Here is a 71,415-nt window from a genome sequence, read left to right on the forward strand (position 1 = left end):
GGGAGCATTGTTATGCTCCTCTCACAGGAGGTAAGCTCTGTCACATGAGGGTTTCGTCTGAATTGACCCACTGTGTCCCTGAGCCTAGCCTGGTCTACCTGGCTCTAGGTAATGGCTCAGAGATGGTGACAGCCATTCACACGGGTGTGAGGGCCTCTCCACCAAAGTCACAGCCCCCCTGTGGCTTGGAGACTACCTGTATTCTTGAATTTTGTCTCTAGTTATCTATTCCTAAATAATGGGGGGCAGCAACAGTGCTATAGACCAGGTGACCTGGAACGTCCCCACACCTGACCAGGGTCACCCCCTTTCCAAGGAGTTTCCATCTCCCCCAAACTCTGGCTACTGTTCTTTCAGTTGGGAGGTGCATGCTTATCCCCACCCTACAGCAGGAACCCTTCAGCTTCTGCTTGGAGGAGCAGCTATTCTAGCCACATCTGTCCCCTGTGTGGCTGGGGACCATGGAGGGCGTTTTGTGCTCCCCCTTCCCTATAACCCCCAGCCTCGCTCACCAGCTCTGGCCGTGGGCGAGGAGCAAGATGCCCAGCCTCCCGCAGCAGTGGCCTCCCTTATCTCCCTGTGTTGGAGCTCTGTTCCAACCCCTCCCCCAGGCTGGGCTGACAGGCTCCTAGTTCACACTTTTCCCAAGCAGTGTCCACTTTAGGAAGGGTGGCGGGTCCGAGAGCAGCCACTTCCTTTGACAAATGCCAGTGCTGACAGCTGGACACTGTTTTACAAACCCCGGCCCCCACCACGCCCCGGGGGGTGCTGGGTAGAGCAGGAAGGTGAGGCCATTCTCCAAGGATGGAAACCAGAGTGGGTGTGTGCGAGCGGACTCTGCCCAGAGGACAGTGCATTCCAGGTCTGATGGCCGTGGTGGGGTCACACCTCCATGGGCTGGGGTACCCTCAGGAAGGCTAGCACACCTCTCTGAACTTCACTTTCCTCCTCTGTAAAGTAGAGGTAAATATCTTGCTGTCTGTCTTGCTAATTCTCCTCAATGGATCACCACGCTCTGTTCACAACAGCCCACGTTTTTCTGTAGGTCAGGCCATGAGCATTGGTTAGCCAAGCCTCTGGAACAGGGTCTCACGAGGCTGCACTCAAGGTGCCAGCTGGGGGCTCATCAGAAGGTTCCCCTATGCCAGGAGCCGTGGCGCATGCCTGTAATCTCAACCGTTCGGGAAGCTGAGGCAGGAGGATCATAAATTCAAAGACAGCCTCAGCAAAAACGAGGCCCTAAGCAACTCACTGCCACCCTGTCTCTAAATAAGATACAAAATAGGGCTGGGGTTGTGGTTTAGTGGTCGAGTGCCACTGAGTTCAATTCCCAGTACCCTCTTTAAAAAAAAAAAAAAGCATCCATCCATCCCTCCATCCCCGCTCTCATCCATTTTCCAGGCCAGCAGAGTCTGCTCCTCTGTCAGCTGTGCTGACACTGCCCCTCCTCGCCCACTTCTCCCAGCCCACTGACTCCTCTCGGAGCCAACTGCTGCCGCGCCCCCTCCCTCCACGCCCCTCACATCTGTCCTCCCTCCCTCGTCATCCTCCAACTGCAAAAGATGCAAAGATGGAACAAAGCAAGTGCCCTGGCGGCAGGGAGGAGACTGACCGCAGGAGCTGCCAACCCCTGACTCTGCGAGAGTCCAAGACGCTGCTCCTCACACCCAGGCACGCCTGGGAGCCACTGGGCCAGGGCCTGGCCAAACTGGGGAGTCCAACTCGGGAGGCCCAGGTGGGGCCTGGGATCCTGCACTTCTAGCAGCTCCCAGGTGGTGCTGCCGGCCAGGGACCACACTGAGAAGCCACACCTGGGACACCGCCCAGTTCCCCTCTGCCTGGTCCAAAGGAGGACTTTGGAGGACTCTGAGAAGGGCTTATCTGACAGAGGATCCTGTGAGGGAACTTCTGGGGCCTCTCAGGGAAGATGGCCATGGCGGGTGGGGTCATCCTGGGTTTCACCTCCTCATCCATCTTGGAGAAAGATACGTATCCTAATGGAGGTTGACACTCTTTACAAAAGAAGCCCAAATAATCAGAGTCGGCTTCCCCCCACCCAGGAGTAGAGCTCAGTCTCCCCTACTCTCGCTCCCTGCAACCTTAAAAATGGGTGGTGGCAACCACTTTCTTCCTGTGAGGGCAGGTGACTGAGAGTCATCGCCCCATCTTCCCGGTAACCCATTGGCCCTGTCTCATGAGTAAACATCACGTCAACCCCAACAGAAGGGCCTCCTGCAAAATCCCTGACCAAGGGACATGACTAAGTACCATGTGGGGTGGTTGTGGTCTGGATCTGGATTGTCCTCCAGTGTGTTACAGGCTTGGTTCCCCAGGGGAACTGTAGGAGGTGGAACCTGGCTGGAGGGCGTGGGCCTTGGGAGTATGCCTTGGGGGACTGTATCTTGTCCCTACCCCTCTCTGCTTGCTGGCTGCCATGAGCTAAGTAGCTCTGCTCTACCCTGCCTCTCTGCCAGGATGATCTGCCTCACCATGAACCCGCAGCCATGACCAGTGGACTATGAACAAAAACCTCAAACTGTGAGCCCAAACATTTTTCCTCTAAGCTTTTTTCTCAGGTGTTTTGTCATAGCAATGAGAAGCTGACTGACACAGGAGTCCTGGAAGAGACCTTATAACAGCAAAGACAGAACACAGGTATAAAAAGTGGTGCATCCAACTGGAGACTGCCGTTAACGGGAACATACCCTGGTTGGGTCTTGGTTTTGGTGACGGTTCTGTGAAAGCTGTTAACATTAGGGTTGAGGGCTATTGAGGACTCTGTATTGTCTGTAAATCTAAAATAATTCCCAAATAAAAAGAATAATTGTGGTTGAGAACATGAATTTGAACAAGAATTGCACAAGGGGCCTCTTGGAGTATTTAGAGACAGGGTCTTTGTCTCTTATTTAGAGACAGGGTCGCAGTGAGTTGCTTAGGGCCTCGTTTTTGCTGAGGCTGTCTTTGAATTTATGATCCTCCTGCCTCAGCTTCCCGAACGGTTGAGATGACAGGAAGGAATTAGCACTGTTTGAAATTCTACTGTCTCCTGCCAACTCTTCTCCAAAATAAGTCCATATAACTAGCAAAATATGGTGGGAAGCAGAAGGAAGGGGTGTGGCGGCCCACCCAGATACCAGGAGGGGGCATGATCTGTAAACAATTATTAAATGATTATCAATCTGCTTATTGTTGCTCTATGCAGGGAATTCTAAACAGTAATAACTGTGGACCTGAAAATTCAACTTCTAACTGTTGAAAATTGAAACCAACCTAAGTCTCGGTCCCAGTGTTGAATGTTGCTGCTTTAATCAGAATATTTGTCCCTAGAAGAGGAGGCTCATGACCTGCTTGTTGAGACTAATGACTCGTCAAGATTCCAAGTCCTCATCTTGGCAATGCCAGAGCAGGGTGGGCACCTGCCTTCTGAATTCCACCCCAAGCCCTCGATCTCTGCCCTTAAACCTGTGAAGACCCTGCCCTATTTCCTTAGGTTATTAGACTTGTGGTCAGGAGTGCCTCCTTCCCCTATCTCTCCTGACTTGTAAGTTTTCTCTCTGGCCCTTCTGAAGGGTCAACAAGGGTAGCATGAACAGTCAGCCCTGTGGACCTGTGGGTTTCCCATCTGTTGACTCAATCAGCCCCAAATCATAACCATATAGGGGCAAAAATACATACAAACATAGAGACTTCTTCCTTGCAAGTCGCAATCAAATTAATAACTTACTTTATGCCTGACAAAGTCTCCATAATACAAGGGAGGGGAAATGTGGGATCTATGGAAACACTATCCCATTCCATGTAGGACTTGGGCTTCCATTCGGGTCCAGGAACTGTACATCCCCCACCCCAGAGATCAAGCCACAGCTGTAGAAGCACTATTGCCCATGTGCAAAGATAAATAAGCACAAAGATGGTCATGCGCAGAAGGGCTTGTGGCAAAGTGGTAGTAACCTGGGTGTCCAGCAAGGTGCGAGTGGCCAAATAGAACTTCTGAGACTGGGCAGGTGAGCATGCTCACCAAGGCTGAAGACACACGACCCCATTCTGAGTACCTATGTAATAACTAATAATCTAATATGTAGAAAATGATCGTTTTATTCCACAACATCCAGATGTAAATGTTTGAAACAAACATACTGGATAATAGAAGAATAAACCCATAGTGGTCATCTCCGGGGAGGGCCAAAGACTTTTCTTTATTCATATTTTAATTGTACAAACAGTGGAGGGAGGCTAGATGATGAACATCATCTTGCTGAATTCACAAATTCTCTCACCTGGTCCAGCACCAAGCGTGTCTGACTCATCCTCCTAGCTTGGCTATGGCCCCAAGTGAGTCAGATCAGGGCCTTTGCTATGCATGGCCGTGAGCCTGACCTGACACTAAATCTTTGTGTCAGTCCCAAGAGAATTAGCTGTCCCCAGCTGCAGAGGGGAAAATGAAGCTCGGCTGTTGAAGGTCACACGCACTGCGTCGTGTGGTGATCAGAACCTGGTATTTCAGCTCAAGCACCGCAGGACTAAGCATGGAAAGCAGTACCTCACTCTCACTGCCTTACGGTGTAGGTACTGATTGTTTTAGTGCACACCAGATGAGGAAACCAAGGAGTCTAGAGAAGATCTACAAGATACCCAGCCGTGTACAGTGATGGTGGGGACTATTATTTCAGGTTACATTTCTGGATGACAAGACCCCAAGCTTTCAGATCCATGCTGAAAATCTCCTGCAGGAAGCCTGCAGGCTTCTCTGCAGCGGCGAGGGGGTTCCAGGGCCCTTGGCTGCTCTTGGGTGACTGCTAATGAAGACACGTCCATCCAGGAGGATGCTCCGTGGTACCTCGGGTGTTTTCTGGAAGAACTTTGCCTGAGACCAGGATGTGGATGCATGGGCTGTGTTGACAGACCGTCCCCAGGACAAACAGGTAACGGAGGGAGAAGCCCAGCAGAGGGGAGACTTCAGAAAGTCCTAGCCTCGGCTGGATCCTGGGGGAAACTCTGGGATAGGAATTGGGCCCCTGGATTATCTGGTGTCCAGGCAAGGACTTGGACTGCTGTGGTCCCCATCAATTGGTCACTGCCTGGGGGTCTGCCCAGGACAACTCGAGGTTCCACATACGACTGTCAGCAAAGGAGTCCAGAGTAACCTTCAATATCCCACAGGCCATCCCCAGAGGGTGCCCCTTCTCCTGGGCACCATTGTCCTACCCTGGGACCCAGTACTCTCCTTATGAATCCAGCCTCCAGCTGTGTGAAATGAGGTGAGTTTGGAATACCATGATTTAAGAAATCAGAAGCTTTCCTTCCAGGAGCCTATGACAAGGAGTTCTTAAGTTAAAAATAGAACTGGCAGCTTGCAGCCGCTGGATCCATTGATCCTTAATGTCCCTTTGGGCCACCTCCGGAACTCTACCCTAGGAAGACAGGTGTTATCACAGCACGTACTCGATGTGGACAAGGTGTTGATTGTAGCGCATTTCATAACATCAGGAAAGCACGTCCTGCTTGTCCCTCCATGAGCAAGTCCTTGGGGAACAATGGCCCATTAGAGGTGTGGAATAGCATGCAACTGTTAAAAAGAATGAGGTCACCTGAAAGCTTTCAAGACCTGGTAACAAAAAACATTGCAGAGTTGATGCCATGCAAATAAGTTTTTGAAAAGGGTACATCCCATGTGTGCATGCTGGCACAGTCTGGGGGAGAATGGGGGGTAACAGGAGGTCATAACCTTCTGTATTTTCTTTAAAGGCAGACATTCACGGGCCAGGATTGTGGCTCAGTGGAAGAGCACTTGCCTAGCATGCGTGAGGCACTGGGTTCGATCCCCAGAACCACATAAAAGTAAAGGTATTGTGTTCATCTCCAAATAAATATATTAAAGACCTTCACAGCTATTCTAGGTTATAAAACTAAGATCTTGGAAAGTGGCTGAGCAAAGCACAAGGTGGGGAGGGGGCAGCTTCATCCAGGCCACCCCCTCCCCGACTCCTCCACCCCCTTCTCCCAGGGGGGAATGGCCATCTTCAGGGCATCACCCCCTCCACCTCACTCTGCTCCAGACCCCGCCCCCAGCTGTCCCAGCAGGTCCTCCTGGGACATCTCATGTTGACATGGCCCATGCTGCCCAGCCCTCCAGCGCTCAGCAGGCCTGCTGCCCCAGCCCTGACCCCAGCTCTCCGAGAGGTTAAAAGGCCACAGTGAGATAACCCAGGTCCAGCCACCCACCCCCAGAGGATAGGAGAGGTGCAGGAGCCCTGGGCTGCCTGTTCAGGGCTCTGAAGGGCCCCCATGACGACAGTCCCCAGGTACTGAGCACTGGGTACGTGCCAGGCACCATGCTCGGCCCTTTACCACGTCCCGGCCTCTCAATGAAGAGCAGGGACACTGGCACCAGCCCCTGGTGTCTCTGGGCTTGGCCTGCTGTCTGTGAGGTGGGCAAAACGGCACCTGCCTCGCAGCTTGGAGAAGGGATTAAGTTCACATGTGTGTGCTGTTCCTTCCACCTCCTACCTGCACGTGACCTACTACACACGCTCTTTTCTGTGTGTCCACACCTGCACGTGGTGGGACCCAGCCAGTCCTTATTAAGCGCTTTTGTTAATTTGCCTTTAGCATAGTAGGTGAGAGCTCTGCGGATGAGCTCCGGCTGGACCTGGTTTGATGAGCTCCCACAATAATAAGGAAGTCCGGCCACTGTGATTTACAGGCTGGGCAAGTTGTCACCCACTGAAACTCCTGCAGACCTGGGCTCTGACAGCTGCAAAACTCAGTGCAACTTGATGAATTTCTCCAACGGGACGAGAGCAGGGGCTAGGCCTGCTGCAGGGCTGGTACTTGGTCCTCCAAAAGGGAGTGCAAGGACCTGGGTCCATTTGCTGCCCAGGTGCGAGGGCATCCGTTCTATGCCATGGTACCTTACGTGGTCTCTGTGAATATCTGCTGTGGGACGTGTGACCACAGCAGCCCCGCTCACAACCTACACTGCTGGGGACATTGGAAATGAGCTGAGGTTGGCCAAGGGTGTGTGGGAGATCAACTTCTGGGCCTAAAGAGCCTCGTTTATCTCCTGTGGAGTGGAGGCCTTCGTAGAGTGTCACCTTGCCATAATGAAAATATGACTTAAAATGCCACCGACTGAGGGTGCTTGCTGGGCACTTTATAGGTGCCATCTCATCCGACCCCCTATGACCTCGTGAGCGGCCACCTCTTCAAACCCCATTTTTCAGGAAGGAAGGACGAGCAAGACTGATGACATCGTGGAGCGTGTCCCAGTGTGTCCACCCTGCGCCAGGCCCCATGCAGAGCTGGGTGCTCCCCAGTGCTGAGACGGAAAGGCGGAGGGGCACAGAGGTGGAATCACCAGCCCCAGGTCTTGGGGACGGTCAGTGGCAGGGCTGGGAGGCCCATCAGAGCCCTCCTGGGCTTCTGGTCTCGCTCCACCCAGGCAAGGGGTGGCTTCTGCTGGAAGAGCACTGGGGACCCCGTGTGGCAAAATGCTGTTGGACCCCAGAGCGGTTCCAACAGAAGTGGGACCCTGGGCCTTGGGGAGGGAGGTGTGGCAGGAAGGACGTCATCCCCCTCCCTCTGCCACCCAGGAGAAGGGGATTCCTAGGAAAGCAGCGGATTCGCTTCCTCTCATTGGCTCAAGTCAGAAAAGGGAAACAGCATGAATGTCCAACAAGAGCCCGGCTCATGGACTCACCCAAGGCCATTACACCGTGTCTGGGAACACAGGGGTTTGGAAAGAGAATGTTAGGAAAGCGGTGGACACACTCCGAGGACAGTCATCCTAAGAAGAAACCTGCGTTTTACCCCCTGGCAGTCAGTTGAAGGCGTGTCCCAGGCTTAGACCTAATGGTAAAATCAAAGGCGATTTCTCATAAATTTTTTTGTTCTCATTTTTGTCTTCAAAGTTGATAAACCCTAAATGCTTTATTTTCCCTCTGGAGTAAAACACTGTGGTATAGACACTATTTTTAACCCAACTTTTGTGGGCCTCAGTTTCCCCACTGGGATGATTCAAAGGTGAGCTGTCTCTCACCACCCTCCTCAGGTTTTGGGGGTGTCAGAAGGTGGGGTACGCCCAGGGAGAGCTGCTGCGGGGACAAGGAGTTGTCGTGGTGGCTCATTTTGACCCCTTGCCCTCTGAGGGTGGAATGGCCAGTTCTGTCCATTTGGCAGACGAGCACTAGTGGCCATGCCTGCCCTCCAGAACCCACTGGTGAGGCACAGCTCAAGTCCCTAAAGTGGACGTTTGGTGGCATCCTTTGGATCCAGGGGGGCAGGGACATCTCAGGAATGGCTTCCAGGGCTGAGTCCACTTTCCAGCAGGGTCAGTGGCTGCCAGAGTGACAGGATGTCAATCAAAGGGCGCAGCAGGTCTCAGGGCTGCTTCCTATTGAAGGGGGCAAGAGCTGCTTCTGGATCGTCAATACTATCAGATGGCAGGACCGGCCATGGTTAAGGACCAACGTGTTGCTAAACCACCGGCCAGGCCTTTCTCTAAGCCTGTCCTTGGGGACAGGAGGGACGTGGTCTGTGCAGAAGAGGGTCAAGTGGAATCTGGAGAAGTTGGAATTGGAGAACACATTCTCCCACCAAGAGAAATATGTATGCGGTTCAGAACGTCCCCACCTGGAATGGTGGCATGTTCCCATGGCCTGATGCCTTGCAGGTGCTCTACAGGTTTTCGGGGACTCCAGCCCTTCCTCACTCCCTCCCCATCCGGGTCAGCTGGCAAGTCCCTCCCCCGCACTTGGGCATCTTCCTGATCATTTTCCAGATCACTGAGTTGGCTCTCCACTGCTCTGGCCTATCACCAGAGCATGTGTTTCAGGGCCCGGGCCCAGGGTCACTGGGGCCCCTGTTCAGACTCCAGGCTGTCCCCTGCACAGAGAGCTGTGGTTCATTCCGGAACCAGGCCTGGGGATAGACTGCCCACCCTGCCCAGCCCACCCACTAACTCAACAGCCTCCTTTGTCCTGTGCACCTCTGCATCCCCAGCCTGCATCTGGCACTGGGTGGGCTCCTGAGTACCCTGGGGTGAGCGAGTGGGCTCAGGTGGGGACACATTGAGCTGCCCACGGGGAGGCGGAGGAGGGCCTGGCGGCTGCATCATCACTGTTGACCATGGAATGGGACAGGGGACAGGAAGCCTTGCTGGCAGCCTCTTCCCCCTCCCTGCCGCTGCTCAAGGCCAGGGCCGCGCTAATCGCCAACCTCCAAGGTGCACAATGGCCTCTGAGATTGGATCCGTGGGCAGGTTACGGGCACCAGGAAATGGAAGGTGATAACACAGGCTGTGGCTGCCGCCCATGCTCCTGTGGGACACCCAAGTGTCGGGGCAGGCGCTGGCTACACCCCTGCAGAACGCACACTGATTGGCACCAGCACCTGAACCTAAGCCCCCTGCAGCTGCATCAGGTGTCAAGACAGAGGGCCCAGCCATGCCTGCCCCAGGACAGTGCTTCCCAAGAGGGTCCACAGGTCTTGGGGACCCAATGCCCGTCCTCTGTGGGGCGCTACATGACCCAAGAGCCCTGTGTTCTGTGGCTCCTCCCAGGAGGATGGGCAGCGAGAGGGGCCCCTTCAGGAGAAATCAAGGCTAAGGGATTCTTTCTGGAACTACAGGGGTCCAGAAAAGCCCAGGTACCTGTGCTCCTGCTGTGGTCCTACAGTGACCAGCTGGGGACCAAGGAGCCCAGAGTCCCCAGGCCCCAGCCTCCACATCTGTAAAATGATGGGGAAGAACACAGGATCCTGGGTGGGTTCAGCCAAGCAGCGCAGCCCCTCTGAACACAGGGAGGACAGCAGCTGTCACCTGGCCCTTCTAGTGGGGAACACTCTAGCACCCACGACCCCACTCAGAACGCTGCCCCCTCGCAGATGCCCACAGCAAGCTGCTCCTCGGGGGAGGCCGCCTACGGCCAGCGGGAAGCCACATGCGGGGCTCTGGGGCTGGCAACGGGCCTCTGCCTCCTGCTCTAGGAATGCTACCCCTCCCTCTTCAGACAGGAGACCAAGGCCCTGAGAGCTAGAAACACTGCCCAGGGCAGAGGGAGCGGCCGGGGCTGGGAGCTGGTTTCCCTACTGGGAAATGGGGCTGAGGACAACCCGCAGGCTCTGATGACCACAGGACCGAGGACGGAAACAGCCCAGTCCCCTAGCCTGGCCTAGCACGCAGGACCACCAGGTCACCCCTGCACCATCGGGAACCACGGCGCCTGCGTCGTGAGCTCTGCACGGTCTGAAGCCAGGAGAAACCGAGGCCCAGGAAGCCAGTGGCCGGGCAGGGGGTGGGGCCGCTCTGCCCAGCCTGCTCCACGGACTCTGTGTGGACTCTGAGCTTCCCACAGCAGTCCCTGAGCCGCCCACAATGACCCCAAGGAAGTGAGGGTCCGCAGGGCCTCTGGCGCCCGTCTGGGCATCACCAAGGCTGGACTACTCACGGGTGGGAGCACAGCGTGGTCAAGTGCAGAGGGCAGAGCCCTAGGGGGCCCAGCCGAGGCGTTTGGGGCCGGGGAGCCTGCTGCGTGGGCTCCCCCCGAGTCTCCACAGGCTCTGGGCTGTGGAGGGCCTGGGGCTGCCTGAAACAGTGGCACGTGGTGCCCCACATGACACCTGTTAAAAACGACACGCTGGCGGAGGCACAGCGCCCCCACTCAGACCAACCAGGGGACGACAGGCCCTTCCAGACCCGGGAGGAAGACAAAGGGTGGCAGAGAGGAGCCTTCCCAGCCCCGCTCTGGGTCAGACCAGCTGAAACCCTCAGCCTTCGTGGTGGTGGGGTCCCAGGCAGGACTGCCCTCCTCCTCTCCAGTCTCCCTGCGGGTGTAGGGGAAGGTGGCCGCTCCTCCCTCACAGGGCTGCATGTGGCACAGGGGGACAGGTGCACAGAAGGCGCTGGGCACAGACACAATACCGAGAGCGTGCCACACGGGGGCTGGTGGTTCTTCCTACACCTGGGAGGGCAGCCTGCAGAACCAGCCTGACACAGAGCACCAGACTGTCCCTCAGCCCTGAGGTCCTCCCCTGGCAGGTGACCTTTGCTGGCCAGTGGCTTTGTCTGAGATCTGGGGCTTTCCTGGAGGAGCCTCAGTCCTTGAGCAGGCTCACAGCGACCCCTGCTGACCGCCACTCAGAACTGTCTCAAACCATCAGCCAGTGCCACCCAGGAGGCCAGGAGAGGGAGCAGGGAGAGGGAAGGGCCTGGTTCCCAGATCAGGGAAACTCCACCAGGACAATGCAGGGAGGGGATGCTCCTATAATTAAGTTCAGGGAACACTAAGTCCTGAAATAGGCAGGGAGTTTGAGATCAAAGGAACTCCTTCCTACCTCACTGCCTGCCTTTGTTCCTCTGGATAAGTGTCACCTAGACTCACCAGGGAGCCAAGAGGAACTGTGTTTCCCAGGGACATTATTTCCTGATCCACACATGCTGTTAGCAGTCTGTGCTGATCTGGCGCATCTTAAATTGGACTCTTTAAGCAGTAGATACCAAGAACTGCCCCAACGTGGCTCAGATCAGCGGGGACAGGCAGTGTCCCTGCAGCCTGCACAGAGAGGATAGTGGGTCCAGCCTGATCTACATGCTGCACTTCAGGGACGATTCCCCTCCTGGAATCCCCAGGCCTCGACCCTCCTACCACTAATGTGGCACTTAGCTGCCCTTCCTCCTGTCCCAAACTGGTCTGAAGTGCTCAAGAACAGGGACGACAGGGGCGGAGCCGTGGGCCCCTGGGTCTTGACTGGAGGCCTGACCCCAGGTGTCAGAATCTCACTTGAGACCAGCTCTCTGCATCAACAATCAAGTCAATCGAGGTCACTGGGGTGGGCCCTAGGCCAGAGTGACCGGTGCCCTTCAAAAGGTGTGTGGGGATCGAACCCAGGACAGGCCTACACAGGAAAGCCCCTGTGGGCACAGGGACGCCATCACAGCCAGGGAGGGCTGGACAGGCCGCCCCTCCCCACCCAGCCCTCGGAAGGCTTCTGGCCCCCAGAGCCCTAAGGCAGGCCTTCTTTGCCGATGAAGGCCCCAGGCGTGGCCCTCTGCTCCAGCACCTGAGCAGACGGAGGCAAGGGACTCTAACTTCTATGCCACAGAAGTGTCTGCTAAAACTCTCGGTGGCTGCCCACCAGGCCACAGTCCAAACCTCTGCAGGGCACAGAAGCCACTTCTCAAGGGGAGTCTGCCTCCCTTTCCAGGGCACCTCCCACCTCAGCCTCTGCCACCAGACTGCTTGGCCTCCCTGCCTCCAGGCCCCAGTCTGACTTGGAGACCACAGTCCTGCCATGGCCCTCCTGGTTCAGCCTCCTGCGCTGAAGCCACCAGCTCATATGTCCCCTGGCTACTGCGGGTGCCTGGGGACAGGGACCGCATCTCCTCTGGTCTACTGTCCTGGGTGCCCACTACCTGGTAGCCCAGGGCCTGTTGGGAATGAAGGAGCAGCAGACACTGTGGCCACACACACAGGCACCCAGGACAGTATTGGGCTGACTCACACTGCACCCCACCAATTCTGCAAGGCTCAGGCTGCTGGACGGGACTGCATGGCTATGAAAAGGACAAAGGACCGTCCCTGCTCATGCTCTGAAGACTCAGGGCTGGACAACATAAGGGCAGAGGCCAACAGCGTCAGGACAAGGTCCAGCGCTGATGGAGGGGCCAGGCGGCCTGTGCCTGCCCACTACCTACTGGCCAGGGAGGTGCAGGATTACCGACGTGGTGGAATGTTCTACAAGTTCCACATTGGGGTCTTTTCCCTTGGAACTGAGGGGAAAGACCTCAATCCATCCTTTTTGCTATGCCTGAGGATTTCCTGGGTGCCAAGGTGTGGGAACAAGGGAGGCCTTGGGTGCTGATGGGTGCTGATGGGTGCTGCTGTTGCCCACCATGCACACAGCTCAGGACCACCTGAGGGCCTGCGAAGGCTCTGACTCAGAGCCTGGGCGGGGGACCTCTCCAACAGCACAGCAGGGGTCTCCAGGAGAGGAGGGGCTGTTCTGCACAAGCCTGCCCCCTGCCAGGTATGGTCTCCCAGAACCGCGTCCTTCCACGAGAACAGGGTACCTGCTGTGTTCTTCTTCCTGGAGACTGAGCAGCTCCTCACGGACCCCACTTTGGAGAACACCTGGAAAGAGGAACACGCAGCCCCTGCACTCCCAGGTCCTCCCGCCACCCGCACAGGCATGGCTCCTTATGGGAACAGGGAGCAGGGGACATGCAGACTGCCACCAGGTGTTGCTCCCTGTGCGCTGGCCTGTGCCAGGCCCCCACACCACCCACCCATCCAGTGACCTCGAAGGCACATTCAGATGGGTGGCTGAGGGCCTGGGGACCTCGGCTGCCAGCCAGGCTCTGAGCCACCACGCAGCCCTGCCTAACACTGTCCTCCCAAGTTTGCCTTGTGGAGACCTGGGTCACTCTGAGGGGGTGAGTGATGGCCAGTCCCCCAGGCCTCCTGAGGCGGCAGCTAGGCTGGTTCTTGCTCCACTTATAGAAGGAAGAACTGGGGCACAGAGCCATTGAGGGGTTCACTGCAGAAGCCGGGTGTCAGTCTGGACACTTGGAGCCTACTGACCCCAGGCCTGACCTCACTGCCCTCAGTGCCTAAAGCCAAAATAATTAAACAACAACAACAACAAAACCCCTCTAAGTCGCATCCCACCCTGTATTTCCCTTTCCCTTCTGTCTCCCTGGTGCCAGCTCCACGTAGCTCTGCCTGCGTCTTGAGGACCAAAGACAGGCAGGCGCTCAGTACCGTCCACCAGGCGAGCAAGGGGGAACAGGAGGAGTGGGGACCCCAACGCACACACTCGCAGCAGGCAGGTGCGTCAAGCATGGGGCCCTGTACTGCAGGGTCTCACTGTCCCAGTCAGACCTTCAAACCACCCAACGGGAAGCTTCTACTCATGTCTCATGACCTAGGCACAGACAGACTGCAGGAGTCACCCACTGGCAGGAGTGAGGCCAGGATCCACACCCAAGAGGACTGACCCCAATCACGGCTCTACACTCAGGTGCTAGGACAGGAGTCCTGTGCGCTGGGTGTGCTTCTAATGAGCTGTGTGACCTCAGGACAGTGAAGCAGCCTCTCTGAAGCTCAGTCTCCAATCTGAACTAGATGGTCCTGGCTGGGCCTTCAGCTCCAGGGCCTTTACTCCTGAGGATGCTCTTGAGCTGCTGTTTGGGCATCACTGAGAAATGCTGATCCCTGATGTCCCACACCATGCCAGGAGTGACCGTGACACCGCAAGGACCACAGCTGGCCCCTGAGACTCAAGGCCACCTGCCTGAGACACTGCTAGCTGCATCTCTAGAGGCCAAGCCAGGCGTGGATGTCGGTGGCTGAGAGGCGGACTGTGGCACACAGGCAGATCCAGGGCTCAGGCTTCATTACAATCAGGTGCAGAATGTGCGTGCTGCCCCTTCCTGGCTCTCCTGGCCACAGGCAGGACTGTTATCAGTCAGGAGCAGCTTTCCAGGACCCCACACCCCCAGAACCTGGAGCCCTTTATCTGGAGGTGCAGGTCTTGGTGGTGGGAGATAACATGGCCGCCCCCCTGGAGACCAGAACAGAGAGCTGAGCAGAGCTGCCAGAGCTGCCCTCCTGCCCACCCCAGCCCAAGACATGGCAGGTCCCCCTCCTGTCATCCTGGGGAAGATGACATCTGGAACAACAGGCAGAGAGCGGGGTGGGGAGCTGCAGGGGAGAGGGCACAGCTCAGGGGACCAGGACAGGGGGATGTGTAGGCAACATGGTCAGAAGAGAAAGACGGGCTCAGGGCGCTGACCCAGGAGGTGACGTGAGCCAGCGGGTGGACGTTGCACCACATCCTGGAGCAGATCCAGGCTGAGGCCTCCTCTGTCAGCCAGTGAGCAGAAGCCAGCCCCTCCAATGGCTGGACACTGTCAGGACACTCAACACCGACCTGAGGACAGGGGACAGGACCTCAAAACCAAACGGGGGACCAGGGACAGAGGAGCATTCTGACAGGGTCCGGACACAGGTGCCAAGAAGCCATTGTTCATGCTCTAGAGCCCGTATGCCCCCAGGGCCCACCTGATACCACCTGTGACCAGCCGAGAGATGCTGGGGACAGTCATGTCATGCCTGTCTTGGTCACCATGGGCAGCAGCCACCGGTTAGACAGGTGTTCCCACCACGTGGGGGTGTCGGTGGCCAGCAGGTTGCATCTCCTGTGTCCTCAGGAGGGTGCCTGGGCACCACTCTCTCTGTCAGGGTCAGAAACACACTGAGAGGAGGCAGCCGACCCAGTCCCAGAGCACTGTCCACGTCACCAGCATGGCGGCCAGTTCCCCAGCAGTGGCACCTGAGTGGAAGGACGTGGAGGGCAGGCCAGCAGGCAGGGAGCAGGTGCCACTCTGCCCTCTGGCACTCACGGGGCCTGGCACTCCGCAGGGTGCTGTGGTCTGCAAGGCAGATGCTGCTGTGGAGTGGATCCTCTGGTGGGAAGGAACTCAGGCAGCAGCCAGCCGCGAGGGGCGGTCACCTCACACGGCACAGACGGCCAGTCCTGAAGACCCACGGGGAGCGGACATGAGCCGCGGGCATGGCGGAAGGCCTGTGCTCAGAGAAGGCCGCGGAATCCAACCGACACTGGCTGACCAGAGACGACTCCTCCTCTACTTTAAAAAAAAAAAAAAAAAAAAAACTTTAATTTTTTGTAAATATACGGTAACAACCAGGATGGTAAATAAGAGACGGTCTATCTTTAAGAGGAAAATCCTTATCTTAGTAAACTGAGCAACTAGAAGCCCTGTGTGTGTGGGGGGTGGGCCGAAGGTCAAATCTTAACATCTGGGTCAAACAACCCAGTCCTCAGAACCTCCCTCCAGGTGTCTATTCTAAGACGTGGTCGTGGTCTCCAGACTACGTGGTTCCATGGGAAGCTGCCTGTCTCCTGGGGGGCAGCTGGGGGACAGGGAGGGTCTCAGGTTTTGGCATCCTGACGGGTCGAGGGCCAGGGCCAAGCCATGACCTGCAGTGTGCACCACAGTCCTGAAGGAAAACCTCATCCTGCCTCCAATGCCCCACTGTGAGGGGGTACCCAGGGGGCTGGCAAGCCTGTGGCTGGGGACACACATTGGTCTTTCCTTTCCTGCCTGTGCAGTCGCTGGACACCAGAGGGCGCTGAGCCACTCCAAGAACATGGCCCCCAGCCCCTCAGCCCCTATGGAGCTCTGGGCTTTCATGGGCTCTTCTGGGTATGAAGAGATCTAGGTTTTCTTCCCTTAACCGTTAGCTGACAAACTAAAAATCTGCTACATTACGTTGCACTCGTAATTCTGATCTCTTTTTTCTTTGGTGCCAGGAACTGCATTCAGGGGTGCTTCACCACTGAGCCCCAGCCCAGCCCTATTTTGTATTGTATTTAGAGACAGGTCTCACTGAGGCTGCCTTTGAACTCAGGATCCTCCTGCCTCAGCCTCCTGAGCTGCTGGGGTGGCAGGTGTGGGCCTCATCACCCGGCTCTGATGCTGTTTTTCAGGGCTGTTTTAACACCTGCATAATCAGAGACCGAGACCCGCTGGTCTGTGGATGAACAAAGCCCTAAAGCAGTGGTCTGCTGAACAGCTCCTGGCTCTCCGCCCACCCCTCACCTGCCCGCCCAAGACATTGACCAGTTCTTACCGGTTTCTGGCTCCACCATGTTCTTTTCTGCAGATGCTTCTTGGGGATATTTCCCCTGTGGGGCTGTGCTGGAGAAGACGCCAACTGGAGCCCACTCGAGATACAGGGGGACATGGTGGAACTGCAGTGGCAAAGGTGCCAACACTGTGGGTCCTTGTCACAGGACACAGCTGAGAGGGACTCAGTCCCATGTGCAGATGACGTGCTCCAGGGTCGAGAAGATGGGTGCTCAGCAGGGCATAGGAGCCAGGAGACGGGCAGCCCAGAACCCCAAGTGCTCTAGGGGCCTGAGGAAAACACTGGGGCCCAGGCTGAGAGGAAAAGGCCACGTCTCTGTCGCCTTGACCTGCAGTGGGTTCCAGGTGCTCTGTGCGCTTTCTCTAGTCAGAGCATGAAATGGGGACTGTGACAAGGGGAGGAACTGCTGGCACAGGGCAGCTCCAGGGGAAGTCAGTGGGTCGCAAAGCCAAGAGCGTTCGTGTTGCCGTTCAGAGGCGACCCGTGTGCCAGGGGTTTCTTAAAAAAGGTTGAGACAGCCACTGCTAATAGCCACCTCAGTAGAAGGCCCCTGGGTAGGGTGGGAGGGAGACTTGTCAACTTACAGCCTTTGGGACTCTTCAAATTTCATACTGCATTCAAGCCTCAAAGATTAATTATGCCCAGGAAAAAAAAAAAAAACAAGCAGCCAGGCACAGTGGTGCACACCTGTAATTCCAGTGGCTTGGGAGGCTGAGGCAGGAGGATAGGAAGTTTGAGGTTAGCAAGTTTGAGGCCAGCCTCTGCAACTTGGCAAGGCCTTAAGCAACTTAGTGAGACCCTGTCTTAAAATAAAATATAAAAAAGGGCTGGGGACGTAGCTCAGTGGACAAACAGCCCTGGTTCAATCCCTGGTATAAAAAGAAAAAAGAAAAAGAAAAAAACGTTCTTGGGAGGGAGAGTGAGCAGCCTGGGGGTCTGACAGTTGGTGGTGCCACTTAGGAGCTGTGTGGCTTCGGGTCACTGGGCCTCAGTCGAGGCTGCTGACGGGAGCGGTCAGTGAAGCAAACACTTGTCAGAGTCAAAGGGGAGGCTGCGCCCAGACGTGCCTTCGCCATCGTCCACTCTGGTGGTGGGGACTCCTTCCTGAAACAGCGGGGAAGGAAGGGGCGGCTGCAGTCCAGACATGGCTCCTGGACGGGCCGCCAGAGACACTGCCGTCTCGCAGGCCAGGCTCTCACCAAGCCCTGATGGTGCAGTGGGCAGGGTCCCACATGGGAACCCCCCAGGGCTGGAGGGTCCAGGAAGGTCTGCCTGCGGGTGACTGGGGACCACGGCCTGCAAAGCACCAAGGGGCCTGGCAGACAAATGACCTGTGGTGGGTGAAAGGTGGCTCCCCAAGAGATGGCCATCTGGACCCCCAAGACCTACCATTGCATCCCCTGCAAGTACCATCAAGACCCCCAGATGGTCTGGGGTTATCTGGGTGGGCTGTAAGCCCAGGAGAGGGATCTGGGGCCAAGAAGAAGGCCACGTAAAGATGGGGCAGGGACGGGAGTGGCGCAGGGAGCTGACGGACACCGGGAGCCCAGCAGTGGGCAAAGGCAGGACAGGTCCTCCCCAGAGCCCTTGGAAGCCCTGGCCACACCTTGCTCTTGGCTTTTCCCTTCTCAGCAAAGGGCTGGGGGCGTTTTATCATGTCAATGAACACCTGTGGGTGACCCTTGTGGACCTCCTCCTCCACGAAACTTTCCTGACCCCTCCCTGGCCAGGGTGGGTCCTGCTCAGTTGTCCCAGGGTCCCTGACCCACTGACAGCCTGAACTCAGCACCTGCGTCTGCCAGCGCTCCTGAGGACAGGGACCGGTGGCTCCTGAGCGCCTGCTGTTGGGCAGTGGAGGACGCACACCTGTGGCTCAAGTGCCCTCCTGGCCGGCAGCACAGGTGCCACCGAGGCTCCAGAAGGCCTGTTCTTCTGTGTGACTCCCGCACTGAGCCAGATCCCGGGGCGGGCCCAGCAGCAGTCTGACTGGCTCCAGGAGAGTCTTACACACAGAAGAGCGGGAACCGCTGAGGAAGGCCAAAGGCCTCAGGGCCTAAAAAGGACAGCCTTGGGACCCAAGTGTCCCTGACAGGTGGAGCGGCGGGTGACACTCTGGACAGGCAGGCAGGGGCCCACTCACTGTGATCCGGGACGTGTCGATAAAGGTCTTGTTGAAGTGGTTCAGCGCAGCCTGGGCCTCCTCCTCGGACTTGAAGCCGATGAAGCCAAACTTGCAGAACTTGCCGTCTTTGGTGAACTTGAGGCTGCAGTGGGTCAGTGTGCCGAAGGCTATGAAGAGCTGCCTGAACCGCTCCTCCTTCATCTGGAACAGAAGGTGGGAGGAGCTGGGGAGTCCTTCAGCAAAGGGACAAATGGCTAGAAACCTGGGGCTCCAGGACTCTAGGGGCAACCAGAGAGGAGGAGGTGGCAGTGTGCTGTGCCAGTCAGGCCAGGTCCCTAAAAGAATGAACAAGGCTCGTCGTAGGAGAAAATGCCCGTTTATTGAGGAACAGCTCTGCATGTTTATAGAGCTGGGGATGGTTTGACATATATGACAGTTTAAAGGTTGAAGGGTTTGACAGTTGGCATGGGGTGCTTTCTGATTGGTGGGTAAGGATCATGTGAGCCAGCAGGGCTCACCATTGGACGGCTCTTCTCAGGGGATGAAGTTCTTTGGAGCCCAAGCGACTCAGAACATCCCCTCCCCCCTTTGTTATTAAATGAGAGTGGGCGTTGACTCATTCTGGCTGTTTCCTGCTGAGATGGGGTGGTGTGAGAGAATCAGAGAGGAGGGAAGTCAGGGGCCCCCCCAGAAGGGCAGAGAGGACTGGTATAACTTCAGGAACCAGATCAAGGAAGGTTCCTTGCCACCACAGATCCATGATGATGTCAGCCCATTCGGCATAGGTCTGGACTGGAGGTATCATCAGTAGCCAGGAGTTGGTAATTCCTGAGGAGAAGCTGGTTAAAAGCTTGATTAGAAATTTCTTACCCACCTGAGTCTGAATGAACTTTATGATAAAGGGAAGGAACAGGCACAGGGAATTTTTATAGCCCAAATCTAATGGGGTCTCTGGGTCTGCAAGCTGCCTTGTTGGCACAAGGGGGGTTAAGTGTTCAGCCTTGAGCAGGGGCTTGGGCATTTGGGCTTGAAGCAAACAGGTGATAAAGAACTAGACAGAGGGCTTGAGAAGCTAGGTCATCCTGCAGGTAACTTTGTTTGGCATGCCCTGCAGACCAGCCTGTCCTGCACCTAACACCCTCAATTCCACTCTTCATTCCTAGTCCAATCTAGCTCCCTCCCCTCTCTATTAAGGCTACTCTTCAAACTCTCTCCTACCTGGGTGTCTCTGAAACCAGCTTGCTTCTCTCTTTACCTTTCTCAAAATGTCCCAGCTTTCCAAACCAGCTTGCTTCTCTCACTTACCACTATTCCCAGCTTTCCCCAGTCACACCAAGAAAGCACGGACTTTGTAATAAAGAAGGCAGCTTCTCCCAAACTCTGAACGAAGGTGGCCAAAGGAGGACGATGGCCCATTGATTTCCCTTTGAGAGCAGTCAGATCTCTCCAGGTTGTATGTGAAACATCTCAACTTTAAATACTGATACTTGAAATTCTTACAAAACTGGGAGGGTAAACAAAACACACATGTTCCTCCTTAGGCCCAGAAGGCAACTGGTAAAGTGCTCTCTTATGATAGAGGTAGTTCACACTTATTCAGGGGTCACCATGCTCCAGACACCTAAGTGGTTTGTCAGAAGGACAACACACAATGGTCCCACTACTGGCCAGATCCAAGCAAGTGTGTGGGGGGGGTTCTGTAGTAAGGAGGAGCAGGGGGTTTGGCTGGGGGAGGCCCTTAGGGTCACTTGCTTTGAATCTCCAGACATAGGATGAAGAGAGGACCCAAGAGGGGCCAGAAATGAGGGGGAGCATTAGGTATTGGGCTAAGAACAGAGACACAGGAGAGGCAGAGCTTGAAGGGAATCTAAGGGGAGGGATGAAAAGAGTACTTAATAACAGGTGATGATCCTTGGCTCTTCTGAAGAAGGCATAGGAATGCCGGGCTTAAGCCTGGAAATGTGAATCCACGGGGTAATTTGGTTATTAGACAGCTTGAGTTGGCCGCCAAGGGAGTGCACATAATCACCTGAGCAGGGCCCTTCCATTTTGGTTTTAAAGGGGGCTTTTTCCCTGGTGGGCAATAGTAAACAATAGTAAAAAAGTGTTAAGGAGGTAGGGTTTTGAGAGATACTAGGGTTGGTCGGGAAGGAGCCAGTCTTGATAGCGCCAGAGTTCAGAGCACAGATGGAAGAGGAGGGGCAGGGCATAGGTTTCGGAGGGTAGGGGTTCTGTAGGCAATCCGGGAGGAACTAGGGGATGGCCATACATGACTTCGAAAGGTGAGAGATTAGAAGGCTTCTTTGGTAAGGCCCTAATGCACAATAAAGCCAAGGGGAGCACCTTTACCCAGTCCAGGCTTAATTCCACGGTGAGCTTGGTGAGTGTCTCTTTAAGGGATTCATTGGTCCTTTCAACCTTTCCAGAAGCCTGGGGGCGGTAAGGGCAATGGAAATGCCAAGGGAGTGATAGCACATGAGCCAGTCCCTGAGTTATCTGCAAGGTGAATTTTGGGCCATTGTCTGATTGGATAGAAGTGGACATCCCGAAATGGGGGATTATGTGAGTAAGCAACAGATCAACTACCATAGAGGCCCGCTTGTTAGAAGTGGGAAAGGCTTCAACTCATCCCAAAAAAGTATATGACCGTGGGCCTGATGAGAAGGGAAAGGTTTAGGTTTTAAGGGAGTATTGGAATTGGTTTTCTGGCAGATCTGACAAGCGGAAGTGATCTGTTGTAGGAGAGTCTTATCGAATGGGGAAAGGGTGAAAAAGGAGTGAAAAAAACTAGTGAGACTCTGTGGACTAGAATGGAATAGAGAGTGAAGAAACTGGAAGAGTTGGTGGGGATCTTTGGGCCGATCCCCAGTGGTAAGGAAGAGTAGCGGAGAGGAGGTGAAGCTCTGTAGGGCAGCTGATCCAGCCACTTGATCGGCCTTGGAATTCCCCATAGTAGTAAGGGAGGAGTCAGTTTGGTGGGCCTTGCAATGGATTGTTCCCAGTTGGGAAGGCAGTTTGGAGGCTCGTAGGAGGCCAGAAATAAGTGTGGAATTAATGACTGCCATCCCTCTGGTGGTCAATAGCCCCCTTTCTTCCAAATGGCTGCGTGGGAGATCTGTATATAGGGAGAGGGTTTTTCCCTCTGCTAGCTCGCATGCCCTTGAGGCAGCTGAGTTCAGCTTGTTGGCTGGTGGTATTGGGTGGGAGAGGTTTTGCCTCTGGGATGGATGAGAGGGAAAGGACAGCTTACCCCGCCACTTTAACCCCTTCATGTGAGGGAGAGGATGGGAGGAGGGAGGCAGGGTTTAATGGAGAGCAGGACTAAAAAGAGATGGAAGGATTTTCAAGGAGAGACAAGGAGGGATAGAACCCTGGAAGGAGGAAGTAATTGTCATCTTTGGTCTTTGGTGTAGGTATAGATACAATAAGCTGTTTTCTGTCTACTGTAATGGCCTTTTTCCCTTGAGTGATATGTGACCTCTTTACGTGCTCTTTGGGCCTTTTGTGGAGAGGCCCGATATCCCTTTAAGGCCAAGAAAGTAGGAGAACTGTGTCATCTGTTGAGCGCCCTTTGGAAGGGCTAGAAGAATCTTGAACACTCACAGTAATTACAGAGATCCCTTAGAATGGAGGGATCCAGGGACCCAAAAAGGGGCCATCTACTTTGGTTGTCTAAGGGATGAGTGGGCCAGGCCTCGGTGCTATATTTGATCCAAGAGACACCATAGGGGAGAGTCGACCAGCAGAGAGGACACATTATCCATTGTAAGAGGAGGGAAGAGGATGCAGAGAAGGAGGAAACTGATTTATTGGCAAAAGGGGCGTCCTGGTAGAGCCAAAATAATCAGGAGTGCCTAAGTGGCAGGTTTGAGCTACACAGATTGGTCATCACCGAATCCTGACAGTCGAAGCTCTCGTCCTGGATGGAGCCGGAGCCATGGGAGACCTTGACCAAGGCTTTTCTGGACCCCTCCTGGAGAGACCAAATACTCCCAGGGCCAGAAAGAGGGGAGAGGCAGGGCAAGAGAGAGGAAGGAGAGGGTAAGCATTTCTCTAGCAGCTGAGTCTTAAAGTGAGAGGACTAGGACTTTAGGAATCTGCCCAAGGAAGGAGTCCCTGGGGGCCACCATAGCCTTAAAGGCTGTGGTGAGGTGCTTTCCTCCCTGCAGGTGGGCAAAGAGATTTGCCAAATGATATTGCAAGAGGGTGGATTTGGGGCACTGCGGGTGAAAAGATTGGAGGTCGGAGGCCAAGGTTTGTCCAAAGAGGTGTGGACTATCTCGAAATCCCTGAGGAAGGACAGTCCAGGTTAGATGTCAAGAATGTCTGGTGGTGGGATCTGTCCAGGTAAAGGCAAAAAGATCTTGTGATTCGGGGGCAAGGAGAATGGAGAAGAAAGCATCATTTAAATCTATGACCGAGAAGTGGGTGGCAGTGTGGGGGACCTGAGACAGCAGGGTGTATGGGCCTAACAGAGGTGTTGATGAGTTGTAGGTCCTGAACTAAGTGACAGACCCATTGGGCATTTTTACCACTAGTATGGGAGTATTGTAAGGGGAATGAGCAGGACGGAGGTACCCCTTGCTAAGAAGGTCCTGAATAATAGGTTGTAGACCTAGAAGACCTTTTGTGGACAGGGGGTACTGAGCCTGATTGGGGAAGGTGTTAGGATCTTTGAGATGAATGTTAACTGGTGGGCAGGAAATGGTGGAGGGGGTTTGGTATCCCATACAATGGGGTCAACCAGGTTAGTATGGTATTTCACGTCAGCCTCACAAGTAGAGCAGAATGGCCAGTCTTCTGCCAAAAGGGCCAGAAAAGATGAACAGGCCTATTCTGGGACCTGGCTGATGCCAGGAGCCCAGAGGTTGATTGTTGTATTGAATTTAGAGAGAATATCTCAGCCAAGCAAAGGAACTGGACATTGGGGCGTAACTAAGAAGGTCTGAGAGAATGGGAAGTTGTCTATGGAACAGAGTAATAGGGAGTCTTTCTTGGATAGATGGTCTTTCCTCCTACCCCGACAATAGGAGAGGTGGACGGCACTGTTTGCCCCCAGAATTCTGTCAGGACTGAGAAGGTAGCCCCCCTGTCAAGGAGAAAGGCAACCTTGCACCTATCCACCTGAATCTGCACCCTGGGTCCCTGTCTATTGATCGTTATGGCAGGGGACAAGGACCCAAGGCTCCGTCAATCTTGGATTGCCATTCCCAGAAGGTCGGAGGGTTCCCTGGCCATAGGCCTCCTACAGGATCTAGGACAGTCAGAGCCCCAAAGACCTTGTTGTTGACATTTAGGGCATAGGATAGGTGGAGTGCGTGGTGCGGGGCATGCCCTGGCCCAATGTCCCTCCTTGCCACACTTGAAGCAGGCACCCAAGGGGGTTTTTGGTGATGGGCCGAGACCCAAGGAAGCACCCTGCAGGGCCTGGGCGAGCATCTGAAATTTCAGTCTTGGGGTGGCAGGGCCTTGTTCAAGCTTTTTTAATTTGTCTCGGATGTCAGGGTAGCTTGCGAGAGGAAATATGTCATAAGGACATGACGGCCATCTGGGGTTTTGGGATCTAGGTTACTGCTGAAGGACTTTCGTAAGCCAATCCAGAAATTCCAATGGGGTCTCTTGTAATTTTTGGAAATTGAGCCCCACAATAATACATGCAGAGAATTGGTCCCTACTCTGCATGCCAGCTTGTGTATAATCTCTGTCGGGAGTTTGATCTGGGGCAGCAAGTGGCCCCAGAGGGTGATTGGGATTAACTCAGTGAGTTTCGTCCTCATGGGCTCTGGCAAGTTCCCAGTCTCTGGTACGTTTCTCAAGAAGGAGAGTATTAACCAATGACATAAAAGTGAGGCTATAAGCCTGGAGGACCCACTGAAACTCTCTTCTGTGGTGAATGAGCCCAACCTTCACTCGAGTTGCGTGAGGTTATTCATAGAGAATGAGACATGTACCCAGATAATGCCCTGAGGTCCAGCAACCTCTCTTAAGGGGGCCATGGTTTGTGGGACTAGGGAGCGGGACCTAGTTTGGGGGGAATAAAGGTGTCAGCCAAGTCAGGGGGAGCACCTGAGGGGCTGGATGGAGCCGATGTGGGAGGTGGGTAGGGAGGGGGTTCATAGGTCAGGGTGAGAACGAAGAAGAGAAAAAGCCTCAACATAGGGGATCTCCTTCCACTTTTTCGAGCGCTCGCAGAAGTTAAACAGATCTCTGAGAACTGCGGGATCTGGGGATCCTCCTGGGGGCCATTGACTTTGATTGTCTAATTGATAGTAAGGCCAATCTTGTGTGCAGAATTTAATAAGGGGGAGTCTGCAGGGAGGGAAGAAGAGGCCCTCATACAAGGGTGGTTATTGAGAGAGAGAAGAAGAAAGAGAAGGGGAGGAGAGGGAGGGAGGGAGGGAGGGGAGTGCCTGTTCTTCCACTCCTCAGGACCTCCCGCTCATGAATTGGATACCAGAGTCCACCGTGACCATGAAGGTCGTGGTGGGCTGCGTTCTCTCCTCCAGATTGGGCGTCAGAAGTTTGCTGGACAATCACAGTCAAAGCCCCTGCGTAGCCCGTCTGAAGGTGGATCCCGATGGGGGAACTCACCTACTGAAGAGCCAGTGTTGTGCAAGTAGTAGCAGCGCTAGAAAGAGAGGACGAGGACAGCAAGCCTTGAGAGGGGGGGCTCTCAAGCAGGGAGGAATTCCCCCTCCCAGGTTTCCACACCAATGAAAGAATGAACAAGGCTCGTTGTCAGAGAAAATGCCCGTTTATTGAGGAACTGCTCTACATATTTATAGAGCTGGGGTGGGGGTGGGGTGGTTTGACAGTTATGACAGTTTAACGGTTGAAGGGTTTGACAGTTGGCATGGGGTGCTTTCTGATTGGTGGGTAAGGATCCTGTGAGCCAGCAGGGCTCACCACTGGATGGCTCTTCTGGAGTATGGGGAAGTTCTTTGGAGCCTGGATGACTCCCAACAGTCCCAGCTCTGACACTCAAGCTATGCCCTCAGGCAAGCCCTCCTCACTTCACTGGTGAAGAAATGAGACTCATGAGGGCCACAGGATGTCTCGGTGCTCTGTGTGGCTGCTACAAGGTTAGGAACAAGGACAGAATCATCATCATGCCGCTGCCCAGTAGCCACTTCAAAAGGCTGGGCAGAAGGAGCACCAGATGGAGTACGCACACTCTGTTGTTTACAGCCTCCCCAAGGATGCCCGCACCCTAGCCCCCCAGACGCTGCTTACACACCAGACATGGCACACGGGATTTTCCATGTGATTCAATTAGGAAACCTGAGATGGGGAGAGGACCCTGCATTACCCAGGTCCAAAGTAATCAGGAAGATCAGAGTCAGAGAAGGAGATGTAATGAGGGAAACAGAGGGAGAGAAACTGGAAGATGCTCCGCAGCACTCTGCAGACTGAAGTTGAAGGCTGTGGTCTGGAGCCACTCAGGGCAGGCAGCCTCCAGAAGCTGAAAAAGTGAAGGAACAGATTCTCCCCTGCAGCCTCCAGAAGGATGGCAGCCCTGCTGACATCTTAAGATCTCTGACCTCCAAAACTGTGGGAATCAATACGCACTGTCTCACCTCAGGGAGTGTGGCCACCTGTTATGGCAGCCATGGAAATGTGACAGAACTTGGTCTCACAATCCCCATGGCCCTAGGACCACCCTCACAGCTCAGCGACTTTTCCCAGCAGAGGAGATTCGTGTGGCTGGTAGGGGGTCCAAGGGGCACCAGGGGCAGCTACAAACAACCAAACAAGCTTGAAATAAGAGGAACCCATAGGTGTTGGCTGCCCAGCAGAAAGAAATCTCCAGAGGAGCTGGATAATAACTCTGAGCTCATCCAAGTCTCACAATCATCAAGTTAGGGACTTTCAGGCACATTTTAGGGAGGAGAAAATGGGATCCTCAGAGAATAAATGACCTGCCCAAGGTCTACAGAATAGAGGGCTCTGTCAGCTGAGATTACAAAAGTGAACTCGCGCCCCCACTGAACGGGGACACCTCGCTGATGTCTGACCCATCATTCTGCTGCTGCGGCGACCACGGAGTGCCCCTTCACTCTCAGGGTGCTCCTCTGCCGCCTCCCACAGGAAGCCTCTCTGAGACCCTACAGCCTCCGGAAGGATGGCAGCTCCACTGACCCTGTGGGTCAGTAACCAAAGTCCCCTGTGCTCCCGCAGCACCGGCTCACACTTCAATCCCTGCATCTTGATCTGTTTCCCCTGCAAACTCCATGAAAGCAGGGAACAAATCTTGTCCACTTCGGTCTACACTGTCAGCAACCCCAGAAGTACTCAGGACCCAATGTTTATCTCTTGGAAGATAATTAAGACAAGGGCACGCAATCATGCTACGCGAGATGGGAGGTACAGTGGTCACAACTGCTCATTCCAGACAGACGCCTCAATTCTGTCACTGTTGTGTAAGTTATCTCACGTGAGTGACTTCAGGCCAATAACTTTACCTTGATGTGCCCTGGTTTCTTCACTTTTAAAATGGGTATAGAAGCCGACTTGCAGGGTTGTGTGAGGAGTAAATGAATTACTTCACCTAACACATCTGAACAGCGCCTAGCACACAGTAAACTCTCCAAGGGCTCACTACTATTGTTAATGCTTGTTGTTAATTCTTTCATCCATCAGGCAAGATGAACGATGAAAACATCTCTAGCAATTAGAGAAATGCAAATCAAAACTACTCTAAGACTTCATTTCACTCCAGTCACAATGGCTGCTATTAAGAATACAAACAACAATAATGTTGGCAAGGATGTGGGGGGAAAGGCACACTCATACATTGCTGTTGGAACTGCAAATTGGTGCAGCCAGTATGGAAAGCAGTGTGGACATTCCTTGGAAAACTTGGAATGGAACCACTATTTGACCCAGCTATCCCATTCCTTGGTCGATACCCAAAGGACTTAAAAACAGCATACTTCAGGGACACAGCCACATCAATGTTTATAGCAGCACAATTCACAATAGCTAAACTGTGGAACCAACCTAGATGCCTTTCAATAGATGAACCGATGAAGAAAATGTGTTATATATATGCAATGGAATATTACCCAGCAATAAAAGAGAATAAAATCATGGAATTTATGGGAAAATGGATGGATTTTGAGAATATCATGCTAAGTGAAATTATCCAATACCCCCCCAAAAAAATGCCAAATGTTTTCTCTGATGTAAGGCGGCTGATTCATAATGGAGTAGGGAGGGGGAGCATGGAGGATTAGATGAACTCTAGATAGGGCAAAGGGGTGGGAGGGAGAGAGGGGGCATGGGGTTAGAAATGATGGTGGAATGTGATGGACATCATTTTATAAAATACAGGTACGAAGACACCAATGGTGTGAATAGACTTTGTATACAACCAGAGATGTAAAAAGTTGTGCTCTATAGGTGTAATATGAATTGTAATGCATTCTGCTGTCACATGTAACAAATTAGAATAAAAAGATGAACAATGGGAGAGGAAGCCACACTGAGGTGCAAAATGAAACTAGGAGGGAAAAGAAGGGTGGCCATGCTGAAACTCTCATCCAACTAAGTGAAGCATCAGGAGACACTGTTTAGAGCTGATGGATGGCTGGGAGCCGGCACACACCTGTAATCCCAGCGGCATGGAAGGCTGAGGCAGGAGGATCCAGAGTTCAGCACTTCAGTGAGGCGCTAAGCAACTGTCTCTAAATGAAATACAAAATAGGGCTGGGGATGGGGCTCAGTGGTCGAGTGCCCATGAGTTCAATCCCTCATACCAACAAAAAGCTGATAGATGGATCAGTAATACATATCTTAAAAGTATACCACTTCAGGTAAAGAGCAGGATAGTTAAAAACAAGAATATGTAGAAGAATCGATTATGTAAAGTCCTCATCTTTCATAGTAGAGGGAATCAGCAGATAGTCCCTGGGATAAACTATAGGGGTGAGCAAAGTACCTGGGTATGCAGAAAAGCCTCTGAGGAGTCCTTCTAAAAACAAACCACTTGAAGATGGGTACTCTCAGAGAGACGGAGAATAGGATGCAGCAAAAAGACTTTGCTTCTCATTTGGGGCATGCTTTCCTGGCCACACTGGTGGTGTGGGTGCTCTCTATCCAAGAAAAATGACAAGGAAACAGGAACAACCACCCACTTGGGTACACCACAGCCAGAAACATCACCACAACCATCCACCTGTTTCTTCACTCACTAATCAGGCATGATTTCGCTAGGAGCCTACCATGGGCTGGGTTCTGTGCTAGGTGGGGATAAAGGGCTTAAAGGGTCCCATTTTCAGATTCCCAACACCAGGCTCTCTCCTCACCCATTCAGGAGGTTCTTTACGATCAGTCGTGACATGGCACCAGGTCCCTCTGTTCTGATTCCAGGTTCTCCCAGCAGCGATTGCCCAGGACAATTTTCAGGCTGCTGCCCAGGGCAGCAAGCCAGAACAAAGTCATATGGACCCACTCTAGGCCTGCCTGCCTAGAAGTAGGGTGGCCAAAGCCAGACCTGCCAGAGGAGGTCATACCCCTAAGAGGCGGGCCTGAGTGCTTGCATTCTGTGCAGGTGCAGGTTCTGAAGTGGCTCCAGGAGAGCGCAATGCCGTGGTGCTGTCGCAGGGGGCGCCAGATTCCAACCTCTGCTGGGGTTGTGGGAGATCTACTCTACTTGGAAGGCTAAGCAGGGGATGTGGTTTTGTGACCCTTTCTTATTGTACTTTACCATGGATTCCTAAGACAGCCCTGAGAATGGGGGCTAGTCTAGGGATACCTGCTTCCCTTTGGGAGGTAGAGAAACAGCCTTACTAAGCACTGCAGCTCGATGGTAGAATGTGCATTTTGGGAACAGTCCCATTTTGCAGGCAGGACACGGGGAACCTGAGGAGTGAAGCTACCTCACAGAAAATCAGAGATTTGCTTCTGATTGTCGTTGACAGCTTTATTGAGGTACAATCCACTTCCTACAATTGACGCACTTAACGTACAACTCAATGGTCTTTAGTATATTTGCCAAGTTTTGCAGCCACCACCATCACTGTCAATATTAAAATGTCTATATCCCCTCCCCCGAGAGGAAACCTGCACCCTTAGTTGTCATGGGCCAATTCCTCCTCCCTCCAGGCCCTGGCAACCATGGATCAACTTTCGGTCTCTCCAGTCTGCCACGCGACCAGCACGCTAGCTTCATACTAGAGGTTCTAAGCATAGAAGTTAACTAGTGAGATCAAAATAAACACACATAAACTTGATTTACCTTTTTCTTTGATCAGGTCTGAGATGGCTCCCCCTCTGGCTCCTGCCTCCAACCACCCGGTGGGGCAGCAAGGTTTACACAAGAGACTTGCAGGAGAGAGAGAGAGGGCACATCAGAGAGTGGCCTTTTATTGGGGAACAAGAAATTCAGGGGAAAATTCCATCCAATGAAGGTCAAGGGGGGCAGAATTCCAAGGTCAGGGTCAGTGATTTGTCTCAGGTTCAATGGTCAGTCACACCCCCACACGGATGGGCTCTCGCACCTAGAAAGGGTGGTGATTAGTTCTGACACAGTATAGCCTGAACACCTCACACCCACTCATGGAGGTGCCCAGTCACGTGCGAGAACGGCTTCCCACACTCTGGAGTTGCCCCCTCTGGACATTCCACACAAATGGAATCCGGCAACACTGGACACAAAACCACATCCCCTGCTGAGCGCTCCAAGTAGAGCAGATCCTGCGCAACCCCCGCAGAGGTTTGTGACAGGCTTCCTTCATTTATCATCCTGCTTTCGAGGTTCATCCTGAGCAAGGTGAGTTGGTGCTTCCCTCCATTGACTGCTGGGTAATATCTCATGGGCAGATAAAGAGCATTTCATCACCCAGTCCTCCACTGATGGACATCTGGGCTGTTTCCACCTGTGGCTATTGTGGATAACACTGCTAAGAGCTTTCAAGTGTTTGTGTGAAAGTGTGTCTTCGTTTCTCAGGGATGTATTCCTGGGAGGGGCTTCGCTGAGCCACACAGCAGCTGCACTGTGTGACCGCCCTATCAGTGGCATTTGAAGGTTCTTGTTTCCCCATCTCTTCTGGCTTCTTACTAGGTCTCCACCCATTCTGGCCACCTTAGTGGGGGTAAAGCCACTCACTGTGGTTTGCGCTTGCAGGTCCCTGTTGGCTCCTGTTCTTGAGCATCTATTTGTGAACTTTGGGCCATTTGTGTATCTTTCTGAAGCAACCCCTGTCCCCATTCTCCGAGACCAGCTCAGACGTAGTGTCCTTGAACCCATCTCTTCCTCCCTGAGTCCCAGATGCACAGAGCTCATGCATCTTCCGTAGCACAAGCACACAGATATTGATACCAGGATCATCCTTAGCTCATTTCCAGGGTACAGATGGGACCATGTGATCTTCCCACCTCAAGGTGCCCAAGGGGCCCGAGCAGATCTGTCTTTGCAAAATGCTGCAGCAGGCACCAGGAGAAGGTGTCCCTTCCAAAGATACCTCCTCATCCTGGCCCCTGGCACCTGTGACTGTCACCTTGTTTGGAAGAAGGGTCTTTGCCCATGTGATGAAGGATCTCAAAATGAGAGGGTCCTGTGTCATCGGAGTGGATGTTGATCTAGTGACAAGTGTCCCTATGAGAGACACAAGAATTCAGTTGTGCAAAGACAGAAGCAGAGGTATAGGAGTCCCAGAAGGGTATGGGAGTCCCCTGCCCTGTCCTGTTTTCCTCCTACTTCCTGTTTCCTGTTGCGGCCTCCCATAGGCTGAGCCAGCCAGAGACCAGAGACATAGTTGGAGCACCAGGCGCACACAAGTAGCTCGTGGGTGCAGAGCAGGGTGGAGGAGCAGGTCAGTGCTCGGGAGACTGGCCACTAGAGAGTGAGCAGCACCCAGGATGGCCTTAAAGCCAAGTGCTAACTAGTGTGTGACAAATGCTGTCACTCAGGTGGACAGAGGAGCACGGGGTGAAGTCCCCCCCCTTGTTCCCCCCGTTCCTGTGAGCTAGGGCCACCGTGCATTTAGGAACAGTCCTCCGTGGGTGGAGGTTGGGAGGTCGGTTCCTTCTTTGACCCGTGAGGGCCCATCTGCCCCTCCCCTCCCCTGTGGCCTGGGTGGTGGGTGCATCACCCCATCTCAGCCTAGTCTCATGCTCACAGAAGCCCCATCAGGATGGTGGCCACGTCACCATGGTGGCTAGCGCAGTCCTAATGAGCACATTTTACCTGACTATCCAGTCTCCAAATGGAGTCGCCACAAGGGGTTCTAGAGGTGGGACTCTGCCCCTGTGAATTTGGGAGGGGACCAGGAAGTAGGTGTATGGCTGGAGGGACACACCCTTCATTCTAAGAAACCTTTTGTAATTTTAATTTGTTTTTCACTCCAAGCCCCCAAAGACAGCACGCACAGCCATGGGGCAGCCACACCGTCTCTGTGTCTTTAAGTGAAAGGACTGTGGGGCCCACTGGTTCCCTGGAGCTACTGTAACAAATTACCTGAAACCAGGCAGCTTAAAATAACAGAAATTGTTCTCTGGCGTTTCTGGAGGCCAGGAATCCCAAAATGACGCCATGGGCACAGTCATGCTGTCTGAAGGCTCTGGGGGCCCCCCCCTCGCCTCTTCCAGCCTCTGGGACCCCAGGGCTTGTGACCATACGGCTCCATGCCCCATGTCTGTCTTTTTGTGGCCTCTCCTCTCTGATGTCTGAGTCCACCCTACGTCCCTCATCTTTGATGACACACATGCCACTGGACTGAGGATGCTTTAAATTCAGGACGATCTCCTCTCAAGAACCTCAGTTAGTCTGGATGCAGTGGCTCATGTCTGTCATCCCAGTGGCTTGGGAGGCTGAGTCTGGAGGATTGTGAGTTCAAAGCCAGCCTTAACCAAAGCGAGGCCCTGAGCAACTCAGTGAGACGCTGTCTCTAAATAAAATACAGAATAGGGGTGGGGATGGGGCTCAGTGGTCAAGTGCCCCTGAGTTCAATACCTGGTACAAAAAAAAAAAAAAAAACACCCTCAATTACATCTGCAAAGCCCTTTTTCCAAAGAAGGTGACATCATCAGTCTGGGGATTAAGTTGGGGAAGGCCAGACCTCACCCTGCCTCTGACTTCCGTGGATGTCTGTTCAGTTAAAACTCACACAAATAACAACGCACCCTCCACCACCCATGCTAGACAACAAAACAGCCAGAGAGAGAGAGGATTTTACATGTTCCCAACACCAAGAAATGGTAAATATCTGAGGTGGTACCTAGGCCAGTTATCTGATGGTGACCTCCTCAAAAAGCACAATTATCATGAGTCAATTAAAATTTTGTTTAAATTTAAAAACATACCCTCCACCCTGGAAATGACTTGGGGGTCCTTGTTTCGAGGTTGTTCATTTATTCAACAGCTATTTCTATTTATTGATGCCTTTAATTAAATGACCATGGTGGGGGGTGGGGGGTTCTGTGCCTGTGGCCCTGTCAGGATGCCTTTTGGGGGTGGCTCTGAGGCATGAGCCTTGGATGAGAGGTCAGATGGGGGCTGCCCACCGGCCCTGGCTGGCTTCATAAGTTTTTTTTTATATCCTCATGAATGACCTTTATTAAAACCTACGACTAAATATAGCCTTCCCCAAAGACATTCGCAAATCAGAAGGTGTTTGAAAGGTATTAAAAGAAAATGGAATGCTCTTTACGGATCTCCAGGTCCCCAGGCCTGCCCGGGAAATGTGGCCACCACATGTGGGGAGGAGAGGGCCATTCAGAGGCTCCGTGTTCCTGGCCCTTCATAAGCGCGCATGTTATTGGACGTTATTATTAGCCCTCCTGGTCTCCTGACTCCTGTTCTGTCCCTGCAAATACAATCTGGGGGTCCCTGGACCCCACCAGGACTGTGCTTGGGGACTGAGTCAACCAGGGAGGTCTGCCAGCTCCTGCAATGGCGGGGTGACCTCCAGGCTGTAAGAAGTCGGGGCTGGTCCCCAAGGGAACTACGTCCCACCAGGGAAAGGCCCATGGGGGAGAGATGCTCCCGGGCCTGGACTCTTGGCGTCCTGCACAGGTTGGTGGGTCTCAGGCCAAATGAACAGGATCAACATCCCCCAGAAACCTGGGACTGTCCCGAGACCCCTCCCACGTCCTCAGCCTGTCTACTCCACTGGCCAGTTCGGTCACCCACCCCTTCTCCCCCTGTCCCCACTGTCCTAACCTGGTCCTGGCACCCTGTGGGTGACCCCGGGTGCTGCAGGTTTAGTGACTGAGAACCGCACTCGTCACAGTCTTCAATTCTCAGGGGAAGGGGGTCCGAGTCAGGGGCTGGGCAGGCTGCCTCCCTCTGGGGGTCCCAGGACGGGTCTGCTCCCACCTTTCAGACCAAGTGGTCAAGGTCAATGTCAACCGTGACCAGGCACAGTGACCGCACGTGGCCCTGGTTTGACATCACATCAATGGCATCTGAGCCTCTGTGACATCTTGCCCAAGACCATCATCAGGTCCACCCATGAGAACACCAACGGCACCGTGAGGGACACTCCGTAAAACCTACCAGCACTCCCCAGAGCTGTCAGGGTCGCGAAAAACGAGGGACAACTGCGAACCCGTCCCAGCCACGAGGAACCCACGGAGACCCGGGGGGGACTCAGTGTAACGTGGGATCCTGGGACAGAGAAAGGACGCGGGGTAAAACCCAAGGAAATCTGAATGACGCCAGAACTTAGTGACCGACGATGCGTCCACGCTGGTTGACTGTGACTAAGAACCAGAGCAGAGCTAAGGACACTGCACGGGGGTGGCGTGCCAGAACTGTCCGCACCGTTCCCACGACTTTCCTTGTCAATCTAAAACCTACTCAAAAGCAGAGTTTGTGCGATGTTTTTAGAAGACATTTTAAATGCAGGGAAGGAGGGGCGAAGGTGGTCTGTGGGCCTAGACGTGGACGGACCCCAGGAGCGCTCTGCGTGGCCCTGGGGGCGGGCTCTGCACCTCGCCTTAGCTTGTTTACTGACTGGTTGGCTGATGAGTCTTTGGCTGTGATGTCATCTTGTCCCCAAGGACAAACTGCATGACTTTAAGGGGTGTCGGCCGGGGCTCTCTTAGGTCCACAACTTCCCAGGTGGCCAGGGAACTCACACAGGAGACCAGGTGTGACCCGTCTCGGCCACACTCGTGTGATCAGGAGGCAGCTGAGCCTTGACCTCCCCATAGGCGCAGCCGGGGCTGAACCGTGGAGATGGGGGGCCCCTCCTGATCGTGGCAGGAAACCATGAATGTCCACCAGGAACTGCAGAAACCACAGACCGTCCATCACACAGGGTGGGGCTGGGGAAAGGCCTAACTCATTCTCTCTCTCTCTCTCTCTCTCTCTCTCTCTCTCTCTCTCTCTCTTGTGGTACCAGGGACTGAACCCAGGGGCGCTCCACCACTGAACCACATCCCCGGCCCTTTTTATTTATTTTTTAAATTTTGAGAAACAGGGTCTTATCAGGATGCTTAACGCCTTGCTAACTTGCTGAGGCTGGTTTTGAACCTGTGATCTTCCTGCCTCAGCCTCCCAAGCTGCAGGGATTGCGGGTGTGCACCGCTGCGTCCAGCTAAGCCAAACTCATTTGAACAAGATGAGCTGGTTGTGCCTTGACCTGGGCTCTGGAGGCTGCAAATCCCCGTGCGTCTGTGACCCTGGCTGCCTGTGGTGAGTCCATTTCTTGACTGTAGCCTCGAGGTGCAGCCACTGACCGCTGCCCTCCACCTACTCCACAGATCCTGCCACGGGCAGCAGCTTCCTCTCAAGTTATTGGAGCCCCAGGTCCTCAGACCACAGAGTGGCCATTGGTGGAACACGTCCCCTTAAGACCATCACCACCTTCACACGTGAGTGAATCTGCTCATTCATTCGGGTGACTGTGGAGAACCTGTCCTGTGCAGCCACGGCCAGCCACTGAGCACGAGGTGGCAATCGGACAGACAAGGCCCTGCCTCCGTGGGGTCCTATCTAGTGGATGAGACTGAAGTTAAGACACACCCTTAAGGTTGTCACTGAACACATTCCCTGTGGGGCAAGCGCTTTGCCATCGTGGGCACCATGTTAGGAGAGAAGGCGGCTGTGACGTCAAGGTCACATCTAAGGTCTGTTCCTAGATGTGCCCTCCTGCCCCCTGGCTTTTCTTTAAGAAAAATAGTGCCACCATCTACTCACCTGTCCTCTCCCCTTGTGCTGGTCGAGGTGAACCCTGGAACACCTTGACGTGAACTAGCTAATCCTGAGATCTTCAGGGATAGGGAGCCCTGGAAAGGATGTGGGTAGACACAGGAAGTGGGGAGATCTGGGTTCAAATTCCAATGCTGACATTTCATGCTGTGGTACCTTGGGTAAGTCAGTCACCTTCTCTGAACCTTTTGCCTCATTTATAAAGCAGGACCACTGACACCCACTTTCTGGGTGGTGGCGAGGATTAGAGATGATATATTCGTAGCATCCAGTACAGTACCCATAACAGCAACCACAAAATCATATTTTGTTGGGTCACAAAAATCTCTCAAAACAACCCAGTGATATAGGGACAATTATTACAGATGAAGACACTCAGCAGAGAGATGAAATGACTTCGCTGAGCTCATGGAGCTGGGAGTAGGAGGCGAGGGTTTGGAGCCTGCATCCTAGCTGCCATGGACTGGGCCAGCTCGATGCCTCTTTGCTTGCTTTAGGTTTTGTTTTCCACTGTCCCCAACTCATGTTCCCTGCTGCTTAGTGACCAGGAGGCAGGCATCTGGGCTCAGACCAGCTTTGCCCATGCTAGAAAATTGCCCGCAGTTCTACATATTGGCCAGCAGGTGGCGGCAGAGGACCATGGATAAGCCGGGGCGCAGAACAGGGAGGCTCCCTGAGGCTGAGCCTCCTTCCCAACCTGGCCAGGTGCACAGTGGTGAGGTTTATTCCGGATTTTGCCGCTGCAGGGAGACAGAACCCTGCTTTCTCTACAGAAGGAGCCAGCTCAACGCAGCGCCAGGCTATAGAGTTGGTCAACATTTCTGCGTCCACACATAGATTTGAACCTGTAAGTTGGAGGAGCCAAAGGCAGCTAAGTGCAGGGGGCTCCAGAGGGAGGTCCAGTGGGGAGGGGGCAGGGGAGGTGCTGGGCAGGATCCCAGGCAGGGAAGCAGCCCCTGGGGCTCTTCAGGGACTTGGCTGGAGATATGGCCCCCAGAGGTGCAGGCAGCCTAAGGGAAAGCCAAGGCCCTGCAACGGGGGAGCCGGAGAAGTGGCCCCCATAGGCTGTCCACGCCCTAAAAATTGTGGTGTCAAGAAGCCAAGGGTCCTGAGTTGGGATCGTCCTGGATCTCCCAGGTGGGCCCTGGGATTGGCCACACAGAGGAGTGGGGGATGGGGTGGTGGGGCCACAGCCCCAGGGATGGCGGGAGCCCCCCGAAATGGGAAGACGCAAAGGATGGTCCCTCCTGAGGCCTTCCGAGGAAGTGTAACCCTGTGACCTGTAAAACTGAGAGCGCCCAGGGCCCAGGGACAGTCCCAGGGAAGTGCAGTGGCCATCTCTAGTGCTGAGGTGGGGAGAGGAGGGCCTGGCTCCCGAGCACAGAGGGGGCGTGTACAGGGCACTATCTGGGGCAGCTGGGACCTCAGGGATGCCACCAGCCTGAGGTGGCCCTGCAGGGGAGACATGCAACAAACATCCCAACCCAAGGGGCTTCCCGTCCTGTGACCCCATGTGGGGGTCTCCTTTTGGTTGTGCCCACCTGGACGCCAGAATACAGAGCCACTCTGGCATCTACTGGGTGCCATGCCGGATGGAGAAGATTCCGGAGGGAGGGCAGGGCACGGAAAGGAAAGGGGTGCTGCTCTCCCCCCCTCCTCTCTCTCTGGTGTCACTCCACCTCTCTGAGCCTTGGTTTGCTCACCCACAAAATGTCCTACCTACCTTGACTATTTGTGTAGGGGGTTGAACTGTGCTCTCCCCAGAGAGACCTGGCAGTCCTGACTCACAGTGTCTGTGGATTTGTCCTGATTGAGAAATAGGGTCTTTGCAGATGTAGTCAAATTCAGATAGGTTGGTATTGGATGAAGGGGGTTCTAGTCCAATATGGCTACTGTTCTTATAAGAGACGCTCAGGGGGACACCTTGTGGCAGCAGAGGCATGGAGTGGAGCCATGCGTTCATGCCCTTGGCAAGGAGGGTCAAGGACCACCAGCAACCGAGGAAATGGAGAAAGACACAGAACAGATCCTCCCCAGAGCCTTCAGAGGGAGCATGGCTCTGCTGACTCCTTGGTTTTGGACTTCAGGCCCCCAGAACCGTGGGAGAATACATTTCCATTGTTAAGTCCCCTAGATTGCGGTACTTTCTTTTTAGCAGCCCTAAAGAGAGAACACCCGGGGTTCTAGTTACAAAGGCTGTGTGAGGAATTATCCCCAAAGCCATGGCATCAGTCAGCTTTCTGATGCTGTGACAAGATACCTGAGGAAAGCCACTTAGAGGAGGAAAGGTGGATTTAGTCTCATGGGTTCAAAGGTTTCAGTTCCACATTCGGCCCTGGCTCCATTGCTTCCCGACTGCAGAGAAGCAGAGCATCATGGAGGAAGGGCGAGGGGGAGGAAGGCTGCTTACCCCTAGGCAGCCCAGAGCAGAGAGTGAAAGAAAGGGGCCAGGGACAAGATTCAGCCCCAAGGCCATGTCCCCAGGGACCCACCCCCTCCTAGCCCTGGTGATCCAGTCACACCCACAGCCCCACCTCTGAACACCGCAGCATTGGTGACCACAGGAGCCTCAGGGGAGAGTCTGGATCCCGATGGTGACCCTGCCTCAAGCATCCATTTGTATGCTCAGGGACGCACTTGGGCAGAGGTGGTCCCCGGGTCTCAAGAGCAGACGCCCTTGGTCAGGTGTCCTGACATCCTGATGACTTCTCCATTTGGTTAATTGGGGCTCCCGGGGCAGGAGCTGGCCTCCGGGGAGCAGGTGTCAGGAATGCAGCGAGTGGGGGTGGGCGGCCTGGCCCCAGGAGCGCCAGCGTCCTGCCTCCTCGGGGTTCAGCAGATTCCCTTCCTGCTCAATGTTCCTATGTGCTGTTCTTGGGGGGGGGGGGGCATTCATAAGCACCATTTTTTTTTTCTTGGTTAAGATGAGGGATTTGAGTTTCTGGGAACTTGAGGCACGTTCAGAGGGGAGGGGACGCAGACACCCCCTCTCCCTCCCCCTCCATCCAGGCCCTGCTTGTGGGGGAGGGAGGCCAGCCTCTGTCCACAGCCTCCCTGGCTTCTCTCTGGCCACAGGAGCGTGCCACCAACATGCCAGCCATGCTGTGGAGGTACACGTCCAACTGTCTGCCTGAGAGGGGACAGCAGGGACTGAACTGTGTCCTCACTGCATTCCTAGTGGCCCCCAGTGTGGCTGTATTAGGGATTTTATGGAGGTAATTAAGGTGAAATGAGGACATAAGTCCTGATCCAGTAGGACTGGTGTCCTCATAAGAGGGGGAGAGACACAGGGTGGTTCAGGATGGAGGACACTCTATGCTGCTCCAGTCAACTTCTCCGCATTACAGATGGGAAGGAGGAGGCAAGGAGGAGGAGCAGGAGCCCTTGCTGCTGGTCAGACACCAACAGAGGCATCTTTAGGGTCCCAGCAAGGTATACCTGCTTACCATTGGCCAGGACTCAGCCACATGACCCTCTAGCTGCAAGGCATGCTGGGAAATGTAGTTCCCCAGGCAGACAGAGAGGGCTCCCCCCCACCCTGACCCCAGGACCTGAAGGAGGAGGCGGTGGTTATGGAGGAGGCTGCCGCAGGCTACTCCACCAAACAGGGACACGGTTGAGGAGGCCAGGAGGAAAAGGGGACTTTGTCCACCCAAAGCCTTTGGGGCCATACCCAATGCTGTGTCGGAATTACTAAGTGGTAAAAAGCATCTGCAGTACCAGGTGGGAAACTGAGGCAAAGGTGGCACCATCTGTCCTTGGATGACCCTAATGTGTGGCTGTCGTCCCCCCCCGCCGCCCCCTGTGATCTCACTTCATGACTTCCTCAACTGTACCTGGCAGGAAAGCTGACCCTTTTTCTTTTTTGTTATTTTTATGACTGCCTTTTTCTGATAAGAAGCTGTTCAGAGAGGTAGGGGCAATACCTGTGGTCACACAGCAGCTGCTGCTGATGATGATCACACTAGCAAGGGAGGTGGTATGTCTACAGAGGGCGCCATGTGCTGAGGTATGTTCTAAGCACTTTAAAGTATTGCCTCAGCTCATTTAGGGAGAGATTTATCATTTCCCTTTTATGGATGAGGAGACCAAGACTCAGAGAGGGGAGTAACTCACAGGCGGTCATGGGGCTAGCCCTAGGGCTGCCGTCTGTAACACTTCAGTTACAGGGTTACTCTGCCTTTCCAGTAAGTACAGCCAAAGTTCTTGTTCATTCAAAGATTTGTTAGGTTCCTGCGTTACCCCAGGGTCTTTAAGTATATGATCCCAGTTACTCCCGTGCAAGCTACTGACTTCAAGAACTATGATTAGGTCTATTTTACAGATGAAGAAAGTGATGCCCAGAGAGGTCGAGTGACTTGCTCAAGGTCACGCAGCTGGAAAGTGGCAGAGCTGGGACTTGAACATAGGACCCTCTGACATTGGAGCTTGGGCTATTGCTTTCACTTTGGTCTCCAAGCATGGCATGCTGGAGTGTGGCCTGGGGTGAAGTGCCAAGCCCAGAGGGCATGAGAGAGACCTGCCCAGCCCGCCTCCTTCCCAGGTCCTCTCTACCCTGGGAATGGGCCTCACTCACAAGTACACAGCTGCCAGGGATCAAAGTCCTCTCCAAGATGTATTTGCTGTGAGTTCTAAACAAACGGGTGTTACCATGTAGCTAAGAGAAACACTGGAGGACACCTTGTCCAAACTCCAGCAGTCCTTTAAAGTCTTGTGATTGATCAGCCCTTCCCTGGTCTCATGCTCTCAGGGGCCATGGTGGAGGGAGGGAGGGGGAGGCCGCAGCTCAGGAGCGTGGAGGCAGGGCCGTGGGCCACTCAGGGGGCACCTCCAGACGCCCCGCCACCTCTCCAGCGTCCCTCTGTGCTGAGAGAATAGCCCTGCTGACCAGGAGCCATATCCCCCAACACACACACAAGTGACAAGCAAGTGCTGTCTGGAATGGTCACCCGGGGAGCTCACGGGCACTGCCCTTTAAGCCAAGCCACCCGTTTGAGGGCACAGAGATGGCAACCAGGGGAGCTGGGTCTGTTCAGCACTCAGCAAATGCAGATAGATCAGGGCGGTGGGTGGTTACTGTGTGACAAAGGCATGGGCAGGCAGAGGGGAGACCAGATCTTTATGGGGAGGGTCCCTCTGATTGTGTTAAAGTTGGTTTGGGGGGTATTGCTCCGGCCTGCTGGCCGACAGACTGCTGACTGCCAGGATTGGTGTTTACATGCCAGTTTCAAGACAGAGAGTGACACAAGAGAAACCAGGATATCTATGAATTGGGCTTTCTTTTTTCTTTGCTCTTCTATTCCAAAGGCTTGGAATGGTTGGTGTACTGTTTGACTGGGGGAAATAGAAACATAAAGTGGGTTTTCTTCAGCATATTTCAATGTCCAAACATCTATGGTGGGAAGAGATGGGATAATTACCTTGAAGCACTTGCCCAAGTATGCGCAAGTATGCACCCCGGTATGCACAGGTGCTCAGTAAGGACTGTCACGATTCTCAGCCACCAGGTGTAGCTCTCAGCTGTGGGCCCCAGGAAGCCGGTGTGCACGCCCCATTCAGGGCTAAAGTCAGGGTTGGGACCTTTGTGTGTACTTCTGGTTGTGGTGGTGCACACCTATAATCCCAGTGGCCCAGGAGGCTGAGGCAGGAGCATCGAAGTCTGAGGCCAGCCTCGGCAACTTAGCGAGACCCTGTCTCAAAATAAAATATAAAAAAGGCTGGGGGTGCAGCTCCATGGTAGGGCACCCCTGGGTTCAACACCCCAGTGCTGGGGAGGGGGAGCTTGTAGGTGTCCATGAGATTGTGCTTGTCATTCTGTGCTGTCTAGTATGTCAACTCATGTCCCACATCTTCAAGACGTTCAATTTTTATTTGACAATTTTAAAGGAAGCTAAGCATGAAGGAGGAGTGAAATGTATTTTGAATTCTGTGTGTGTGTCTGTGTGTGTGTGTGTGTGTGTGTGTGTGTGTTTTTTCCTTTGGTGACCAAAAGACCCTACAAGAACAACTTAGAGGAGGAAACATTTATTTGGGGCTCATGGTTTTCAGGGGTCTCAGTCAATAGATGGCCAACTCCATTGCTCTGTGCCAGGGGAAGAGTTTGGCCGAGGATAACAGCTCAGGACATGACAGTTGGGAGAAGAGAGAGCTCTGCTCGACAAGGACACTATCCACCCCATAGACAACCCCGGGATCTGCTTCCTCCAGCCACACCCGCCCTGCCTAGGGTGACCTTAGCTAATCCATGCCCCTGGATTCACAGGCTGACTAGGTTAAGGCTCTCAGAACCCCATCATTTCACCTCTGAACCTTCTTGCCTTGTCAAACACATGAGCTTCTGGGGGGACACCTCACGTCTGAACCACAACACCTGCTGTATAGTGATCTCCAGTTTCCAGGGTACCAATGCTCCTGCTAGGGCCAGTTTCCTGCATGTGCGTGCGAGGCAGGTGCCTAACCAGGAAGCTGCAATCTTATGCCTTAATGGATAATTTTTATAATCGTGGCCACATTCAACCACGGACTCTGGAAATTCCTGAGCAATGATCTGCAGGGAGAAGCTGGTGTGTGCGGGTTCCAGAACCCACAGTTCCTGGTTCTTCTCGTCTCCATTTCTGTACCCGACAAACCTAGGACAATCCCACTTTCCACAACTCTTGTTGCAAATAACACTGCAAAGAGCTGGGCAGAGAGCACACACCCCAGCAAGGCGCCCACATGATCCCAGGGCTGGTGGGGTGGGGAAGACCAGCCCTTCAGCACACCATAAAACCCCTTTTACCCATGGGGAGGAGAGAAGAGGCGGGGTTTCCACCCACCAGTCAGGTTGCAGGTGCAGGGCTCCTGGCATATGCCAGCTTTATATCTGGCCATCCCTCACCTCCAGGAGTGTTTACCTGGTTACATCACATCTGTTGGAAAGTAGGTATCCAAGTAGGCATGCTTTTACATTTTTCTCAAATTAAAAAAATATATTAATAAAAATCACATACCTTAATTCTCCAAAATTGAGGTAAACCTGTGTCTGGAAACCAGGAAACATTGAATACATCTTAGGTGTTGTGATTTGAGAGTTTGCTTATAAATTGAGTCAAATTAACGAACGAAAGATCGACCACTGTATTCACCCCCACTGTATGTGTTTTTCTCTGCCCTCTGTCCTCGCCCAGCAAGGCTCCTTGTCACATCCTGCATCTGTCCCACCAGACTTTGCCCTCTCCAAGAGCATCCATAATGGTGCGCTCTGGGGAGGGTCCAGGCAGCAGCTGCCTTTGATCAGCCCAACATCTGGGCTGCCTGGTGATCAAAGATGGGAACGCTGTGACAGCCCAGACTTGGCAAGGACCCAGCCTGGCTAAAAGCACTTGTGGGGGAGGGGAGAGAGGGCAGGGGTGAGGGCGGGAGGAAAGGGATGGAGGGCTGGGGCCGGCTGGGAAGGGCAGCCGTCAGGAGCACGGGCTGTGTTTAGGTGACCTTGACTCTATGGGCCTCGATGTCCCTTTCTGTAAAATGGGGATAACTGGGAGTGGTCCCCAGCATGTGACCTGGGCTCTTGCTCAGGGGTGTTGAGTGACCAGGGCCCAGGCAAGGCCCCTGGGGTCCTGGCATCAGCCAAGAGCGCCTCCAGCTTCTCCTACAGCTTGGAATGAATGACATCACTAACAGCAGCAGCAGCAGCAGGTAATATTTTATTTTGTGTTTAAAAGTTCTTATTAATGAACCACAGATGTCCTCAGTGGTCACCCACCAGACCCACCCAGAGAGCAGCACCCTTGATGCAGAAGCAGAACACTCGCACCCCCTGCCACTCCCCGGGGCTCCCCTGTTGTCACTGCCCTCCACGTTGTTAGGACGCCCATTGCACAGAGCAGAATACCAAGGTGCGGACAGCAGAAGCCACTGGCCCAAGGCTCCTCATGGGAAGGTGAGGCTTCAAAGCTTCAAGCCCTGGCCATAGCCGAGAGTGCCTGCTCTCAGGGCTGCTCTCAGGGCTGACACAGCCCCAGGGGTGCCCTGCTTACAGGGTGGGGCTCCTGGGAGGGGGAGGGGGATGGGGATGGGGGATGGGGCTCCTGGGAGGGTGGCTTTGTTTATTTTTTTGGAGGACCAGCCCACTTTCAAATACTAGCTGCAGAAAGCCTCAGAGCTCTTGGGAATAGAGCTACTCAGTGGCCCAGGGGATTCCCGCAAGCCCCTAGCCCATCTCAGCTCACAGGAAGGAGAAGGTGTCCCAGGCCCTGCCCACCCCCTCTCCTCACCCTCCCAGTGCTGTCCCCTGAAAGCTTTCTTTGTCCCCATGGGAGGGGGTTGGAGGAGGTGGGATGTGCTGTTGGCACCAGGCAGAAGCCCACTCCATTTGTGGAAGTGCCCAGAAGGTCTTAGCCTGAGTCTGAGAGCAGAGCCGGAGGCAAGGTTCATGCGCAGAGAGCAACGTAGGACCTGACCCCACTGAGAAGGAAAAGGATCAGGGCAGGAGCCGGAGGACCTGGCCACACCATAGGCGTCCGGTGCGTCTTCTGCTGGACCCAAGGAGTCCTATGAAACGCATCTCAGAAGTGTCTGCCAGGGCCCCAGGACGGGAGCACTTATCAGTTGGCTCCCACCTCTGTTGGTCAAGGTGCCTGTGGCCCAGGAGGAGTGATGTCAAGGGCCTCGCCTTGCCTAGGGTATCCACAAACCTTGGGACAGAGTCTTCAGAGAGAGTGTCCACGACAGGGTCAGGGTGTTACCTGCAGCAAGCTGGGGGCAGCTGACCTGGAACTGGGGCCAATCTGTGTGTGTGTGTGTGTGTGTGTGTGTGTCCCAGGTGGGGGGAGGGAACACATGGGTGTGGGCGGATAGGAAGAGGTGCACAGAGGGTGTGGAGACACTGGTGCCACCGGGAGGCTCGGCAGAGGCTGTGGGCCAGGGCTGGCTCATTCTCACCATAGTTGACCTGTCTGTCACCTGGCCATCTTCCCTTCCTCTGTCCTGTGAACACTCCCCTCCACCCTTCACTCCAACAATATCCCAACAACACGGGATGGCAGCCCGTCCTGCTGTGAGACACCTGTAGGAGACGGAGTTGCATTTCCCAAATACTCACCTGTTGAAGCCCTAAACTCCAGGGCCTCCCAACAGGGTCCTTGAAGGCATGGGACCACATTAGAGGAGGGGTCCCGAATTCAATATGGCGGGTGTCTCATCACAAGGAGAAATTTGGGCACAGCCACTTGCACACAAGGAGACCCCCACGTCAAGGTGAAGGCAGAGGTGGGGCACACGGTCTGTAGCCCAAGTCTGCCAACCAACGGCAGGGGCGAGGCATGGAACAGACGTGCCTCGTGGCTCTCAGGAGGACCAGCCTTGCCCATGCTGTGATCCCACACGTCCACCTTCCAGAATGGCGAGGCAATACTGCCAGTGGCATGAGCCGTCCACTGTGGCACACTATCGAAGCATCCCTTGCCAAGGAGGAGACCTAAGGGTACTGCAATTCCATGGCACCAAGGAGAGGCGCTCGGTCTTGGCACTTTCCTGGGGCCCGGGTCCTCCCACGGAACGGGTAATCCCACGGAACGGGAAATTCGCCCTGCCGAGAACGAAGGTCCGCAGTCAATTTTGGAAAGAAAATTCCGATGCTCTCAAGCATCCTCCAGCTCACACGTGGCTTCAAGAACATTCTGAAGATGGTTCTTTGGAGGCAGGGCTGTCTGCTGGGGAGTGGTGAGCGCTCAGCTGATGAAGCCAGGTGGATTTGATGCGCAGATGTGCTTCCTTTAATGAACAACCTTAGAGACAAATAAATCAGGAGCAGGGAGAGACGTCTGCAGCCTCTTAGGAGGCGAGGGGAAGGCATGGCAGACACCGGTGGCGAGGGCGACACACCACGCTTCCCACTCATCTCGTGGGTGCTCAACCCACTATGGCTGTCTGCTGGCTCCTGGGGAGGAGGGACACATGTGCAGAATCGGGCACTTTGCAGATCAGAAGTGGGTGATTGGTTTTAACCGGGTCACCTGGGTTTTCAGCAGATTTGCACTGTTGGAGCTCCACCCTGGAGTCCCTGTCCCTTACCCTCCTGGGATAAAGTCCTCAGCTCTATGACCTTGTGTGTCCTGTGGCTGCAGCTGTGACTGTCTTTGGAGGTCTGCTCAGAGGATACAGGATGCTTTGCCTGCAAGTCCAGGAGCTGATGGCCCCTCGATGGGGGACAGCATTGAGCATCTGAGCCCAGCACTGCTTTTGTAGGAAGCTCAGCCATGGCGGGTCAGCGCCCGAGCCCTCACTACTTTGCCTTGAATGTTGGGCCCCGCTCTGAGCTATAATTTACACAGCAAGGCTCCCCCGAAGGATCAGGCTAAGCCGAGGCTTTGCTGAGATCTCACCCTGGCTGGGCGTCTTCTTCCCTCATCCTCTATTGGTTTCTCCTGGTGCATTTCCTTAATCAATCACTCTGGGAGACTCCTCTTGTCAGCTGCTGTTCCTGTGAACCTGCCAGGAGGCAGGGGGTTTAATCCCTCAGGAGCAGCCCAAGTCTCTTCTCAAATATCCTGGGCTGTCTTCTGGGGTCCAAACCACACTTGCGTGGTCTGAGGAGGGAGGACCGAGATTTGTGGGAGGGAAGCAAGAGGGAAGGTGTCTGTCAATCAATCAGGTGACAGAGAAGTTGATGCCATATTGCACCAGGGTTTCTCCACCTTGGAACTAGTGACACTTGGTGGATATCCTGGGCACCGTAGGAGACTCTGCAGAATCCCTGACCTCTGCCCACCTGAGTTCAGTAGCATGCCCGCAGTCACGACAACTGAAATTGTCTCTAGACGTGCCCCGTGTTACCTGGCTGAGAACCACTGCATTCAACCGAGGCCTGGGTCCCTACAGGCCCCTGTCTCCAGCTGGTTAGCTTGATGCAGCCCGGGTCAGTTCTCCAGGAAGGTCTATGTCAGTTTCCTGCATGAGGCCCGGGCAGCAGCTAAGGGGTGTGTGCACCGGGGAGGCAGGGCAGGACATCAGCATCGAGGACACGCATGGACCACGTTGATGGGGTCAGCATGGTGCTAGGCAGGCCACAGTGGGAGTGGGACTTATTTTGGCAATGGAATCACCAATGTGCTTGAAAAGACCCAGGGCGAGCTCTGTGTGTAGTCAGCATGATTTACCAACCAAAATGTTTTTCCAAGGATGGACAAATTTTATCCCAGGATGCAGGATATCAGAGGCTGAAAGCCAGCAGAGTTCCAGGCAAGCTGGGGCTGTTGGTCCCCTCTGAGAGGAATCTGGCTCACACCAGCTGATATGCAAGCATCCTGATGCCAAGTGTCACCTCCAGGTGGTGGGTGGCATGCTTTGCCAGGTCACATCCTGGTATTTCAGTGGTGGGGATCGGACCCGCTGAATGAGCATGCACCTAAGTTTCAAAAGCCGAAGTCTGGCTGGGCAGGATTCAGGAGCCCCTTGTCAAAAGAAACGAACTTTATTTTTAGAACTACAAACGCCAAACAAAACAGCTCCTCAGGAAAAACCCTCAGAGCCCAAATGCCACCACCGGCTTCCCACAAGCCTCTCTCACCACCACAAGCCTCTCCACCTCCCACAATCCTCCTGCTCTTGAGGCCGATTGGCTGGGTCCTGTGGGCGGAGCCAAAGAAGTCCCCCAATGAGCAGCTCTGTGGTCTGAAAGGGCAGGGAAACAGCCCAATGAACATCACCGCAGAGGAGCCAATCAGCTAGATGTTGCTGGGGCCGCTGTGAGCCAATCATCAGCCGGCAGCTGGAAGTTTGCTGGCAGCTGGAAGTTTGCTGGGGCCCCTTCGGCTGTGGCTCTCAACATTTCCCCCTCTCTGTTTAAATAACAAGCATGTGGCTTAGGGACCGTGCCTGCCTTAGGTTGTCCAATACTACATATGGTCCTTACCCATTATCGGATGAGCTGACCTCAAGGCGTCAGCCTCCTGTCTTAGGTTGGTACCATTGTAATGGGATCTTACCAGTCACTGACTACCAGTCCAGTATACAGCTCTTCAGAGCCCCTGAACAGGCAGCTCCTCAGCCTCTCCCATCCTCTGGGGGTGGGTGGCTGGAGCTGGGTTATCTCTCTGTGGCCTTTCAAACTCTCGGAGAGCTTGGGTCAGGGCCGGGGCAGCAGGCCTGCTGAGCGCTGGTGGGCTGGGCAGCATGGGCCATGTCAACATGAGATGTCCCAGGAGGACCTGCTGGGACAGCTGGGGGCGGGGCCTGGAGCAGAGAGAGGTGGAGGGGGTGATGCCCTAAAGCTGGCCATGCCCACCTGGGAGAAGGGGGTGGAGGAGTCAGGGAGGGGGTGGCCTGGATGAAGGTGCCCCCTCCCCACCTTGTGCTCTGCTCAGACACTTTTCAAGATCTTCGTTTTATATCCTGGAATAGCTGTGAAGGTCTTTAATATATTTATTTGGAGATGAAAACAATACCTTTACTTTTATGTGGTGCTCGGGATCGAACCCAGTGCCTCACGCATGCTGGGCAAGTGCTCTACCCCTGAGCCACAACCCCAGTCCGTGAAGGTCTGCCTTTAAAGAAAATACAGAAGGTTATGACCTCCTGTTAGCCGCCCATTCTCCCCCAGACTGAACCAGCGTGCACACATGGGATGTACCCTTTTCAAAAACTGGTTTGCACGGCATCAATGCTGAAGTGTTTTTTGTTACCAGGTCTTGAATGCTTTCAGGTGACCTCATTGTTTTTAATAGTTGCATGCTATTCCACACCTCGGATGGGCCATTGTTCCCCAAAGATTTGCTCATGGAGGGACAAGCAGGACGTGCTTTCCTGATGTTATGAAATGCGCTACAATCTACACCCTTGTCCATATCGAGTACGTGCTGGGATAACACCTGTCTTCCTAGGGTAGAGTTCCGGACATAGGCCAAAGGGACATTAAGGATCAATGGATCCAGTGGCTGCAGGCTACAAGCTGCCAGTTCTATTTTTAACTTAAGAACTCCTTGTCATAGGCTCCTGGAAGGAAAGCTTCTCATTTTTTAAATCATGGTATTCCACACTCACCTCATTTCACACAGCAGAAGGCTGGATTCATAAGGAGAGTACTGGGTCCCAGGGTAGGACAATGGTGCCCAGGAGAAGGGGCACCCTCTGGGAGATTGCCTGTGGCATATTGAAGGTTGCTCTGGACTCCTTTGCTGACAGTCGTATGTGGAACCTCGAGTTGTCCAGGGCTGACCCCAGGCAGTGACCAATTGATGGACACCACAGCAGTCCAAGACCTTGCCTGGAGACTAGATAATCCAGAGGCCCAATTCCTATCCCGGAGCTCCCCCCAGGATCCAGCCGATCCTGGGACTTTCTGAAGTCTCCCCTCTGCTGGGCTTCTCCCTCTCCATTACCTGTTTGTCCTGGGGACGGTCCATCAACACAGCCCATGCATCCACATCCTGGTCTCAGGCCAAGTTCTTCCAGAACACACCCGAGGTACCATGGAGGATGGCCAGGCAGTGCCCTCCTGGATGGACGTGTCTTCAATAGCAGTCACCCAAGAGCAGCCAAGGGCCCTGGAACCCCCTGGCATGCTGCAGAGAAGCCTCCCGGCTTCCTGCAGGAGATTTTCAGCATGGATCTGAAAGCTTGGGGTCTTGTCATCCAGAAATGTAACCTGAAATAATAGTCCCCACCGACATTGTACACTGGCTGGGTTTCTTGTAGATCTTCTCTAGACACCTTGGTTTCCTTGTCTGTGCACTAAACAATCAGTACCTGCATCGTAAGGCAGTGAGAGTGAGGTACTGCTTTCCATGCTTAGTCCTTTGGTGCTTGAGCTGAAATACGAGGTTCCGATCACCACATGCCACTGTCCGTGTGACCTTTAACAGCTGAGCTTCATTTTCCCCTCTGCAGCTGGGGACAGCTACTTCTCTTGGGACAAACACGAAGATGTAGTGTCAGATCAGGCTCACGGCTGTGCTTAGCAAAGGCCCCGATCTGACTCACTTGGGGCCATAGCCAAGCTAGGAGGATGAGTCAGACATGCTCGGTGCTGGACCAGGAGAGAGAATTTATGAATTCAGCAAGATGATGTTCATCGTCTAGCCTCCCTCCACTATTTGTACAATTAAAATATGAATAAAGGAAAGTCTTTGGCCCTCCCCAGAGATGACCACTATGGGTTTATTCCTCTATTATCCAGTATGTTTGTTTCGAACCTTTACATCTGGATGTTTTGGAAATAAACGATCATTTTCTACATATTAGAATATTATTTATTACATAGATGTCTCAGAACTGGGTCATGTGTCTTCAGCCTTGGTGAGCATGCTCACCTGCCCAGTCTCAGGAGTTCTATTTGGCCACTCCCACCTTGCTGGACACCCAGGTTACTACCACTTTGCCACAGACCTTCTGTGCATGACCATCTTTGTGCTTATTTATCTTTGCACATGGGCAATAGTGCTTCTACAGCTGTGGGTTGACCTCTGGGGTGGAGGGATGTGCACTTCCTGGACCCGCATGGAAGCCCAAGTTCTGACATGGAATGGGATAGTGTTTCCATTGATCCCACATTTCCCCTTCCTTTATTTTGTATAATTTGTCAGGCATTAAATTATTAATTTGTTTGCGACCTGCAAGGAAGAAGTCTATATGTTTGTATGTATTTTTTTCCTCCTATTTGGTTTTGATCTGGGGCTGATTGAGTCAACAGATGCGGAAACCTGCAGGTCCAGAGGGCTGACTGTTCATGCTACTCTTGTCAACCCTTCAGAAGGGCCAGCAGAGAAAACTTACAAGTCAGGACAGATAGGGGAAGGAGGCACTCCTGACCACAAGTCTAATAACCTAAGGAAATAGGGCAGGGTCTTCACAGGTTTAAGGGCAGAGATCGAGGGCTTGGGGTGGAATTCAGAAGGCAGGTGCCCACCCTGCTCTGGCATTGCCAAGATGAGGACTTGGAATCTTGAGGAGTCATTAGTCTCAACAAGCAGGTCATGAGCCTCCTCTTCTAGGGACAAATATTCTGATTAAAGCAGCAACAATCAACACTGGGACCGAGACTTGGGTTGGTTTCAATTTTCAAGAGTTAAAAGTTGAATTTTCAGGTCCACAGTTATTACTGTTTAGAATTCCCTGCATAGAGCAACAATAAGCAGATTGATAATCATTTAATAATTGTTTACAGATCATGCCTCCTCCTGGTATCTGGGTGGACCACCACACCCCTTCCTTCTGCTCCCCACCATATTTTGCTCGTTATATGGACTTATTTTGGAGGAGAGTTGGCAGGAGACAGTAGAATTTCAAACAGTGCTAATTCCTTCCTGTCATCTCATACTCCAAGATGCCCCTTGTGCAGTTCTTGTAACAAGTTGTTAGAGTCTGTAAACAAGTCAGGATGGCGCCTGGTATTTTGCCAGAGGGAGTGGTTTGTGAAGTAAAGCCAGGGAGCCATTAAGTGTGGAGATTCCTTATTGGTTGACTGCTGTATCTAGTTTATGTTAATTAAGATAAGCTGTGTGGAATGTATAAATACCCCTCCTGTCCTACAATAAAAGGCTCCCACTCCTGCTGTATCAATATACAAAAGTTATTCGTCATGCCCTGGTTATTTTGCTGCAGCCGGACTGCGGCAGATGGTGGCCCGTTATGGGGAGCCCCTGGACACTCGGGGGTAAGTGATGGAAAAAAAAAGCTACCAGTCCATAGATAGGACGGGAGCAAATCTTCTCTTCCCTAGGCAGATAGGGCGAGAGGAAAAATGGCCATTTTGAGAAAATAGAGAAGATTGATACAGTATGTTTGTGTCTTGTTTTGTCTTGGTGTATTGTATTGTCTTTGTGATGAAAATATGGAAGGGGTGAGAAGTAAATTACTAAGGGACGAAGGCACTCCAATGGAACCAAGAGCAATTAGGGCATGTGTTGATAAAAGCCCAGGAACTCTAGTCAGAAAGAAGAATGTTCAGAGGAGGAAGGATTATCAGGAAAAAAGTTGCAGCAAAAGGCTATTACTTAATACTTTTTGTTACTGGAGGGTGCTTGAATCTGTGCAGTGGCTGCCACGTGCTCGAGCCTGTCATTGCACAGCAAGGACTTTCCAAGCAGCAGCAGCAGGCTCTTCCCCACCCCAGGCACAGGGAACGGGACGCCACTGCTAGACCCCAAATCCAGACCTGACCTGGAGGCTCAGTCTCCCGGGGCTCTTGCTCCCTGTGCCCAGAAGCAGTTTGAGTCCGGGACACTTCCCAGGGCCATCTGGGGCTGCCCAGGATGCTGCAGGGGGAAGATGGCCAGCATCCTTGTAGTTTGATCATTTCCAAGGCCAGTAACTACAATGGTTCTCCCACACCTGGAAGCTAATGAGTAATGAGCACTATTAAGGCTTATTTCAAATGTAAAAAACCTTGAGATAATGTACTAAATTGTTCATAAGGTTGTTTTCTTAGCGCCTGCTGGAATACTACAGGATTTTCTTTAGCCATCCGGAGTTCCTGCCTTCCTCCCAGTGCCGGTGAAGATGAAGGTGGAAGAATTTCCAGTGTTGCTGAAAACTGGACGAGACTTCGGAGCTGTTGCTGTTTCTTCTGCGACAGCATAGGCTAGCTGCCTTCAGAACTTACCTGGACTGTGATTTAAGCTAGCTGCCTGCAGAACTTACCTAGACTGTGATTTAAGCTAGCTGCCTACAGAACTTACCTGGACTGTGAGTTAATTTATTGAGACACTGCTTTACCTGGACTGAGACAACAAACTGTAATCTACAACAAATTGTAACTCGGTATCTTTGCTAATGGTGTCATTGCTGGTATAATTTTTCCAAGGGCTTCTTGAATGGAGCCATCAATTGGCTTGGTATTGTGGCATTTTGTATCCTCCCCTTCTGCTTGTAGCAGGTTATTTATGGTGTTTCTGTAAAAACCACTATGGTCTCTACTTAAATTAAACAAAAGGGGGAAATGTTAGAGTCTGTAAACAAGTCAGGATGGCACCTGACATTTTGCCAGAGGGAGTGGTTTATGAAGTAAGGCCAGCGAGCCATTAAGTGTGGAGATTCCTTATTGGTTGACTGCTGTATCTAGTTTATGTTAATTAGATAAGGTGTGTGGAATGTATAAATACCCCTCCTGTCCTACAATAAAAGGCTCTCACTCCTGCTGTATCAATGTACACAAGTTGTTCTTCCCCCCCCCCCCCCGAGTTACTTTGCTGTAGCCGGACTGCACCTAGTCATATTCTCAAACACAATTACTTAGTATACTTTTTATTTGGGAATTATTTTACATTTACAGACAATACAGAGTCCTCAATAGCCCTTACCCCTAATGTTAACATCTTTCATGGAACCATCACCAAAACCAAGACCAAATACGGTACGTTCCCATTAAAGGTAGTCTTCAGTTGGACGCACCACTTTTTACACATGTGTTCTGTCTTTGCTGTTATAAGGTCTCTTCCAGGACTCCTGTGTCAGTCAGCTTTTCATTGCTATGACAAAACACCTGAGGAAAAAAATCTTAGAGGAAAAATGTTTGGGTTCATAGTTTGAGGTTTTTGTCCACAGTCAACTACCTCATGGCTGCAGGTTCCTGGTGAGGCAGATCATCCTGACAGAGCAGCAGGGTGGAGAAAAGCTGCTTAGCTCATGGCAGCCAGCAGGCAGAGAGCTGCAGGGACAAGATACAGTCCCCCAAGGCATACTCCCAAGGCCCACGCCCTCCAGCCAGGTTCCACCTCCTACAGTTCCCCTGGGGAACCAAGCCCGTAACACACTGGGGGACAATCCAGATCCAGACCACAACCACCCCACATGGTACTTAGTCATGTCCCTTTGTCAGGGATTTTGCAGGAGGCCCTTCTGTTGGGGTTGACGTGATGTTTACTCATGAGACAGGGCCAATGGGTTACCGGGAAGATGGGGGCGATGACTCTCAGTCACCTGCCCTCACAGGAAGAAAGTGGTTGCCACCACCCATTTTTAAGGTTGCAGGGAGCGTGAGAAGGGGAGACTGAGCTCTACTCCTGGGTGGGGGGAAGCTGACTCGGGTTATTTGGGCTTCTTTTGTAAAGAGTCTCAACCTCCATTAGGATATGCATCTTTCTCCAAGATGGATGAGGAGGTGAAACCCAGGATGACCCCACCCGCCATGACCATCTTCCCTGAGATGCCCCAGAAGTTCCCTCACAGGATTCTCTGTCAGATAAGCCCTTCTCAGAGTCCTCCAAAGTCCTCCTTTGCACCAGGCAGAGGGGAACTGGGCGGTGTCCCAGGTGTGGCTTCTCAGTGTGGTCCCTGGCCGGCAGCACCACCTGGGAGCTGCTAGAAGTGCAGGATCCCAGGCCCCACCTGGGCCTCCTGAGTTGGACTCCCCAGTTTGGCCAGGCCCTGGCCCAGTGGCTCCCAGGTGTGTCTGGGTTTGAGGAGCATTGCCTTGGACTCTCGCAGAGTCAGGGGTTGGCAGCTCCTGTGGTCAGTCTCCTCTCTGCCATCAGGGCACTTGCTTTGTTCGGTCTCCTGCATCTTGTGCAGTTGGAGAATGATGAGGGAGGACAGAAGTGAGGGGTGTGGAGGGAGTGGGCACGGCAGCAGGTGGCTCTGAGAGGAGTCGGTGGGCTGGGAGAAGTGGGCGAGGAGGGGCAGTGTCAGCACAGCTGACAGAGGAGCAGGCTCTGCTGACCTAGAAGATGGATGAGAGCAGGGATGGAGGGATGGACGGACGCTGGACAGCTGCAGGGAGCAAAGGGCTCAGCACACGTGGACCTGCGCGCGGGAGGATCACGCTCCATGGGGAGAGCAGGAGAGCTTCCGGGGTGCACTGCAGAACACTCTTCCTTTTCCCCCAACACTGTATTGAAAAAGAGGTGGGGGCTTAGGCTGGGGAAGAAAGGAACAGAACCCAAGGGGCCCAGGTGGTGGGAAGGGAGCCAGCTGAGGTTCAGATTCAGACTCAGAGGAACCAGTGATTGTCATCTCCAAGTGTCCCCAGCATGCACCTGGGTACCCACCATAACAAGATGCTAGAATGTTCATTGAATGAACGAACTTGGACTATTTTGTTCCCAGTTTGTTTTTTTAAAAAAACTTGGGAATCCATAAAAGGATGCTTTGAAATAAAAATTTGACTTTAGTTTAGGAAAAAAAAAAAGAATCATCCACTGCAAATATAAAGACATTCTTGTTGAACACCCAGGACCGAGTATCACTGTGCACCAAGTAGATGGCAGGGTTACCTGTGCCTTGATTGACATTTTGGAGGTAGGGTCCAAGTTGCTGAGGCTGGCCTTGAACTTGCTGTCCTCCGGCCTTAGCCTCCCGAGTAGCTGAGGGCATTTATAAACCAAACCTCCAAGAGCACTTCTCTCCAACACTTGTCACTTTGTGCTCAGATCAACTAAACAGGTGTGCCCCAATTCCTGCAGGAACCCCGATGTTAGAATTAAAACAAAACCCAGGCTTGGCAGGAAACAATCCTCCCACAATGTACTTAATTTGGAGGCCAAATGAAGGAGCCGAGGAGTGGTGAACAGGCTTCAAGAAGGTCCCCGGTGGCACTCATGTCCTTGTAAGTCCTTTCCTCGTTGAGTATGAGTATGACCTGAGATTTACTTCTCACCAACAGCACATGGCCAAGAGATTGGGTATGACTACATTACAGACGACAATGACATCCATTTGCCAGCAGAATCTCCCCCTTGATGGCTTTGATGAAGCTGGTCATATTGGCGACATTCATGTGTCAAGGATCCAAGGGCAGCCTCCACTCAGCAGCCAGCAAGAAACTGAGGTTCCCAGCTTAAAACCTGTGAGAGACAATCCTGCCAGTCACCTCAGGAGCTTGGAGCAGTTATTCACAAAGGTTTATTTTTTGTTGTTTTTTGTTTAAGTGGGTACTGGGAATTGAACTCAGGGGCACTCAACCACTGAACCACATCCTCAGCCCTATTTGGTATTTTATTCAGAGACAGGGTCTCAGTGAATTGCTTAGGGCCTGGCTTTTGCTGAGGCTGACTTTGAACTTAAGATCCTCATGTCTCAGTCTCCCTCGCCTGGCATAGTGGAACCTTCTGATGAGCCCCCAGCTGGCACCTTGAGTGCATCCTCCCGAGACCCTGTTCCAGAGGCTTTGGCTAACCAACGCTCATGGCCTGACCTACAGAAAAACGTGGGCTGTTGTGAACAGAGTGTGGTGATCCATTGAGGAGAATTAGCAAGACAGACAGCAAGATATTTACCTCTACTTTACACAGGAGGAAAGTGAAGATCAGAGAGGTGTGCAGCCTTCCTGAGGGTACCCAAGGCCACGAGGCGTGACCCCACCACAGCCATCAGGCCTGGAACGCACTGTCCTTTGGGAGAGTCCACCCACACACGTCAATTCCGGTTTCCATCCTTGGAGAATGGCCTCACCTTCCTGCTCTACCCAGCACCCCCCGGGGCGTGGTGGGGACCGGGGTTTGTAAAACAGTGTCCAGCTGTCAGCACTGGCATTTGTCGAAGGAAGTGGCTGCTCTCAGGTCACCTGGTCTATAGCACTGTTGCCGCCCCTGATTATTCAGGAATAGATAACTCCAGACAAAATTCAAGAAGACAGGTCATCTCCAATTCACAGGGCGGCTGTGACTTTGGTGGAGAGGCCCTCACACCTGTGTGAATGGCTGTCACCATCTCTGAGCCATTACTGAGGGCCAGGTAGACCAGGCTAGGCTCAGGGACATGGTGGCGACAATTCAGATGAAACCCTCATATGACAGAGCTTACCTCCTGCGAGAGGAGAAGAATGATTGCTGCATAACAATGCACCCCAGAACAGGGGCTGCAGACAACAGCGACCACATGTTTCTCATGGGGTGGGGGTCTGGCATTGGGCGGGGTTCTGCTGGCTGGTTGTTCTGTCCTAGGAGATTGTCAGCTAGAGTCCTTTGCCTGCTTATTTTTTTAGCTGGTGATTTAGACGCAGGGTCTCTGCCTGGACCCTCCTCAGAGTGGCCTGGGCTTCCTTACAACATGGCATCTGGGTTTCTAGAAGGCACAGCTGCCAAGTTCTCTTAAGGGCTCAGAACATCACTCTCCCCCACCCCCCATACCCTGTTGATTCAAGCAAGGCCCAGGATCAGCCCCGACTCCAGAGGGGAGCATATCTCCTCCCCTTGCTCTGAGAGAGAGCATGTGCATACAGGAGGCTATTGTGGACAGCAATATGCTCAGCAGTGCACACTAGCCTGGGTAGACAGATGATCCTTCAGAAGGTGAGCAATGTAATATTGAACTTGTGGCATGGGTGGGTTTCCTCGTTCCGATAGAAGTTGGTATTTTCAAACTATATTTATAGGATTATTTCATCCTCATGGATTGAGGACTGTCTGCAAACTTGATGTACAAAAAGATTTTTTTTTTTTAAACCAAGAAAACATAAGACTTGAGAAACCTGTGTCTGGTCTAGGAAATGGAACAGAGAAACTTGTTATGTGAATGCCCCTCCCCCCCTGCCTCCAAGGGATAAAGGTCAGAGAATTTCCAGCATCTCTGTCCAGAGAATTTTTCATGGACGTGTGGGCTGCAGCCAATAAACCTGCTTCCAGAAAGTTCCTCAGGTGTTCAGCCTCTTCTGTCCTTCAGCAGGGCCGAGATCTGGAACCAGGTTCTGACTTCACACAGCTGTTTTCTCCATGGTGCCTCAGATATAAACCTGGGATTTGATCAAGGCCTCCTCCGTTTCTCCATGAATTGACCCAGGAAGCTAAAAGGGACAGGCTTACCACCCCCTTCCTATGACCCCTAAGCCTCTAATCTGCAGGTAAAGGTTTGAATGTCAGATCCCAAAGGATTGACAGCTTTAAAAGCATCCTTTGGGTACTAAAGATCTACCAGAAAAGTGAAACTCCACGCGCCCACATCCAGGGGTGGAGTCATCCTATATTGGCTTGATCTGCAATAGTCATCCTCGCTTTCCAATAACCACTGCATTCTGACCCCCCAGATCTCACAAGCTTATGTCAATTTTTGACAAGTGTTCAGAGTCAAAGGACCATTTTCACTCACGGCACAGTGAAAAATGTAAGCAGCATAGTGTGAAAGTTCCTCTTGCATCCCAAGCCCCCCCTAGAGTGACCTTGAGCAACCCAGGGGAACTCTGCCCACCTGGCAGGTTTGCATCCCAGCTGAGAAACCTGGTGCTTGGCAGCCTTACAAAGCCCCTGAGGAGCCAATCACACTGGAAACCTCCAAAACCAAGTCAAAATACATGAGCCTCCAAGTTGATTATCACAGGTGGACATTACAGAATGACTAACAGGTTGACCTGCCGGATCTGCTTTCTCCATACCTCACAGCTACCCAGTGAGGTGGCTGTTACCACCAGGCCCCTTTATATGGGAGTTTAGGGAAATGAAGCAACTTGTCTGAGGTCTCAGTGGCCGAGCAAGGATTCCCACCCAGGCCGACTAGGGCCCGTGAGTCCTCTGGATAGAATCAGCGGGCGTCAGTGCTGCCGGTTGCCCCCTTTCTATCAAGTACAAAGACCAAAGTTAGACGATGCCAGGAGGGGCCGACTCCCTGGGGACATCACCTCCCGGCTGGACTGCACTTTGCGATGCCAAGTCCACATCTCACGTCTCAGCCACATGAGAAGCCTTTATGCCAACAAGAAAAACCAGGAGGTGCAGAACTTGGTGGCACCCCGCCCGATCGGACAACCCACCCCTTCTGTACACCCGGGGAAGGGGAGGGGCTCGACTCCACTGGCCATTTCCAGAGGCCCTTCATGGGGACGTAAGGGTGAGACGGGGAGCAGCAATGGGTGGCCATTGGGACCAGAGGCTTGGGGCAAGGTTGAGTCGAAGCTCCCCAACTGTGGGTGGCACAGCTGGGATCCAACACCTCCGACTATCGACATGCGACATCTGACCAGAGCGTCCATCACTAACTCAGCCGCTTTAAGGATTGAGACGAGGCCCACACGTGGCTCAGTGGTCCAGGCCACGTTTCCTGGGCACGTTTTCAAAGCTTGGCATCCTTCTCAGACTCCTGGTGGGCCCTCTTACCTCCCGGACTCATTGGGTCCCCAGTGGCCCAGATGGCCTGCCACACACACAGGGGCAAAGCCGTTGGCAAACGTCCCCTGGCCCTACTGCTGTGTGCATTCCGGGATGCGTACACATCTAGATGTGACTGGTTGCTAGTGTCCCTCAGCTCCCAAAGGAAGGAGCAGCCCCAAGCAGGGTCAGCAGAGCCCTGGACAGACTCTATGCCCCCAGACACACATTCCCATCTGCTGTCAGCAGGGAGGAGAGTGCTGGCTTTTCCCCGGAAGGTGGGTTCTTCCAGGGAGGGTCACTGTCCCCAGACTCTGGCACTTTGTGGGTTCTGCAAAGGATCCTGGGGACGGCCAGCTTCAGGAGAGGACCCTCCCTTGGCTCACAGGCCTCTCACCTTTGGGAGTCACATCTGGGCCTCCTCTCGGGCCTCCTCTCCTTTGGTCTCATCTGTTCCTGACACTCCTTCCTTCCGACTGGTGGCCCCGCAGTCTGTCTGGGGCGGAACAGCCGACCTCAGAGCAGAGTGACCTTTCAAAGACACCAGGATTTGTTTAATTTTCAGAATTCACCCCGTCCTCCTTATCAGAGGCAGCGAGGCCCCAGCTGGGGAGGCCTTTGGCATCTTTCCCCGAATTTTAAAACAGATGGGCTGGGCCTCCTCCAATGGGGTCCTTTCTTCACCAGGGGATGGAAAGGAAGGAAAAACAGGGTGGGATCTGAAGGGGGCGGAGAAGTCACCTGGAGGGAGGGGGAGAGGCGCCAATATGCCTGTCACTAACTCACCTGCTTTAGGGATTGGCCCAGAATCCTGGACTCTCATTACAACCTGGTTCTTAGTCACATCTCAGTGGTGTTTCTGCACAGGATAGCAACTTGTGCCTGCAGTCCCTGTAGCAGTCCTGGCATTCCAGGTTCATGGCTCATCTGAGCCTCACAGGGAGGGCTTGGTGTCACCTCCCTCCTACTGGGAAGGGAACAGCAGCAAAGCAAGGCAGCATTGTCCAGAGCCACACCCCGCAGGGAGGACGAGAATATGACCCAGCTCCCAGGACAGAAGTCTTTGCATGAAGCATCATGGGGTCTACGTTGACCTCATCTCATCCTCATGGTGGCCCTGGGGACAACACATCTCCCCTTCAGGTGTGGTTGTGCAATTTCCTTTCATGTCCAAGTCCACGGCCAGCAGATGGTGGCCACAGGAGAGAAAATGATTGCAACTAGTGCTAAGCAGTGTCATGTGAGGTCCAAGCCCTTGGTAACCTCAAGTTACTAAATCCCAGTGGTCCGTGAAAGGGGACTATGATCACCATCTCATAGGAGAGGAAGGATGAGGCTCAGGGTGAGATGTTCAGGAGGAGCTCTGCAGGAGACAGTTGTAGGCCAGAGTTCACATCCTCGACTGTGCAGACCAGTCAACTGGACCCCGACAGAGGTCGCTCTGGCCGTCCCCTGCAGGATTCCTGATGCTCCACGGGGGCAGACCCCAGGGATCACACGTCCCATAACTGCTTCCTTTTCCAAAAGTCTAGGCACCCTCCAAGTTCCCCTAGATACCTCAGGGGCACTTCGAGGCTGGTGCAAACTGGCCCGAGAGGAAACCACACTCAGAGTAACTACAGGACAGAGCCCCCACTACCCGAGCCAGGGAGGGAGAGGGGCTTCTCCCACAGGAAGCCACACCAGGGAGTGCCGGGAGCTAACCTGTCTGTGCTCTCCACAGAGCGTGCTGAGGGGAGTCGGAGTTTGGCCCTTGGGCTCAGTCTGAAGCCCCAAGGGCAAAGTGGCACGGTGGTCCCTGCTCGGGTATAAGCTAGAATGGTGACTGGGGGGCTTCTTGCCGAGCGAGATATACCTTCTTGGCCTCTGGCTCCCTTAGTACCAAGACACCCAGGCCTTTGCACCTAGGGGGTCAGCTAGGAGCAAAGAGGAAGAGAGCGCGATCAATATCCTTCATCTTAGCCAGGTTTAGGTTTGGCCTTCCAACTTGACTTTGTGGTGAGCTGCTTCACCCACATTCTCGACCTCACATCCCCATTTACATCTTCGCGTGGGGCTTACATAGGCTCGCATGCTGCAGCAGGTCCATTTGGGGTACAGTGTCTGGTGGAATCCACTGCAGGAAAAGGAAGTGGGCTTCGAGGGTGCACCCTGCATGTGAGCTGTGCTGGGAGTGGGGGTACAGCCTGGAGAAGTCCACCTGTCCTTCCTTCTGCCCCCGGAGGGTTCCCAACCTATGTCAACTGCTAAGGTGCAAAGCACCAGCTAAGGACCCCAGGGCTCCCGGGAGCACGTAGTCAGCGTCTTGGGTCCGCCTATGGAGTGGCTTCGCACTGAGGATCTATCTTGTCCTTGGATTGGATTATCATCCTTTTGGGATTTTATTCTTGCCTGATACACTGGCAGGCAGGAAGTGTGGATCCCAGAGCCACCGAGACAGGGACAGGCCATGCTCTAAGTGGTCCCTTAGCCGCCTCCCCATGCAGAGTCTTCAACCTTTGGGCTGTGGATTTCTGAGTTACACAGAACAACAATTCTTGAGTCTCTGCATCTTTCTGCTCAAACTAGGTTTCCTAGATGTGTTCTGTTTCTTGGTGTGGGGGCAGATGGCGCTATTCTGCGTGTTCTAGAAGTCCTAATAGAGGAGTCAGATGCCATGTGTCATAAGCTCATCCCATCTTCTCTAGAGCTCCAGTCAAATGCTCTTTGTTCCCATTGTCAGAGGGACCAAAGCAGGCTCAGCAAGGTCAAGAGATGTTTCCTGGGTGACTGAATTGGACCACTAAGTCCCATTCTAAGGTCTAAGCAGCCTGTACCCTTAAGTTGGAGGCTGACCTTGGAACAGCCTGGAATTATAGAAACCACAGGGCCACAAGCTTTTAGGACAGATCCAAACTGCTACAGGGAAAGCTATTCCCCACCTGGGGCAGGTGCCTGCCACAGTCTGGCTGGGCACAAATCACGAGCCACTGAAGCAGGAGCAAACTTTATTTCTTAACTCCACCAGCACACTCCACACACGCTCCCCAGGAATTCTCCCCAATGCCACGTGGCTCGTCCAGGAACCAGCAACCGGAAATATCCCTCCTCTAGCCCTTCCCCAACCAATCGGAACTCTCCGTGAATCCCCACGAGAGCTCAGCTGGAACTCAACGGGAACTCCAGGAGAACTCGCTGGCATCACCTCTCAACCACTACTTCTGGCAAAAATGCCATGCGTCCTAGCGACTCAGCTGTGGCCCTCAACATCTGCTGCTCTGCGCTGCAGTGGGGAAGGGAAGCCTCACAGACAGTGGAGGAAATTCTGATCTTGGAGGTAATGTGCTACCAAGTTCAGAGGTGACAAGGTCTGGAATGGCCCCATCCCACAGCTGTGACTTATAGGAGCCTAAGTTTGCTTATCCACGAAGCACGGGTGTCCCACCACCCTCTCCCCTCAATGGATAAGTTTGAGGATCAAATGAACATGAAAGAACTTAAGGAACTTTAGAACATTCTGGAATGTGGAAACAAGCCATTCCTAGGTAGGCAGATCTTGTCAGAGGTGTGGCCCTGCCCCAGGGGTCCTTGGGCACTCTTGTTGGGAACATCTACACCACTCAAACCAGGTTGATGACAGTCCCCAAGATCAATGTGAAGGTCTCTACACCTCAGGCTGCAAATCCACCCCCTGCACCACAGACATGGCCCAGGATGAGCTTGGCAGCTTTGCTCCTTGTCATCGCAAGCTGGAAACCACCAAGTCCAAGGTCGAAGGACCCGTCCTAGCCCATTCCTAGGATAGGGTAAGAATCCAGTTAGAAGAATCAAACTACATGGCCTGCTCGATTCTGGATCAGGGAAGGGCCACAGTGGAGGAGGATTGAAGGGCTAGAAGGCCCAGCAGAGTGACTGAGACCAAGACTGACAAGGGGCGGGGTCCATGGTTGCTGCGTCCTAGATGATCACCGACACCTCCATCCTGTGGTTAACGAGTCACTCAGGTAAGATCCCCACCTGAGGCAAGAGTCTTCAGCAGCCTTCCCAGGAAGCCGTGCCCGATGCCAGCCCCTGTCCTCAGATCCCATCCAGTGTGTCTCGCCACCAACCCATGTGAGTCCAAAAGTTAGGAGCTTAAAATCTGCACCCGTGCGGGTAGCAAAGACCTCTGCCCAGGGCCACTCTAGTTCTGCTTCCCTGGAGGCACATGGGAAGCTTTGAAGGGTTTGTAAGATGGCAGTCCTGGGTCAGATGGCCAGGTACAGACATGACCACCTGTCCTTGGACAGGTGAGAACCACCTTCAAAGGGTGGTGTTGGGGATTAAAATTGGGTCGTCATCTCTTTGGCCCACCATCTGACCCTTGAGAGTCTTTAAATAGTGGTGCCCAAGTTTTGCAGTAGAGTCACCTGGGGGATTTTGAGGTGTCCTGGTGCCCACATCCCACCTCACACAATGCCTTGGGATGGAGGTCGAGCATTAACGCTTTAAGAATCCCGACAAGCTGCACAGTTCGGGAGCTACTAATGATGTCGATCTCTCCCCGCCATCAGGTTTCAGCTCCCTCAAGATCCTTCTCAAGGAGCCTGGTCATCGCTCTGTCTGGCCCTCCATCTTCGATCTGCTTAGGCCTGCAAGATGAGCTCGCCCCCCCCAGGATTGCCTGCGGTTCCTGGCAAAACCAAGAACACTGCCACCCTCCCTGCAGCCAGGGGCACCGAGCACCAGATGCTCAGACATGGGAGGCTGCCTCGACTTTCCTCCACGAGGCTCCTGAACTCTGGTAGCGTTCCTCCCACAGCCCCCCATTGCTGTCTGTTAAGCAGAGAGGGGAGCAGCCATGCTCCCCCAAGCCCCTTCCTCTCCCATCTGGACAACTCCAACTATCTCCTGCCTTCCCAGCCTTTTCTCCAGTCCCCACTCCCAGGACTAGCCACTCAGGTCTTCTAAATGTACCTCCGCATTAAACCCCCAAGGGCTCCCCATTGCCACATGGGCAAAGAACAAACTCCCATTAGCATCCAAGACTCTGCTACCAGCAGCTCTATTCTCATTGTGCTTCCTGCATTTTGAGTTTCCATGCACTAATGGTAGATTTTAATTCCTTGAATAATTCAGCCCCAGGACCTTTGCACCTACAAATTGATTTTACTCTCAGGCTCTTGAGGCTTCTGACTAGCTTACATACTTCTGTTAGTCATTCCTTGGGCTTTTTCTGGCTGTCTTGCCTGCTAACAGCTGAGAAAAGTGCTTGGCACTCCGTGGAGGCTAGTATGTGCTTTCAGTGTTAGCTCATTTAATCCCATGACACAAGCCTCCTTACCCTACTTTACATATGGGAAACTGGGGCCCAGAGGTTAAGCCTTTCTCTTAAGCTAAGGTCACAGAGCTAGTGAATGGCTGAGAGAACTTGAACCTGGGCAGTCTGGCCCAGAGCCTTTGACCTTGGCATGAACTTGCTCTAGACAGTAGCTATTGTGCTGTGGCTGAGTCACGAAAGCCATCTAGGGTTCCCAGAGCTCTGGACATAGTCAGCATGTGATTCGTTTTTTAATGGATCACCCTCCAGTGAGGAGGGGCGCGCAGAGGGGATCTTTCTCCTCATCCCTATGTGGGTTCCGAACACAGACTCGTAGGAGCAGGGAGCAGCCCAAGCTTTGGGAACATGGTTGTGCCCACAGCAACATGCCTCTACATGCATGTTCACACGTGTCTACACGGCATGTCCTTTGGCAGGGTCACATCCTTGCCTCTTTAGAGGATGCCATCCCACCTCCACCCTGCCCCCTTCCCAGCCAGCTCAGGATCTCAGAACAGAACAGCCCCAACAATTCATCAGGGGACCTCCAGGAAAGCTTCTCTGACAGGACGGGCCAGGTACTGTTCTCAGAGCCCAACACATCCTGGCTCATTTGACCCTTAGAACAGCCCATGAGATACATACCAGTGCCCCCATTTTACAGGGGGTGGAAATGAGGCTCAGAGGTGAACAAAGGTATGCAAAGCTGTTTCTAGGGGCTGTAATAGGTCTTCAGAAATAGGTCTCTATTAAGTCTCTGCATTTCTAGGACTTTAAACCTAGTTCCCAATTGCAACTTTGCATTGTGTATACCCTCTGGGGAAGGGCACTTTGGGATGCAAATGAGCAGGATTGAGGCATATCCCCTGGAGACACCCAACTAGAATAGGAAGTGTCCAGGCAGTAGGACCTCCATGAACAGTTACCCAGTCCCTTTTACGAAGACCCCAGGCCCTGCAGGGCTGAGATGAGGGCTGGGGCGAGGGCTGGCCCAGAGTTAGAGGTGCTGATGCCATTCAGGTTTGAGTGAATGGCACTGTGGTCCATGGCCCACCATTCTGGGTGCCCCCTCCCTCCCCTGCCACCAGAAACTAGTACACCAGGCCTCATCAGCACTAAGGCAGCTGGGTTGATGTCGAGTCCATTTTATTTTATTTTTTAAGCAGAGTCAAGTTTCTACTCTCCTCTTCCAAGAGGACCCTTCCACAAAAGCACAGCAGTACCCGCTTCTCAAATTGGTGCTTCTTACACCTTCCCTTCATCTAGTCTGGGACTTGGGATACTGTCACCAGGCTTTCAGAAGAGGCCGCTACTCAGAGCACTTACGACTCAGACCCCAGGCCGAGATTTCAGATGACCGTTTCCTGCTGGGACCTCAAGGACTCAGTGATACTCAATTCCAAAGGGAGAGGCATCAAAAGGTACCACAGGTGTCCGCAACTGGGGGACTTCCCAGATGTGATTCAGGAACCTTTGGCGCTCTGGGCAGGAGGGTGGGAGTCGGGGAATGACAGCTGTCATGAAGTATCAGGTCTCACTTGATGTTTTGAGTTTTAAGACCACTCAATTCTTACTGATTCTCAGAATCGGCAGATAAACAAGCTCAGAACAACTCATGAGAAAGGATTCCCCCAAGTGCTTATAGTGAGGACACACAAAACGTAGAGATAGGACACAATCCGGGTTCCCCAGGCTCCATGGTGCTCTATGGGGCTCTCCAAGGGCAGTGACCTTGGCCAGCTCCCACCCAGTAGAACAGTCGGGTGCATGTCAGAAGCCCTCGTTTCCCACTTGGCAAAATCCCAGCCTCGAAGCTCAGGTTGGGGAGTTTCCCAGTTTTTTGTTTTTTTTGCAGTTAAAAATGGAAGTAGGGAAACCTTTTTGGCTTTCCAAGGCAAGGAGGTTCTGGGAAGGACACATGGGCCAAGGTGGCAGGTGGCCCTTGCCCGTAGGTTTTCATAGAGGTACTAGAAGTGGCCTCAGGCACCAGAGTCTCTGCCACCCTTCAACAGAATGCAGCTGGGTCTCTGGCCAAAGCACCCTGCAGTCTTCAGACACCTGCGGAGGCCCCACAGCAGCAGGACTGGAGCCCACCCTGCTCCTATGGGCTCGGCCTTCCCGGCTCCATGGAGGTTCCCACGTGGAGCCCAGAGCCAGCCAGCCCTTTTGGAGAATATTTCTAATACAATACAGGGTTTTATTTCTTAAGCCAGGCCACAAAAAACAGTGCCCCCTGGCTGTCCATCCTCTGCCGCCTTCTGGACCTGCCTTCCTACACCATCCAGTTCGGCACCTGTCAGGCAGCAGTGCAGTTTCAATGTCAGTGAACCGCAAGAGAAGCATTGGGTTCCTCAGTGACACTGGCTACACTTTGAGCGCTCACTTGTCCACATCGCTAGTGGCCACAGCTCTGGATAGCACACTCCCAACTCCCCTGTTCTAGACCTTTGTTTCCTACAGATATGTAAATATACACCTTCAATTGCTTTGCATTGTTGGGGGGCTATAGCCCACCCTGCGTGCAGAGATTCACCCAGAGCGTTACAGAGCCCAGTCCACACGGGCACCTGTCCAGCCTCATTCACTGGCTGGGTGCCAGCCAGTGGGGGTGGATCCCTAAGTCACCCCCTCTTGATGGGCACTTATGTCATCCCCAATTCATTCCTGTCATAGGAAGGTTTACATGGAATGTCTGTATCCATCCCGAGAAAGTCCAGGGTTGATTTAACTTGGGGATAGAGTGGCCGAGGCCAGCGCCCACACTCAGGGGCAAGACTGTAGCCCTGGGGTGAGAGCAAGATGCCTGGTCTGCCCACGTGTTTTGAGCCCCTTTAGAAAGCAGTGGGCTAGACATGCACTGGCCCCCCACAGGCAGAACAGGGTGATGATCAGGCCATCAAATTGCCATGATTTGTCCTGAGGGGACAGTTGGGTGGTTTGATTGGCAGGTCCTGATTGTACAATGCAGCCTCCCATTTCTATTTACCACATGAAGCCTCTGTCGTGCATCTAGTCCTTAACGGCTCACTGGCTAGTTCCACCAACCCCATGTCACAGGTGGGAGAGTTGAGGTGAAGGGTTAGGGAACTTCACCCTGTTCTCTTAAAACATCCAGCTGCTCAGTGGCAGAGCGGGGACCTGAAATGAGCCGGAAGTCCACAATCCCAGCAGATGCCCCAGTTCGTCTGCCACGGGCCTGCATTTAGATAGTACAGAAGTTCCCCTTGGGTCCCCCCGGTTTGCATCTTACCACAGAATCTTAAGAAGTTAACCTTCCTACATCACTGTTAGCTAAACCCCTGGGTCTAGCCCTTCTCCTACCTAGAGCCTGTTCTTAATGCCTGTGGCAGAAATTCAGCCTCATTTCTGTGGGAACCAGCTCAGGGAGATTGTGTTCTCCGACCCAGGCTTGTCCCAAACCAGGCTGCACTGTCCCCACGTGTGATCTTGGGCAGGTTGTACTTGGTCCGTCTTCTTGTTTGCTGATGTGAACACTCCCAGACAGCTGTGTTCTAGACACAGAACGCACCAAGTAACTGAGGAGTCCCAGGCCAGACTCTGGGCCCTCTCCTCCTCTCGGTGTTTCTGATCAAATTCAGCCATTTGGCTCAGAGGTGGGGCCTGCAGCCCTGGTGAGGTAGGTCTGCTGTTGCTGGCCGTGCAGCAAGGTGCACGGGCCCCTCCATGCAGGGTCCAACCTGAGACAGGTCTCCCTGATAGCACAAGCTATGAGGCTCACCTGTGAACTTCTGTCACAAGCCCCCTCAGAATTTTGACACGGAACATCATGGCTTCAGTTCTCTCCCGTTTATCACAGAGGGTCCCACAGTGGGCATTTGCAGAAAGTGGACTGAAAGAAACAGGACAAGATGACAGCAGAATCCCTTGGGACTTTTGTGTGTGTGTGTGTGTCCAGAGGCCCCGGGCCCAACTTCCAGTCCACTAAAATCAGCCCAAGCCCCAAGGCGCAAGCCTCTGGTCTCTAGGTCTCCAGAGTTGGATCAAAGTCCCATGAAGTAGGCATAATCCTGACCCTGCTTCCCACCATTCTACAGGCACCTTTTTAAGGAGCCGTTTCTAATCTGAGACATCCTGTAGGATTGCTGAGTGTCACATGCAGATGTGACCTGTCATATTTCTAACCTGGTGAAGTCAAGTCCCCCCGAAGGTGTCCCTAGTAGAGATAGACTAGGACACTCCCCTTACAGGGGGGATGGACACCTATATCCCAGCTCCTGGGAAAATAGGATGGATACTTTCTGTAGAGTCTGGGATTCTAGTTTGCCAAAGCTCCTCTACCCAAATTAAGCCTCAGTCAAGTGCATGGTATGAACCACCAGAGAAATGTGCACAATGATTTTGTCTCATGACAGAACACGTTTACCCCCAGCACAAAAACCTCATGAGAGCCCTATACATACAGGGTTAGAGCTTCCAGAGGGAGTGATTGCTATTCAGACTTTGATCTTTAGATATCTCACTTTGCTTATATACTATCTGGTTATTAAATCAGGCTCCCAGTTTAATATGCTATGTTCCCTAAAGCCTGCAGACTCGCCCTGCAAACTAATCAAAGTTAACTCAATCCAGCTAACAAGAGCTCCCAGTCAGCCCGTTCTCTAATGCTGCTACCCAGAATGCCATTCTGGATTTTGTTAATAGCGTGGATATATCATTCTGTCACATGCATATACCAGAGCACTTTTAGGGAAAAATAATGACAACCTAATATTTACTACAAAGGTAGGTCTCTGCATTCTTGACCAGCAAATCCTCAGTTCTGAGCAATGGCCGATGTGTTTTTTTTCCCACTTAAAAATTTGCAAGAGTTTTAGATCTACAAAAAACTGAAGCTAATCAAGTTCTCTCATGAACCTGTGCCTACTTTCCCTTATGATTAACATCTTCCATTGGAAGTGGGACTTTGTTATAACAAGTGAGCCAGTAGAGACACAGTATTATTAACTGAAGTACACGCTTTCTCCTATTTTATATAATGTCCTTTTCTCTTCCAGGATCCCCAATGTTTCTTGTAAGGGAATTAATCCTGAAATAGTTCATGAGTATCACAGACCAGGTCAGCAGACTACATGATCGTGCTAGTTCATGCACATGTTCAAAATCTGGACCATTTAGCCATCGGGGCCTTGGAGGGACTCTCTCAAAGTCAGGCTGCGTCTGGCGCATGGACTCTGGGAGACCGCTACTCCCTGGGTTGCAAACCTGAAGCCCACGTGACTCATAGCTCTGAAATCCACCTCAGATGCCAGTGGAAAGTAGGCTTTGCATAATCAAGTTGACAGATGAAGCTGGGCCTGCCCTGCTAGGGACAGGCTCATCCATATCCCAGTTTAAAAGAAATATTGCATTTTTAAAAGAGGAAAGAAACATATTTAAGAGATAAAGAGAGGGGAAAGAGAAGAGTTTTCTGGTCATTAATTATAATAAAATGCAGAGGGAAAAATTCACTTTAAAGGCATACTAAAGCCCTGTAATCTTCAAAGAGATAGAGGAGGTTCAGCTGCCAGGGGAAGGGAAACCTTAACCAGGAGGCCCCAATTTCCAGCTGATTACAAGCAGCCATGGGGAGGCCCCAGTGGGTGGTGGGTCGTGTTGGGTTAGCAACAGGTTATTTTCCTGCTTGGCTAAGATCGGCTGCTCAAATCAAACTCTGCCATGGAAGGTGCCAGTTTTCAGATCTATTACACCTGCACCATTGTTTTTGGAGGGTCCTCAAGTTCATCCTGCTGGTTGGGACCCTGTGTCTTCAGGACAGGTTCTGGTTTTACTCTATCAGCTTAGTGCAAGGTGAGAAGGTGGGCCTAATGATGCCAGACTACGGTTCATCCTAGAAGTTCTCTCTCTAATGTCAAAAGTCTGTCTGCAAAAGCCAGATTGACATGCTTGCAGCTGATCATGGCCGTTCTGTAGCCAGGTGGCCAAGCCTTGTTGACCCTGGAAGTGTTGTTCCATCTAGAGCTGTGACATCTGTGAATGCCACTATTGATGGCTGAATATGGCTTTGTCCAGAGTTCCCGGCTTGCCTGTAATACCCAAGTGTCAGAACCCGGGGTTTTAGGGGTTGGCGATGGGTTAGGGCAGGACTTTGTTTGTCCTCCCCACTTGCAAAAACACTTCTTAGGGTACCATAAGAGGGCTTCAGTGGAGGTCTTTGGGGAACTGGGCAAGGATGCTTTGCCAACTTTTTGGTGTCAAAATACCTTGAGTGATCCAGGTAGAGGGAGCAGGTTTCCTGCCCCTAACACCGCCTCATTCTAGCTCTGAGCTCCTGCCTGTTCTGCCAGAGTCCACTCAACCATTTCAGACTGCAGCTTAAACAGAAAATCAGTTCACTAGTAAGGCAAGAAAGCAGACACAGGTTGCTTCAAGATATTTTTGTTCCACTGACACGTGCATGGGAAGGCTGGCCCAGCACAAGTGTTCTCCCAGAGTCAGCTCCTATTGATTAGGGATTTTGCAAATCTCTCGCTGAGTTCACATGCGGAGACTTCCAGGTGGTAGTTTGGAATTGCCATGGTAGGAATAATTGGCACCATGGAAGTTGGCTGACATGAAATCAGGGTTTCTCCCTGGAAAGCTGGTGGTTTTCATGGAAGTAGTGGCGTGCTGGTAAATATTGAAGAGGTATCAGATCCTTCTCACAGAAAGTGGCACAGGTGGAAGGCTGAGTTCCAAGGTGGGACCTCAGGAACACAACCCATGTGGACTTGGGGGCAGAAAAGTGGGCTACCCCTTGGAGAAACTAGAGGGTAATGCACCTGTCAGAGGCCTCTGCTGACCCATGGAGAGCTCTGGCCCAGGATGATCTCTCAGAACTAATCTAATTTTGAGGTGAGGGGAGGTGGGCTTCACACCTTTCCTAGAATAACCCTGGAATGGAGGTGGCCCTGGGAAGAGTTAGGTGGGCGACATTGTTATCTGCATTGAGGGCAATTTCTGGGGAATAGATCCACAAGCCATCCTCACCCCAAACTCACTTAGGGGTATGTTGGCTCATCTTTAAGAGGTTGGGGCAGCACACTGTGGTGTCCCTCTACTTTAGCACAAGAGGAGAAAAAATAAGCTGTTCTCACATGAAGCAGCCCAAGCTAGCCTGCTGAAGGGCGATGGGTCACGGGCCATCTGTCCCCACCAAGACTTGTAGCAAGCCGATCCCAAGATGTGAGAGCACACAT

This window comes from Urocitellus parryii, chromosome 3 (genome assembly GCF_045843805.1).
Source record: "Urocitellus parryii isolate mUroPar1 chromosome 3, mUroPar1.hap1, whole genome shotgun sequence".
NCBI classification, from domain to species: domain Eukaryota; kingdom Metazoa; phylum Chordata; class Mammalia; order Rodentia; family Sciuridae; genus Urocitellus; species Urocitellus parryii.